Raw genomic sequence first — 72,089 nt, forward strand, 5'->3', positions numbered from 1 at the left:
TGGCTTTACTCTTCCATGTCCTTCAATTTACTTAATTTTACTATTGGATTATTTTAGAATTTATTAATACAAGAATTATTTTTATTTTTAATTAATTTCTTTGAGTTTTATTTATCATGTCTTTCTTTAGTTCCCTTTCCTATGTATGAATTCCACATTCACAATGAGTGAGTAGTTCCCTAACTTGATGGGGAGTTGATTGAAAGGAACCTTTGAGTTGGAATGCTCAAAGGAGAAATTGTAATTGGGTTTATTGTTGGATTGCTCTCTAGTCACTAACGCCAGTCCTTCCAAGTAAGCGGACTGGGACTTGTGAATAGAAACAACATTCCAACTTGTTTGACTTTCCCTTACCTAGTAAGGAATAACTAAATAGAACAATCCCCAATTATCAATTATTATTGAAAGTACTGCAACAAGAATAGGGCTTCTAACTAATCTACTCCCAGTCAAAGCTTTTATTTAAAATACATTAATTCTCTGATTTAATTTCCTGTCATTCAACTCAAATCTTTTTTGAAAACCATCTGATTAATAAAATAGCACACTTTCCTGCAACTCGTTGGGAGACGACCTGGGATTCATACTCCCAGTATTTTAACTTTAATTTCTGTGACACCCTTTTTAAATTGATAAGCGGATTTCTGGTTGGTTGAGAACTATACTTGCAACGTATATCTTATAACAATTCTTAACTCGCCAATTTCTGCCAACATCAATTTTTGGCGCCGTTGCTGGGGAGTTGCAATAGAGTGCTAAAGTTATTGATTGGATTTTATTTATTTGCATTTTATTTTATTTTGCTACTATGAGCTGCTTGTTTCTTTCGCTAGATGACGCGTTCACTTCCTGATCCAAGCTTGCCAGTATTCGATCCTGAGATTGAAAGAACTATTTCACAAATAAGGAAAGCTCGGCATTGGTTAGTCCTCTCTGAGGGCAGATCTGAAACGTCATTTGAGGAAGAAACCAGCCCCCGTTCTTCTGATTCGGTTGATTTACGTATAGGTGACATGGCAGCACCTAGGAGAGTTACTATCCAGGAGGCTGAAGCCCTTGATTTTACAATGCAACCGTTTCAAGTGCATCATCCAGCGGTGGCTACAGACTTTGAAATAAAGACCGCACTACTCAATTTGATGCCCAAGTTTCATGGCTTACCTGCTCAAGAGCCTATCAAGCACCTGAGAGATTTTCAAGCAGCCTGTTCTACTGTCAGGCGTGATGGTGCAGATGAAACATCAATTTTGCTGAAAGCCTTCCCATTTTCTTTTGAGGAAAAGGCAAGAGAGTGGTACTACACTAAACCCGCAGCAACTGTATCCAACTGGGATACACTCAGAAGAGAATTTTCGGAAAAGTTTTTTCCAGCTGAAGTTACTGATAAACTGAGGAAAGATATTTCCATGATTGTTCAGGATGAATCTGAAACTCTCTATGAGTACTGGGAGTGCTTCAATAATCTTCTGGAAGCTTTCCCCCACCATATGATTGATAAGATAGTGTTACTCAGCTACGTCACACAGGGCATGAGGCCCCAAGATAAGACCACATTGGAAAGTGCTAGCAATGGGTCTATGAAAAAGTACAAGACCACTGATGAGGCATGGCAATTGATCAGCGACTTAGCTGAATCTACTAGGAACCACAGGCAGAAACAAGGCCGTGCAAAAGCCGTTGCAGAAGTATCCTCTAGCAGAGAGACTACTGCTTTAACTGATAGTATCTGTGAAATGACCAACTTGCTGAAGCAGATGCAATTGAATCAACAACAAGTTTAGCAAGCTCAACCTTCTCCTCCACAGCAAAACCAACAGTTAGTCCCACAAAGAGTTTGCAGAGTCTGTGCAGATTATAGCCATTATACAGATGAGTGTCCGCAGCTCCAGCAGGAAGACAACACCGTGGCAGCCACTCATAATTTCTATGACCGCCCCAACCAAGGGTACAATCAAAGAGGCAATTACAACCATGAATGGCAGGACAATTCTAACCAGAATTGGAGGGACAACAACAACAGAGGAGGCAGAGATAATCAGGGAAATCAGAGGTGGAATAACAACAACAACAGGTAGCAGAACCAGTACCAGCCTTACAGAGCACCTCACCTGAGGTAATCCCAAGGACCACAGAATACCCAACAGTAGACCTCTCAAATTACCTATCCTTCTTCTTCTGCTAATGATGACTTACTACAATCTATTGATCGGAGACAACAGACCATAGAAAATAACATTAATGCCACTCTAAATGGTCTGAACGCTACTTTGCAAGCTCTTGTCTCCCAGATTGGATCAATGAATAACTCCAATAACCAACCTTTGAGCTCCAGTGGAATTTCCTCTAAACCATTACCCAATCCCAAGCGTGGTATTAATGTCATCACCCTAAGGTCCGGAACCACACTGCAGGAGAGGAACCAGGAGGAGCCAAGCCCACCAGAATACACCTCAGCTGAAGAGGTAGTGGAAATAGAAGATGTTGAAGAGAAAGATGACATACAGGACATAGCTAAAAAAGAAGAAGCTCAACCACAGGAGGAAGCATCAAAAGGCGCAGACACTGCAGAAGACACTACTCCTATTCCATTTCCACAACTTGCAAGGAAGCCCAGGAAGCAGCTGGAACCTGATCCAAAAATGGTAGAGATATTCAAAAAGGTTTAGGTAACTGTTCCTCTATTTGATGTTATTCAACAGGTACCTAAGTATGCAAAGTTTATAAAAGATTTATGTATACATAAGGACAAAATTAATGAATTAGAAACTATTCCTTTAGAAAGTTCCATATCTGCTTTAATGGGTGGTTTACCTGAAAAGTGTAGTGACCCAGGTCCTTGTATGGTTAATTGTACTATTGGTGGTGTAGTATTTTCTGATTGCATGTGTGATTTAGGAGCATGTGTGAGTATAATGTCTTTGTCTATATATGATATTTTAAGGCTTCCCCCCTTAAAAAGGTCGGCAGCTCGTTTTGTGTTAGCAGATAAAAGCATTATTACAGTGGCTGGAGTCGCTGAAGATGTATTAGTGGGCATTAAGGGACTCACGTTCCCCACTGATTTTTATATCCTAGAAATACCCCAAAATGACTCAGACAAGCCATCATCAATCCTACTCGGAAGGTCATTCCTGAAGACCTCAAGGTTTAAATTAGATGCTTTTTCAGGAACATACTCTTTTGAAATAGATGGCCGAGTAGTGATCTTCAATCTGAATGGAGTTATGAAGCATCCTCCGGAGGATCACTCTATCCTCAAGTGTGACATTATAGATGAAACTGTGGCTGAAGTCCATCAGGAGGAATTTGAAGAGAAGCACGCAGGACAAGGTCCAAGTGTGGGGACATTCTCAGAGGACAATGACAGTGCTCTACCACTGTTACCAGCTCCAGACAACCCAGAGCCTGACCATGATCAGAAGTTAGAATTAAAACCCCTTCCTCCACACCTCAAATATGCTTACCTTGAAGATGGGCAGAGGTTTCCAGTTATCATTGCAAGGGAACTTACTTCTCAACAAGAAGAGCAGTTACTTAGTGTGCTGAGGAGGCACAAGAAGGCGATTAGTTGGAGTTTGGCAGACATAGTAGGCATCAACCCTCAAGTCTGTGAGCATAGAATATTTTTAGAAGAGGGAGCAAGACTTGTCCGTCAACCCCCGAGAAGACTGAACCCCACTATCCTCGAGGTTGTCAAAAAGGAGGTGACCAGACTACTAGAGGCAGATATCATCTATCCCATCTCAGACAGTGAATAGGTAAGCCCAGTACAAGTGGTGCCAAAGAAGTCTGGAGTCACTACAGTAAAGAATGAGCATGGAGAGCTCCTGACAACCAGAGTTCAGAACGCCTGGAGGGTCTACATTGACTACAGACGCCTCAACCAAGCAACCCGCAAGGATCACTATCCTCTTCCATTCATTGATCAAATGCTAGATCGCCTGTCAGGTAAATCACATTATTGTTTTTTAGATGGGTATACAGGTTATTTCCATATTCATATAGCTCCCGAGGATCAGGAAAAGACCACTTTTACATGTCCTTTTGGGACTTATGCTTTCAAGAGAATGCCCTTTGGCTTGTGCAATGCACCAGCTATTTTTCAGAGGTGCATGATGAGTCTTTTCTATGATCTTATTGAGGACTGTATGGAGGTTTTTATGGATGATTTTAGTGTATACGGCAATTCCTTTAGCCTTTGCTTAGATGGATTATCTAGAGTATTAGATAGATGTGTCAGTACAAACCTTGTATTAAATTTTGAGAAATGTCACTTTATGGTAAAAGAAGGTATTGTACTAGGACATGTTGTGTCTAATACTGGCATTTCTGTAGATCCAGCAAAGGTGGATGTCATTTCTAGTTTACCTTACCCCTCTTATGTGAGGGAAGTCCGTTCGTTTCTTGGCCATACAGGTTTTTACAGGAGATTCATTAAGGACTTCAGTAAGGTAGCACTTCCCTTATCCAGACTACTGCAGAAAGATATTGAGTTCGAGTTCAGTGAAAATTGGAAACAAATGTTTGATAAGCTGAAAACCGCCCTGACTCAAGCTCCAATTATGAGAGGACCAGACTGGAGCCAACCATTTGAAATAATGTGTGATGCTTCCAACCATGCCGTAGGAGCAGCACTGGCTCAGCGTGAAGGTAAGGATCCTTTCGTTATTGCTTATGCGTCTAAAACTTTAGATGCCGCTCAGTCCAATTACACTACTACTGAGAAAGAGCTTCTTGCTATTGTTTTTGCTTTGGATAAATTCCGAGCCAATTTACTTGGTACTAAAGTAGTAGTGTATTCAGATCACGCAGCTCTAAAGTATTTATTAGCTAAAAAGGAGTCCAAACTAAGGCTTATACGTTGGATACTGCTATTACAAGAATTTGATTTGGAAATTAAGGATAGGAGTGGTAACCAGAATCTAGTGGCAGACCACTTGAGTCGCCTTGAGCACATTACAGATGACCCCACTCCTATAGCTGATAATTTCCCACTTGATAACCTGCAGGCAGTATCTGAGATAGTCCCTTGGTATGCACCTGTAGCTAATTATCTAGTTAGCCGCACCTTTCCTCCAAACTTTTTTAAGCATCAAAGAGACAAGCTGAAAAGCGAGTCTAAATATTATATATGGGATGACCCATATTTATGAAGATGTGGCACTGACCAGGTAATTAGACGGTGTGTGCCTCAATCAGAATTCCAGTCCATCTTAGAGGCCTGTCACTCATCTGAGAGTGGAGGACATTTTGGCCCTCAAAGAACTGCCAGAAAAATCTTAGACTGTGGATTCTGGTGGCCTACTCTTTTTAGAGACGCTGCTGAATTTTGTAGATCTTGTTTCCCATGCCAAAAATTTGGTAATATATCCAGGAGGGATGAGATGCCTCAACAAATTATGCTTTCCTGTGAAATTTTTGATGTTTGGGGCATTGACTTCATGGGTCCATTTCCAAATTCTAATGGTTATTTTTATATATTGTTAGCTGTAGATTACGTTTCCAAATGGGTGGAAGCAATTCCTACCCGCACTGATGATGCTAACACTGTTGTTTCCTTTGTGAGAAACCATATTATTTGTCGCTTTGGATCACCACGAGCAATCGTGAGCGATCAAGGCACCCATTTTTGTAACAGGAGACTAACAGGATTAATGAAGAAACATGGGATAATTCATAAAGTTGCAACAGCCTACCATCCTCAGACTAATGGGCAAGCCGAGGTGTCAAACAGAGAGATAAAGCATATCTTGCAGAAGATAGTCAAACCTCATAGAAGAGACTGGAGCACCAGGCTACAAGATGCACTTTAGGCGTACAGAACCGCATACAAAACACCCATTGGGATGAGTCCTTTCCGCTTAGTTTAGGGAAAGGCTTGTCATCTCCCTGTTGAAGTAGAGCACAAAGCCTTTTGGGCAGTAAAGGAGTGCAACATGGGAATTGAGGAAGCCGGAGTTGAAAGGAAATTGCAACTACAAGAATTGGAAAGCCTTCGCCTGGAAGCTTATGAGAACTCGAGACTATACAAGGAGAAGATGAAGGTTGTACATGATCAGCACATCAGAAGGAAAGAGTTCCAACCTGGGGATTTGGTCCTCCTTTACAAATATCGACTGAGGCTTATGCCGGGCAAGTTGAGATCAAGATGGGAAGGTCCATACAGAGTAGAGAAGGCCAAACCGTACGGAGTTTATCACCTAAGCCATCCTTCAAGCTCTGAACTTATCAAAGTTAATGGACATCGTTTAAAGCTATACCATGGCGAGCAGCTGAAGAAAAACAAGGAGCTCGAGATCTTCCTCTTGGAAGATCCCCACATAGCCGAAGACTGAGCTAGTGGAGCGTCCAACTTACGGACGTTAAAGCAAAGTGCTAGGTGGGAGACAACCCACCATGGTATGATCGTTCTTTTCTTTACCTTTAATTTTCTTATTCAATAACTCTTCTCTTTATTAGTACATTTTGTGCATCTGTATTTACCTATTTTTATTTAAAAAAAAAAAGTTACGCGACGCGACCGCATCATTGACGCGTCCGCGTCGCAAGGAGATGGGAGAAAATAATAAATGAACAGAGAGTCACGCGAGAGCGTGGCTGGAGGCGTGCCAATGGCACAAATCATCCCACGCGACCGCGTCGCTGACGCGTCCGCATCGAATGGGAATATTGGCCTCCCACGCGACCGCGTGCCCCACGCGGCCGCGTGACCTGGATTTTAACGTAACAAGGATGCACGACCGAAAGTTGTGCTAGAGTGGTGCTAGATTGGTGCTGAGCGCATAATCCTTCCCACGCGGCCGTGTGAGCGATGCGACCGCGTCATATCCTTCTAAAAGCCCACTCACGCGATCGCATGCCCTACGCAATCGCGTCACCCAAAATTTGGCACTAATATGATTTTGAACAGAGAGTTGTGCGAGTGCGAGGCTACCCTCGCGCCATTAGCCTAAAACGGGTCATGCGACCGCGTGACCGACGCGACCGCATCAATCAGTTTCAACATAAGTCGCGCGACCGCGTACCTCACGCGAACGCGTCTATTGCACCGCACAGTTTTCCTGATTTGCCAATTATCTTATCTTTTTTCTCCTCAAATCTATTTTCTCTCCTTATTTATTTTTCTTCCCTTCTTCCTTCTTCCTTCTTTCTCACTTTTTACACACACTCTCTCTCTCACCCCCATTAACAAGGTTTTTCTTTTTCTCCTTCCCTCCTTACTTTTCTATTATTCTTCTTATTTTTATATGTATCTTCTTTTCTTTTCGTTTTACCTTCATTATTCATATTTTCTTTTTCTTTCTTTTTCCTTTTTATTTGGTGTTATAAATTTATGTGAGTCATTATTTCTCATTATATGCTTGTGGATTGTTATAAATTTGTTTGACAATTATATATTACTTTTTCAAGGGATGCTTGCATGTTCAAATTCATGCTTTCAATAACTTAACCATCATGCATGCTATGTGTTTGTGAAAAGGCCCATATAGCATTAAGTATTTTTTCTACTTTATTCTACTTTTCAATACTTGCTTTTCACAAAACCCTTTTTATATTTTATTAATTTAATATAATTTTTATTACAAACAAATTGTTAGTTTGAAAGACTTGATAATCTCACTTGGACATTGAATGCTTGATCTATGCTACTCATGCCTTTGCCTGCATGCCAATAAACCCCTTACATTTAATTGTCCCCACATGCACTTGCTATATTTTTATTGATGAACTTTTCACATGTAGTCATGTCCATGTGTTAACGTCGTTCTTCTTTATTGTGCATTAATTACCACTTTTCCTGCCCTCTTCCTTGCTCTATCTCTTTGAATTTAATTTACTTTCTCTTTCCTTTTTCAGGATGGCCACCAAGAAAGCAAATGAGAAAGCTACTCCTAAACAACCAGCAAGAAGAGGAATCAAGAGAGCATTAGTGGCAGAACCCTCTTCAACTGCAGTAAAGCCCTCAACAAAGAAATCTAAAAGGATTATAAAGGTTGATGATAAAGAAAAAGCCTTCCCAGCAAAGGACACTACGCGTTTTCCCAATCGCTACTGTGAGCAGATGTTCCCCATCCTGGCAGAAAAGAGTTACAACAACGAATACCTTCTTCTCCTCCCGCCCAATATTGCTACCTTTGTTGAGTCGCAGATTGCCCGAAGACAATGGGAATTCTTACAGAGACAGCCAAGGCAGGTCAATCTTTCTTGGGTAGTCGAGTTCTACTCCAACTTCCACCTACCAACCCTGCAGTCTGTCTATGTCTGTCAGAAACAAGTCCCCATTACAGAAGAGGCCATTCAAAAAGTTCTAAGTCTTTCCCCTATTCCAGCAGGATTTGACGCCTTTCAAGAAGCCACACTCAAGTGCCAGATGTACCAATTTGACTGGGACGCTGTTCTCAGAGTTATCGCACTACCTGGCAGCCGATGGATCTACAGATACCATCATACCCGCCCTAAGGGAATTTTGACTTCAGCACTTACCTTGGAGGCTCACGTATGGGCACAGATCATGTCCCATTACGTCTTTCCGAGCACTCACGAGTCCTCCTTCACTGCGGACATGGCCGTTCTACTATGGTGCATCCTTACAGACCAACCTCTATATCTCCCAAGACATATCTGGAATGCCATGGGACACGTACAAATTGCAGGCAACTTACCTTTTCCCGCCTTGGTCTCAGATCTTACCTCAATAGCCGGAGTTTCCTATAGACCAACTGCTCCAGCAGATACTTGCAAGGTGGGATCGGCAGGAACAGAAAGCCAAGATGAGAGAGCGCCATAACAAGCGCCGATTCACATACCTCAAGGAGCTGATTTTGGGAAAATTTAAGGACTCAGACACCCCGAACTCCACTTCCTTTACCAGCACAGGAAGCCATGATGGCCCCGACGATGGAGATACTGCTACCAACCCACCTTTGTTCCTGACAGATAGCACCAAGGACGGTGCAAAGCCTTAAGTGTAGGGAGGTCGGTCAGTACCTGAATTCTGGAGGTAATTTCTCTTCCCTAAACATCAATAAATTAGGATATTTAGCTAGATTTTTCTTATGTAGAATAGGATAAATTGCATAGTAATAGGTTAGTTGCATGCATGTTCTGCTTGATTGAAAATGCAATAGGTTTCTTCTAAGTCCCTATCTTTGAAACAAAATTTCACTAATTTTAATCAAAACTTCTATGTTAAATTTGCTTGAAGTTGTATTTGGAACATAATTTTTGAGCTAAAGAACACACAACCTGTGAGATTTGAGCCTTTATGAATGGTTACATTATTTAACCATAATTGTTTTATTCATGTGTGTTTACTTCTCTATGATTGTAATCTATATTTTGTTTCATCCTATATGTCCAATGTTTATTATATTTATATGTTTGCATATGATTGAGGCCATTATTCATTTAGCCCACTTATCCAAATTAAGCCTACCCCTTTCAATTACCTTTGTTAGCCACTTTGAGCCTTTAAATCTCATTTATTCTATATTTTACCACATTACTAGCCTTAAGCGGAAAAACAATTATATATCCCAAATTGAATCTTTGGTTAACTTAAGATAGAATTGTGTGAGTCAATCAAGTATGGGAAATTGTGAGAACAAAAGATAATAAGGGAATATGTCATGATAATATAATGGGAATTTGGATACCTACTCATGTGAAACTATAAGAATTAAAAATCTATGTGCATTGATAAGCTATGTTTATGTTTATAAAAAAATTAATTAAAAAATTTTCAATAAATAAATACGGGGACAAAATTACCCCAATGTTAAGTTAAGAATTCAAAGATCAATGCATGTATGATAAAATTAAAATAAAAAGTTAAAACACGAGTATGGAATGTGAAAGAGATTTCTGGGTAGCTAGGTATGAATTCTAAAGTTATATATAATATACATAGAGGTTAGGTGAAAGCTTGGGTTAAATAAAGATTCAATTTATAAGCTTACTTAGCCATATATACATCCTTACCCTTACCTTGGCCCCATTACAACCTTGAAAAGACCTCATGATGTTTGCATTGGTATATTAAATGTTGTTGATTGGTTAGGAGAAGAACAAAAAAACATTAGAAAGCATGATTAGAGAAGAATAGAGTAATTACCCTATACACTAGAGAGACTAGAGTGTACATACATCATCAGTGAGGGTTCAATGCTTGAAATTCTATGTTCCCTGCTTTCATGAGTTGTCTTCTTGCATTTTTAGCTGTTCTTACTGTATGAGAATTGAATTAGTGGAATTTGATTTGTAATTGTTTTGAAGAGCTTATTTACTTTTGATCAAGTGGACAAGAATCATATAGTTGCATTTACATATATAGGTTGCATTGCATTGCATGAGTTTCACATGTTCCTACTCATTTATTTTATCTCCTTCAACTAAGCATGAGGACAGGCTAATGTTTAAGTGTGGGGAGGTTGATAAACCACTATTTTATGGTTTATAATGTGTTTAGTTGTGTGGTTTTATCATGATCTTTACCCACTTATTCATATAATCAACATGCATTTATATTTCCTTCCTAAAATTATTACATGATTGAAAACTTGCTTCCTAGAGACTTTTAATTATATATTTTAATTCTCCTTTATTCTATTCGATGTCGTGATCTGTGTGTTAAGTGTTTCAGGCTTTATAGGGCACGAATGAGTTGGAGATTGGAAAGGAAGCTTGCAAAAATGGAAGGAACACAAGAAATTAAGGAGATGACCAGCGAGAAGTGACGTGGCCGCATGGCTCACGCGACCGCGCGGATGGAATAGCACAAGCGACGCGGAGGCGTGGACGACGCGCCCGCATGGAGAAGCAAAACGCCGAATGACGCGTCCGCATGAATGACGTGATCGCGTGACGTGCGCGATCTGCATAATCTGCAGAATCGCTGGGGGCGATTTTGGGCCCTATTTTGACCCAGTTTTCGGCCCAGAAAAGCAGACTAGAGCCAGAGAACATGCAGAAACCAACAACAACATTTATTCTGCATAGTTTTAGTTTTCAGATCTAGTTTTCCTCTCCTCTAGGTTTTCTTTTCTCTCTACACATTCATAGTTCTTAGGATTTTTATTCTATTGCTTTTTGCATTGGGATTTTGAGAAGAGTTATTACCTCATCAAGACTTCGTCATTTTAGTTCGTTTTCTTTACTTGGCTTTACTCTTCCATGTCCTTTAATTTACTTAATTTTACTATTGGATTATTTTAGAATTTATTAATACAAGAGTTATTTTTATTTTTAATTAATTCCTTTGAGTTTTATTTATCATGTCTTTCTTTAATTTCCTTTCCGATGTTATGAATTCTACATTCACAATGAGTGAGTAGTTCCCTAACTTGATGGGGGAGTTGATTGAAAAGAACCCTTGAGTTGGAATGCTCAAAGGAGAAATTGTAATTGGGTTTATTGTTGGATTGCTCTCTAGTCACTAACGCCAGTCCTTCCAAGTAAGCGGACTGGGACTTGTGAATAGAAACAGCATTCCAACTTGTTTGACTTTCCCTTACCTAGTAAGGGATAACTAAATAGAACAACCCCCAATTATCAATTAATCTTGAAAGTACTGCAACAAGAATAGGGCTTCCAACTAATCTACTCCCAGTCAAGACTTTTATTTAAATTACATTAATTCTCTGATTTAATTTCCTGTCATTCAACTCAAATCTTTTTTGAAAACCATCTGATTAATAAAATAGCACACTTTCCTGCAAATCATTGGGAGACGACCTGGGATTCATACTCCCAGTATTTTAACTTTAATTTCTGTGACACCCTTTTTAAATTGATAAGCGGATTTCTGGTTGGTTGAGAACTATACTTGCAACGTATATCTTATAACAATTCTTAACTCGCCAATTTCTGCCAACATCAATTTTTGGCGCCGTTGCTGGGGAGTTGCAATAGAGTGCTAAAGTTATTGATTGGATTTTATTTATTTGCATTTTATTTTATTTTGCTACTATGAGCTGCTTGTTTCTTTCGCTAGATGATGCGTTCACTTCCTGATCGAAGCTTGCCAGTATTCGATCCTGAGATTGAAAAAACTATATGCGTCGGTTAGTCCTCTCTGAGGGCGGATCTGAAACGTCATTTGAGGAAGAAACCAGCCCCCGTTCTACTGATTTGGTTGATTTACGTATAGGTGACATGGCAGCACCTAGGAGAGTTACTATCTAGGAGGCTGGAGCCCCTGATTTTACAATGTAACCGTTTTAAGCGCATCATCCAGCGGTGGCTACAGACTTTGAAATAAAGACCGCACTGCTCAATTTGATGCCCAAGTTTCATGGCTTTCCTGCTCAAGAGCCTATCAAGCACCTGAGAGATTTTCAAGCAGCCTATTCTACTGTCAGGCGTGATGGTGCAGATGAAACTTCAATTTTGCTGAAAGCCTTCCCATTTTCTCTTGAGGGAAAGGCAAGAGAGTGGTACTACACTCAACCCGCAGCAACTGTATCCAACTGGGATACACTCAGAAGAGAATTTTTGGAAAAGTTCTTTCCAGCTGAAGTTACTGATAAACTGAGGAAAGATATTTCCATGATTGTTCAGGATGAATCTGAAACTCTCTATGAGTACTGGGAGCGCTTCAATAATCTTCTGGAAGCTTGCCCCCACCATATGATTGACAAGATAGTGTTACTCGGCTACGTCACACAGGGCATGAGGCCCCAAGATAAGACCACATTGGAAAGTGCTAGCAATGGGTCTATGAAAAAGTACAAGACCACTGGTGCATGAAATTGTAATGTTAATGTTCACATTACTCTCTTACAACTTTGCACAACTAACCAGCAAGTGCACTGGGTCGTCCAAGTAATACCTTACGTGAGTAAGGGTCGATCCCACGGAGATTGTTGGCTTGAAGCAAGCTATGGTTATCTCGTAACTCTTAGTCAGGATATAATATCAATAATAATTCTTAATTTGAATTGTAAAAAGTAAGAAGGGCAGAACACAAATTATACTTGTATGCAGTAATGGAGAATATGTTGGAGTCTTGGAGATGCTTTGTCTTCTGAAATTCTGCTTTCTTTTGTTTCCTGATTCACGCACGCACGTCCTCCTATGGCAAGCTGTGTGTTGGTGGATCACCGTTGTCAATGGCTACCATCCATCCTTCCAGTGAAAAGGGTCCAGGTGCGCTGTCACCGCACGGCTAATCATCTGCAGGTTCTCGATCGTACCGGAATGGGATTTACTATCCTTTTGCGTCTGTCACTACGCCCAGCACTCGCGAGTTTGAAGCTCGTCACAGTCATTCAATCCTTGAATCCTACTCGAAATACCACAGACAAGGTTTAGACTTTCCGAATTCTCTTGAATGCTGCCATCACTAGCTTATACCACGAAGATTCTGATTAAGAGATCCAAGAGATATTCATTCATTCTACGGTGAACGGAAGTGGTTGTCAGGCACGCATTCGTGGGGGAATGATGATGATTGTCACGTTCATCACATTCATGTTGAAGTGCGAATGGATATCTTAGATAGGAACACGCATGTTTGAATGGAAAACAGAAATACTTGCATGAATTCATCGAGACACAGCAGAGCTCCTCACCCCCATCAATGGAGTTTAGAGACTCATGCTGTCAAAGAGTACAAAATTCAGATCTAAAATGTCATGAGATACAAAATAAGTCTCTAAAAGTTGTTTAAATACTAAACTAGTAACCTAGGTTTACAGAAAATGAGTAAACTATGATAGATAGTGCAGAAATCCACTTCTGGGGCCCACTTGGTGTGTGCTGGGGCTGAGACTAAAGCTTCTCACGTGCCTGGGCTGTTTTGGGCATCCAACGCCAGGCTGTAACCTGTTTCTGGCGTTGAACTCCAACTTGTAACGTGTTTCTAGTGCTAGACGCCAGACTGCAACATGGAACTGGCGTTGAACGCCAGTTTACGTCGTCTATCCTTGAGCAAAGTATGGACTATTATATATTGCTGGAAAGCCCTGGATGTCTACTTTCCAATGCAATTGGAAGCGCGGCAATTGGACTCCTGTAGCTCCAGAATTTCTATTCCGAGTGCAGAGAAGTCAGGATCCAACAGCATCAGCAGTCCTTTTTCAGCCTGAATCAGATTTTTGCTCAGCTCCCTCAATTTCAACCAGAAAATACCTGAAATTACAGAAAAACATAAAAACTCATAGTAAAGTCCAGAAATATGAATTTTGCCTAGAAACTAATGAAAATAAACTAAAAACTAACTAAAACATACTAAAAACTATATGAAATTAACCCCAAAAAGCGTATAAAATGTCTGCTCATCACAACACCAAACTTAAACTGTTTCTTGTCCTCAAGCAACTAGATAAATAAAATAGAATACAAATGAGTCAAGAAACAATAATATCTCAGATTTTTTGAGTGAAGCTCAGATTCTAATTAAATGAGCGGGGCTAGTAGCTTTTTGCTTCCGAACAGTTTTGGTATCTCACTTTATCCATTGAAGCTCAGAATGATTGGCATCTATAGGAACTTAAAATTCAGATAGTGTTATTGATTCTCTTAGTTCAGTATGTTGATTCTTGAACACAGCTACTTTTATGAGTCTTGGCCGTGGCCCTAAACACTTTGTTTTCCAGTATTACCACCGGATACATAAATGCCACTGACACATAATTGGGTGAACCTTTTCAGATTGTGACTCAGCTTTGCTAAAGCCCCCAATTAGAGGTGTACAGGGTTCTTAAGCACACTCTTCTCTTTGCTTTGGACCTTGACTTTAACCGCTCAGTCTCAAGTTTTCACTTGACACCTTCACGCCACAAGCACATGGTTAGGGACAGCTTGGTTTAGCTGCTTAGACCAGGATTTGATTCCCTCAGGCCCTCCTATCCACTGATGCTCAAAGTCTTGGATCCTTTTTATTACTCTTGCCTTTTGGTTTTAAGGGTTATTGGCTTTTTCTGCTTGCTTTTTTTTGAAAGCTTTGTATTCACTGCTTTTTCTTGCTTCAAGAATCATTTTTATGATTTTTCAGATTACCAATAACATGTCTCATGTTTATCATTCTTTCAAGAGCCAACATATTTAACATTCAAGAACATCAAATTCCAAAGACATATGCACTGTTCAAGCATTCATTCAGAAGGCAGAAAGCATTGCCACCACATGTAAACAATTAGAATTTGTTTTATTAAAAACTCGAAAATTATTGCCTCCTTTTTCTAAAGAAAATCTTCTATTTTATTCATGTTTAATGATGATGAGAAAAATAAATTATAGCTTAATTGGGGATAAAATCAAAATATAAATACTAATTGCCATTATATGACTCCTAAGGTGAAACTCAAATAATAGAAAAAAAAAGTTATCACAGGGTTAAGGTTAAGATCAGAACTCAACAATCTTGACTTTGGGAAGCGGATGCCTCTTTAGTCTGTGGGGTTCTTGGCCCTTCAAGAGATAGTTTCTGACGCTTTAGTTCTCTTAATTCACGCCCTTGCACCTCTTGTTCTCTGAGCAGTTTGCAAAGCATGATGTTTTGATTTTGCTGTTCTTCCTTCAATTGGTCCATGGTTTCTTGCAACTTAGTGACAGATGCCTCAAGATGCTCCCAGTATTCAAATTGAGGGAGTTCTGGTAGGAATTCTTGCGCCCTCCTCTTGATGGGGTCATCCTGCATTTGTTGTTTTTCCATTGTGATTTTAGTAATTGGTTGCTCCACTGAGATATACTCTGTTATTCCCATCTTTACTCCAGCATCTTTGAAGAGCATAGAGATTAGGCTTGGATAAGCCAACCTGGCATCCTTGGAGTTCTTATTGGCAAGTATATAGAATTCAGATGGTATCAGTTGATGAACTTCTACTTCTTTTCCCAACATAATGCAATGGATCATCACTGCTCTTCTAATATTGACTTCAGAATGGTTGCTGGTGGGCAATATAGAACGCCCAATGAAGTCCAGCCATCCTCTGGCGACTGGTTTGAGATCTTCTCTCTTGAGTTGACTTGGGGCAACCTTCGTGCTGGTGGTCCACCTGGCTCCAGGGATGCATATATCCTCTAGAATCTTATCCAGGCCCTTGTTTGTTCTCATCATTCTCCTATTGAAGGAGTCTGGGTCATCTTTCAGCTGAGGTAGCTTAAAGATCTCCCTGATTTTGTCAGGGTGGATGTGAACAATCTTTTCTCTGACCACAGTCCTGTAGTCATAGAGGGCAGCTCCAGATATTCTCTTCCTGTCTGTTTGCCACAGATTAGCGTAGAATTCTTGAACCATATTCCTTCCCACTTTCGTTTCAGGATTAGCTAGGACTTCCGAGTTCCTGTTTCGAATCTGCTCTTGGATCTCCGGATATTCATCTTCTTTCAGATCAAACTTGACTTTCGGGATCACAGATCTTAGACCCATTATTTTGTAGTAATGGTCTGAATGTTCTTTGGTTAAGAACCTCCCTTGATTCCAAAGTGGTTTTGGAACACTCTCTTTCTTGCCTCTTGGAGTGGGTTGTTTTCCTTTAGGAGCCATGATCTTAGTGGGTATGGTTTAGTGATCACGGATAAACACACCAAACTTAGAGGATTGCTTGTCCTCAAGCAAAAGAAAAGAAAGGAGAGGGATAGAAGGAGAGCTAGTGTTAAATGGTGGATGAGAGGAAGGAGGCCGAATGTGATTTTAAAAGGGAGGGGGGTGGGTTTTCGAAAATAGGGAGAAAGATAAGATAGAAGATATGATTTAAAAAGAGATAAGTATGATAAGAAAAGATATAATTTAAAATTGAAAAGATATGAAAGATATTTGAAAAAGATAAATTTGGATTTTTTTGAAAAAGATATTGATTAGTTGAAAAGATTTTTGAATGAAAAGAGATAGATTTGTTTTGAAAATTTTGAAAAAGAGTTGAATTGGAAAAAAAAGGATTTGCTTATGGATTAAGATACATTTGATATTTTTAAAGTGGGGTTTTTAGAAATTAGGGATTTTAGAAATCAGGGTTTGTAACATGTTTATGCAAGAAATCATGAATTGAAACATGAAAATTAAGATTAAAATGAAAAATATGAAAAAAAAAAACGAATTTACCTCCTCCCCACCATCCTGGCATTTGAACGCCCAAACGCTGCATGTTTTGGTCGTTCAACGCCCAACTGCTGCTTCTCCTGGGCGCTCAACGCCCAGCTGTTGCTTCTTTCTGGCGTTGAACGCCAGGAACTTCTTTGTCATTGGGCGTTTTTCTAAACGCCCAGGATGCTGTAAATCTGGCGTTAAACGCCCAGAAGGAGCTTCTTTCTGGCGTTCAACGCCTAGAAGATGCTTCTTTCTAGCGTTTAACGCCCAGATGGATATCCTTACAGGCGTTCAACGCCCAGTGGATGCTTCTTTTGGGCGTTGAAAGCCCAAAACAGACTTTTACTGGCGTTTTCTTGCCAGTGAGCTCTTTTTCTCTGTTTTGTGTGCAGAATCCTTCTGTAACCCTGTAAACTTATACAATTGACTCTTTACCTTAGTATCAATGAACTTTATATAAACAAATAAAATCAAGAATAGGGCAAAATGCTTAGAGGAAGTGATGCCCCATGGCTGGGTTGCCTCCCAGCAAGCGCTTCTTTATTGTCTTTAGCTGGACCTTGCTGAGTTTTTAATCTAGCCTCAGCCTTGAGCACTCTTGCTCAGCATTGCCTTCAAGATAGTGCTTGATTCTCTGTCCATTAACAATGAACTTCTTATCAGAATCAATATCTTGAAGCTCCACATAACCATATGGTGATACACTTGTAATCACATATGGTCCTCTCCACCGGGACTTCAGTTTCCAAAATAGCCTGAGCCTAGAGTTAAACAACAGAACCTTTTGTCCTGGTTCAAAGATTCTAGATGACAGCTTTCTGTCATGCCACCTTTTTTATTTCTCTTTGTAAAGCTTGGCATTTTCGAAAGCAGTGAATCTGAATTCCTCTAGCTCATTCAGCTGGAGCAATCTTTTCTCTCCAGCTAATTTGGCATCAAAGTTAAGGAATCTGGTTGCCCAGTAGGCCTTATATTTCAGTTCCACGGGCAGGTGACAAGCCTTACCATTCACAAGTTGGTAAGGAGAGGTCCCTATAGGAGTCTTGAATGCTATTCTGTAAGCCCACAGAGCATCATCCAAGCTTCGTGCCCAATCTTTTCTATGGGTACTTACAGTCCATTCCAGGATTCTTTTTAGTTCTCTGTTAGAGACTTCAGCTTGCCCATTTGTCTGTGGATGATATGGAGTTGCCACCTTATGGCAAATCCCATACCGGACCATGGCAGAGTAAAGCTGTTTGTTGCAGAAGTGAGTGTCCCCATCACTGATTAGTACCCTAGGGACACCAAATCTGCTGAATATGTGTTTCTGGAGGAACTTTAGTACTGTTTTAGTATCATTGGTGGGTGTGGCAATGGCCTCTACCCATTTTGATACATAGTCAACTGCCACCAGAATATAAGTGTTTGAGTATAATGGTGGGAAAGGCCCCATGAAATCAATTCCCCATACATCAAACAACTCAATCTCCAAGATTCCTTGTTGAGGCATGGCATAACTATGAGGCAAATTACCAGCTCTCTGGCAACTGTCACAGTTACGTACAAACTCTCGGGAATCTCTATAGAGTGTAGGCCAGTAGAAACCACATTGGAGGACCTTGGTGGCTGTTCGCTCACCTCCGAAATGGCTTCCATATTGTGATCCATGACAATGCCATAGGATCCTCTGCGCTTCTTCTCTAGGCACACACCTACGGATTATTCTGTCTGCACATCTCTTAAAGAGATAGGGTTCATCCCACAAGTAGTACTTTGCATCAGTAATTAATTTTTTCTTTTGTTGGCTGCTGGTGCACGAAATTGTGATGTCCAGGCTCAAACTATTCCTGGCACGTGAGCAACTTGGTACGCGTAATCGTGATTACACATTCATAATTTGTCACAACTTCGATACAACTAACCAGCAAGTGCACTGGGTCGTCCAAGTAATACCTTACGTGAGTAAGGGTCGAATCCCACAGAGATATAATCATGGAGTTTTTGAATAATAAATAATAGAATAGGGATAGAGATACTTATGTAAATCATTGGTAGAAATTTCAGATAAGCAAATCGAGATGCTTTTCATTCCTCTGAACCTCTGCTTTTCTGCTATCTTCATCCAGTCAGTCTTACTCCTTTCCATGGATGGCCTTATGTGATACATCACCACTGTCAATGGCTACTTTCAGTCATCTCTCGGGAAAATGATCCAATGCCCTGTCACGGCACGGCTAATCGTCTAGAGGCATCACCCTTGCCAATGGCTTCATCTTATCCTCTCAGTGAATAATATGCTCACGCACCCTGTCACGGCACGGCTATTCATCTGTCGGTTCTCGATCATGCTGGAATAGGATTTACTATCCTTTTGCGTCTGTCACTAACGCCCTGCAATCGCGAGTTAGGAGCTCGTCACAGTCATTCAGTCATTGAATCCTACTCGGAATACCACAGACAAGGTTTAGACCTTCCGAATTCTCTTGAATGCCGCCATCATTCTAGCTTACGCCACGAAGATTCCGGTTAGGAGATCTAAGAGATATTCATTCTAGCTTATTTCATGTAGAACGGAGGCGTTTGTCAGGCACGCGTTCATAAGGGAGAAGGATGATGAGCGTCACACATAATCATCACCTTCATCACGTTCTTGGGTACGAATGGATATCTTAGAAGCGAAATAAGATGAATTGAATAGAAAACAGTAGTACTTTGCATTAATCTTTGAGGAACAGCAGAGCTCCACACCTTAATCTATGGAGTGTAGAAACTCTACCGTATGAAAATACATAAGTGAAGGTCCAGGCATGGCCAAGATGGCCAGCCCCCAAAACGTGATCAAAGGATCATAAGGTAATCCAAAGATGTCTAATACAATAGTAAAAGGTCCTATTTATAATAAACTAGTCACTAGGGTTTACATGAGTAAGTAATTGATGCATAAATCCACTTCCGGGGCCCACTTGGTGTGTGTTTGGGCTGAGCTTAAGTGTTGCACGTGCAGAGGCCATTTGTGGAGTTGAACGCCAGCTTCTGTGCCAGTTTGGGCGTTCAACTCTGGTTTTGGATCCTTTTCTGGCGCTGGACGCCAGATTTGGGCAGAGAGCTGGCGTTGAACGCCAGTTTACGTCGTCTATTCTTGGCCAAAGTATGGACTATTATATATTGCTGGAAAGCCCTGGATGTCTACTTTCCAACGCAATTGAAAGCGTGCCATTTCGAGTTCTGTAGCTCCAGAAAATCCACTTTGAGTGCAGGGAGGTCAGAATCCAACAACATCAGCAGTCCTTCTTCAACCTCTGAATCTGATTTTTGCTCAAGTCCCTCAATTTCAGTCAGAAAATACCTGAAATCACAGAAAAACACACAAACTCATAGTAAAGTCCATAAATGTGAATTTAACATAAAATCTATTAAAAACATCCCTAAAAGTAACTAGATTCTACTAAAAATATACTAAAAACAATGCCAAAAAGCGTATAAATTATCCGCTCATCACAACACCAAACTTAAATTGTTGCTTGTCCCCAAGCAGCTGAAAATCAAATAGGATAAAAAGAAGAGAATATACTATAAATTCCAAACTATCAATGAAACATAGCTGCAATCATATGAGCGGGACTTATAGCTTTTTGCCTCTTGAATAGTTTTGGCATCTCACTTTATCCATTGAGGTTCAGAATGATTGGCATCTATAGGAACTTTAGATTTCAAATAGTGTTATTGACTCTCCTAGTTCAGTATGATGATTCTTGAACACAGCTTCTTTATGAGTCTTGGCCGTGGCCCTAAGCACTTTGTTTTCCAGTATTACCACCGGATATATAAATGCCACAGACACATAATTGGGTGAACCTTTTCAGATTGTGACTCAGCTTTGCTAAAGTCCCCAATTAGAGGTGTCCAGGGTTCTTAAGCACACTCTTTTTTTTTTTTTTGCTTTGGACCTTGACTTTAACCGCACAGTCTCAAGTTTTCACTTGACACCTACACGCCACAAGCACATGGTTAGGGACAGCTTGGTTTAGCCGCTTAGACCAGGATTTTATTCCTTTAGGCCCTCCTATCCACTGATGCTCAAAGCCTTGGGATCCTTTTTATTTGCCCTTGCCTTTTGGTTTTAAGGGTTATTGGCTTTTTCTGCTTGCTTTTTCTTTTTCTTTCTACATTTTTTTTTCGCCCCTTTTTTTTTTTTCTGCAAGCTTTGTTCTTTGCTGCTTTTTCTTGCTTCAAGAATCATTTTTATGATTTTTCAGATTATCAAATAACATGTCTCCTAGTCATAATTCTTTCAAGAGCCAACATATTTAACATTCTTAAACAACAACTTCAAAAGACATATGCAGTGTTCAAGCATACATTCAGAAAACAAGAAGCATTGTCACCACATCAATATAATTAAGCTAAGTTCATGGATAAATTCGAAACTCATGTACTTCTTGTTCTTTTGAATTAAAACATTTTTCTTTTAAGAGAGGTGATGGATTCATAGGACATTCATATCTTTAAGACAAAGTTACTACTACTAATGATCATGTAATGAAGACACAAACACAGATAAGCACACAACATAGAAACGAAAAACAGAGGAAACAAGAACAAGGAATGAATCCACCTTAGTGATGGTGGCATTTCCTTCTTGAGGAACCAATGATGTCCTTGAGCTCTTCTATGTCTCTTCCTTGTCTTTGTTGCTCCTCCCTCATTGCTTTTTGATCTTCTCTTATTTCATGAAACATGATGGAGTGCTCTTGATGTTCCACCCTTAGTTGTCCCATATTGGAACTCAATTCTCCTAGGGAGGTGTTGATTTGCTCTCAATAGTTTTGTGGAGGAAAGTGCATTTGAGGCATCTCCGGAATCTCATGGAAATGAGCTTCTTGCGCCTCTTGAGCTCGATGGATGGGCTCTCTTGCTTGCTCCATCTTTTTCTTAGTGATGGGCTTGTCCTCTTTAATGAGGATATCTCCCTCTATGTCAATCCCAGCCGAATTGCATAGGTGGCAAATGAGGTGAGGAAAGGCTAACCTTGCCATAGTGGAGGACTTGTCAGCCACCTTGTAGAGTTCTTGAGGTATAATCTCATGAACTTCCACCTCTTCTCCAATCATGATGCTATGGATCATGATGGCCCGGTCTATAGTAACTTCAGACCGGTTGCTAGTGGGAATGATTGAGCATTGAATAAACTCCAACCATCCTCTAGCTACAGGCTTGAGGTCCAATCTTCTTAGTTGAACCAGCTTGCCTTTGGAATTAACCTTCCATTGAGCTCCTTCTACACATATGTCCATAAGGACTTGGTCCAACCTTTGATCAAAGTTGACTCTTCTTGTGTAGGGGCGTGCGTTCTCTTCCATGTATGGCAAGTTGAACGCCAACCTCACATTTTTCGGACTAAAATATAAGTATTTCCCCCGAACCATTGTAACATAGTTCTTTGGATCCGGGTTCTTACTTTGATCATGGTTCTTGGTGATCCATGCATTGGCATAGAACTCTTGAACCATTAGGATGCCGACTTGTTGGATGGGATTTGTTAAGACTTCCCAACCTCTTCTTTGAATTTCATGTCGGATCTCCGGATACTCATTTCTTTTGAGTTTAAAAGGGACCTCAGGGATCACCTTCTTCTTGGCCACAACATCATAGAAGTGGTCTTGATGGGCTTTGGAGATGAATCTTTCCATCTCCCATGACTCGGATGTGGAAGCTTTTGTCTTCTCTTTCCCTCTTCTAGAGGATTCTCCGGTCTTGGGTGCCATCAATGGTAATGGAAAAACAAAAAAGCTATGCTTTTACCACAACAAACTTAGAATATTGCTCCACCCTCGAGCAATAAACAAAAGAATAGATGAAGAAGAAGAAGAAATGGAGGAGAGGGAGAGGGTGATGTGGTTCGGCCAAGAAGGGTATAGAGGGGTTGTGTTGTGTGAGTTTGAAGAAGAATTGAGGGCTTTATATAGGGAAGGGAGGGGGTTTGGGTGGGAAATTATTTTTGAATTTTGAAGGTAGGTGGAGTTTATGAGGTAGGTTTATGGGGAAGAGTGGATGGATGTGAGTGGTGAAGAGGTGATGGGGAAGAGAGATTGAGGTGATTGGTGAAGGGTTTTTAGGGAAGAGTGTTTATGGGGTTGTGTGAAAGAGAGTGGTGAGAAGAAGTGAGTGGAGGTAGGTGGGGATCCTGTGGGGTCCACAGATCCTGAGGTGTTCAAGGATTTACATCCCTGCACCCATTAGGCATGTAAAAATGCCTTTGTACCCAACTCTGGGCGTTCAGCGCCAGGTTGGTGGCCATTTTGGGTGTTCAACGCCCATTTGTGTGCCATTTCTGGCATTGAACGCCAGAACCATGCCTGTTCTGGCGTTCAGCGCCCAGAAGCTGCCCATTTTGGGCGTTCAGCGCCAGAACCATGCTTTGTTCTGGCGCTGAACGCCAGACAGATGCTCTTCCAGGGTGTGATTTTTCTTCTGCTGTTTTTGATTCCGTTTTCGATTTTTATATTTATTTTGTGACTCCACATGATCATGAACCTAAGAAAATATGAAAAACAATAAAAATAAGAATTAGATAAACATTGGGTTGCCTCCCAACAAGCGCTTCTTTAATGTCAATAGCTTGACAGTGGGCTCTCATGGAGCCTCACAGATGTGCAGAGCTTTGTTGAGACTCTCCAACACCAAACTTAGAGTTTGGATATGGGAGTTCAACACCAAACTTGGAGTTTGGTTGTGGCCTCCCAACACCAAACTTAGAGTTTGACTGTGGGGGCTCTGGTTGACTCTGCTTGGAGAGAAGCTTTTTCTGCTTCCTCTCCATGGTTGCAGAGGGAGATCCTTGAGTTTTAAACACAAGGGAGTCCTCATTCCATTGAAGGAATATTTCACCTCTGTCAACATCAATCACAGCTCTTGCTGTGGCCAGGAAAGGTCTTCCTATGATGATGGATTCATCCTCTTCCTTTCCAGTATCCAGGACTATGAAATCAGCAGGGATGTAAAGGCCCTCAACCTTTACTAATACATCTTCTACTTGTCCATAAGCCTGTTTTCTTGAGCTATCTGCCATCTCTAGTGAGATTTTAGCAGCTTGCACCCCATAGATTCCCAGTTTCTCTATTACAGAGAGGGGCATGAGGTTTATTCCTGAACCAAGGTCACATAGAGCCTTAAAGATCATGGTGCCTATGGTACAGGGTATTATGAACTTTCCAGGATCCTGTCTCTTCTGAGGCAATGTCAGTTGATCCAGATCACTTAGTTCATTGATGAACAAGGGAGGTTCAACTTTCCAAGTATCAATGCCAAATAATTTGGCATTCAGCTTCATGATTGCACCAAGAAACTTGGCAGTTTGCTCTTCAGTAACATCCTCATTCTCTTCAGAAGAGGAATACTCATCAGAGCTCATGAAGGGCATAAGGAGGTTCAATGGAATCTCTATGGTCTCCAAATGAGCCTTAGAGTCATTTGATTCCTCAGAGGGAAGCTCCTTATTGATCACTGGACGTCCCAGGAGGTCTTCCTCCTTGGGATTCACGTCCTCTCCTTCCTTTGCAGGTTCGGCCATGGTGCTTATGTTAATGGCCTTGCACTCTCCTTTTGGATTCTCTTCTGTATTGCTAGGGAGAGTACTAGGAGGGATTTCAGTGATCCTTTTACTCAGCTGGCCCACTTGTGCTTCCAGATTTCTAATGGAAGACCTTGTTTCATTCATGAAACTTACAGTGGCCTTAGATAGATCAGAGACTAGATTTGCTAAATTAGAAGCATTTTGTTCAGAGTTCTCTGTCTGTTGCTGAGTTGATGATGGAAAAGGCTTGCTATTGCTAAACCTGTTTCTTCCACCATTATTAAAGCCTTGTTGGGGCTTTTGATCCTTCCATGAGAAATTTGGATGAATTCTCCATGTTGAGTTATAGGGGTTTCCATAAGGTTCACCTAAGTAATTTACCTCTGCTATTGCAGGGTTCTCAGGATCATAGGCTTCTTCTTCAGAAGATGCCTCTTGAGTACTGTTGGATGCAGCTTGTATTCCATGCAGACTCTGAGAGATCATATTGACTTGCTGAGTCAATATTTTATTCTGAGCCAATATGGCATTCAGAGTATCAACTTCAAGAACTCCCTTCTTCATAGGTGTCCCATTATTCACAGGATTCCTTTCAGAAGTGTACATGAACTGGTTATTAGCAACCATGTCAATGAGTTCTTGAGCTTCTGCAGGCGTTTTCTTTAGGTGAATGGATCCACCTGCAGAAGTGTCCAGTGACATCTTTGATAGCTCAGATAAACCATCATAGAATATATCCAGGATGGTCCATTCTGAAAGCATGTTAGAAGGACACTTTTTGGTCAACTGTTTGTATCTTTCCCAAGCTTCATAGAGGGATTCACCTTCTTTCTGTCTGAAGGTTTGAACATCAGCTCTAAGCTTGCTCATCTTTTGAGGAGGAAAGTACTTGGCTAAGAAAGCCGTGACCAGCTTATCCCAAGAGTTCAGGCTGTCTTTGGGTTGAGAATCCAACCATAATCTAGCTCTGTCTCTTATAGCAAAAGGGAAAAGCATGAGCCTGTAGACTTCAGGATCTACTCCATTAGTCTTAACAGTATCACATATCTGCAAGAATTCAGTTAAGAACTGAAAAGGATCTTCAGATGGAAGTCCATAAAACTTGCAGTTCTGCTGCATCAGAGAAACTAATTGAGGTTTCAGCTCAAAATTGTTTGCTCCAATGGCAGGAATGGAGATGCTTCTTCCATGTAAATTGGAATTAGGTGCAGTAAAGTCACCAAGCATCTTCCTTACATTATTATTATTTTCGGCTGCCATCTCCTTTTCCTGTTCGAAAATTTCTGAAAGGTTATCTCTGGATTGTTGTATTTTAGCTTCTCTTAATTTTCTCTTCAGAGTCCTTTCAGGTTCTGGATCTGCTTCCACAAGAATGTTCTTATCCTTGCTCCTGCTCATATGACAAAGAAGAAGGCACAGAAAAGTAATAATAATAATAGAGATGCTTTATACCACAGTATAGGGATCCCTGTGTGAGTAGAAGAAAAGGGGGTGACAAAGAATGTAATATAATGGAAGAAACATAACTGTGAGGATGGCAGAGATGTGAGATGAGATGTTAGGATATGAATGAATAAATAGAATAAGATGGGAGAGGGAGAATTTTCGAAAATAATTTTTGAAAAAGAGTTAGTGATTTTCGAAAAAGGTTAGTATTTTTTTCGAAAAATTTTTTTTTTTAAAATCAAAAATAAAAATAATTAGTTAATAAAAAGAAATTTTTGAAAAAGAGGGGAGATATTTTCGGAAATTAAAGAGAGAGAGTTAGTTAGGTAGTTTTGGAAAAGTTAAGAAACAAACAAAAAGTTAGTTAGTTAGTTGAAACAAATTTGAAAAGATAAGAAGTTAGGAAGTTAGAGAAGATATTTTGAAATCAAATTTTTGAAAAAGGTAAGATAAGAAGATATTTTTGAAAAGATATGATAGGAATTAGCTTTGAAAAAGATTTGATTTTTAAAATCACAATTAATGACTTGATTCACAAGAAATCACAAGATATGATTCTAGAACTTAAAGTTTGAATCTTTCTTAACAAGTAAGTAACAAACTTGAAATTTTTGAATCAAAACATTAATTGCTATTGTTATTTTCGAAAATTTAGTATAAAAATAAGAAAAAGATTTTTGAAAAATATTTTTTTGAATTTTCGAAAATAACTAAGAATTTTGAAAAAGATTTGATTTTTGAAAGAGATTTTGAAAAAGATAAGATTTTCAAATTGAAAATTTGATTTGACTCATGAGAAACAATTAGATTTTAAAAATTTTTGAAAAAGTCAATCCAAATTTTCGAATTTGATAAGAGAAAAAGGGAAAGATATTTTTTTTTTATTTTTGAAATTTTTATGAAAAACATGAAAATTATGCAATGCATGAAATTTTTAGATCAAAACATGTGATGCATGCAAGAATGCTATGAATGTCAAGATGAACACCAAGAACACTATGAATGTCAAGATGAACATCAAGAACATAATTTTGAAAAATTTTAATGCAAAGAAAACATGCAAGACACCAAACTTAGAATTCTTTAATGCTTAGACACTAAGAATTCAAGAATGCATATGAAAAACAAGAAAAGATACAAAACAAAAAATCATCAAGATCAAACAAGAAGACTTACCAAGAACAACTTGAAGATCATGAAGAACACTATGAATGCATGAAATTTTCGAAAAAATGCAAGATGCATATGCAATTGACACCAAACTTATGATATGACTCAAGACTCAAACAAGAAACAGAAAAATATTTTTGATTTTTATAATTTTCTAATTTTTTTGGATTTTTTTCGAAAAATTAATTGAAAAAGAAAAATAAGGATTCCAAAATTTTTAATATGAATTCTAGGAATCTTGCCATATTAGTCTAAAGCTTCAGTCCAGGAATTAGACATGGCTCACTAGCCAGCCAAGCTTTCAATGAAAGCTCCGGTCCAAAACACTAGACATGGCCAATGGCCAGCCAAGTTTCAGCATGTACCTCTCATGCATACAACAGCAAATTTTATTGGCAACAACTAGCTTGCTCTTGTGATGATGATTTGGAAGCCTCAGTCCAAAAGAATTTAGACATGGCTTTACAGCCAGCCAGGCTTCACATGCTTCATGAAACACTAGAATTCATTCTTAAAAATTTTGAAAAATTTTATTTTTGAAAACATTTTTATTTTTTTTTTTCGAAAACAGATGAGAAAATTTTAGAAATATTTTTGAAAAATTTTTGAAAAGAAAACGAAAAGAAAATTACCTAATCTGAGCAACAAGATGAATCGTCAGTTGTCCAAACTCGAACAATCCCCGGCAACAGCGCCAAAAACTTGGTGCACGAAATTGTGATGTCCAGGCTCAAACTATTCCTGGCACGTGAGCAACGTGGTACGCGTAATCGTGATTACACATTCATAATTTGTCACAACTTCGATACAACTAACCAGCAAGTGCACTGGGTCGTCCAAGTAATACCTTATGTGAGTAAGGGTCGAATCCCACGGAGATTGTTGGTATGAAGCAAGCTATGGTCACCTTGCAAATCTCAGTCAGGCGGATATAAAATAATCATGGAGTTTTTGAATAATAAATAATAGAATAGGGATAGAGATACTTATGTAAATCATTGGTAGAAATTTCAGATAAGCGAATAGAGATGCTTTTCGTTCCTCTGAACCTCTGCTTTCCTGCTATCTTCATCCAGTCAGTCTTACTCCTTTCCATGGCTGGCCTTATGTGATACATCACCACTGTCAATGGCTATTTTTGGTCATCTCTCGGGAAAATGATCCAATGCCCTGTCACGGCACGGCTAATCGTCTGGAGGCATCACCCTTGCCAATGGCTTCATCTTATCCTCTCAGTGAATAATATGCTCACGCACCCTGTCACGGCACGGCTATTCATCTGTCGGTTCTCGATCATGCTGGAATAGGATTTACTATCCTTTTGTGTCTGTCACTAACGCCCTGCAATCGCGAGTTAGGAGCTCGTCACAGTCATTCAATCATTGAATCCTACTCGGAATACCACATACAAGTTTTAGACCTTCCGGATTCTCTTTAATGCCGCCATCATTCTAGCTTACGCCACGAAGATTCCGGTTAGGAGATCTAAGAGATATTCATTCTAGCTTATTTCATGTAGAACGGAGGTGTTTGTCAGGCACGCGTTCATAAGGGAGAAGGATGATGAGCGTCACACATAATCATCACCTTCATCACGTTCTTGGGTACGAATGGATATCTTAGAAGCGAAATAAGATGAATTGAATAGAAAACAGTAGTACTTTGCATTAATCTTTGAGGAACAGCAGAGCTCCACACCTTAATCTATGGAGTGTAGAAACTCTACCGTATGAAAATACATAAGTGAAGGTCCAGGCATGGCCGAGATGGCCAGCCCCCAAAACGTGATCAAAGGATCATAAGGTAATCCAAAGATGTCTAATACAATAGTAAAAGGTCCTATTTATAATAAACTAGTCACTAGGGTTTACATGAGTAAGTAATTGATGCATAAATCCACTTCCGGGGCCCACTTGGTGTGTGTTTGGGCTGAGCTTAAGTGTTGCACGTGCAGAGGCCATTTGTGGAGTTGAACGCCAGCTTCTGTGCCAGTTTGGGCGTTCAACTCTGGTTTTGGATCCTTTTCTGGCGCTGGACGCCAGATTTGGGCAGAGAGCTGGCATTGAACGCCAGTTTACGTCATCTATTCTTGGCCAAAGTATGGACTATTATATTTTGTTGGAAAGCCCTGGATGTCTACTTTCCAACGCAATTGGAAGCGCGCCATTGCGAGTTCTGTAGCTCCAGAAAATCCACTTTGAGTGCAGGGAGGTCAGAATCCAACAGCATCAGCAGTCCTTCTTCAACCTCTGAATCTGATTTTTGCTCAAGTCCCTCAATTTCAGTCAGAAAATACCTGAAATCACAGAAAAACACACAAACTCATAGTAAAGTCCAGAAATGTGAATTTAACATAAAATCTATTAAAAACATCCCTAAAAGTAACTAGATTCTACTAAAAATATACTAAAAACAATGCCAAAAAGCGTATAAATTATCCGCTCATCAGCTGCTGTACTCCTTGGGAATGAACCTTGCAGCTTTGTAGTTTGCAATGTCTGCAAACCATGGTAATTCCTGAATGGCGAACAAATGCTCATCCGGAAAGGTTTCAGAGATCTCAATAGAGGGGGAGGACGCCCCTTCCACTGGTTCTATCCGGGACAGATGGTCAGCCACTTGGTTTTCTGTCCCTTTTCTGTCTCTTATTTCTATATCAAACTCTTATAGAAGTAACACCCATCTTATGAGTCTGGGTTTTGAATCCTGCTTTGTGAGTAGATATTTAAGAGCAGCATGATCTGTGTACACAATCACTTTTGATCCTACTAAGTATGATCTAAACTTGTCAATGGCATAAACCACTGCAAGCAATTCTTTTTCTGTGGTTGTGTAATTTTTCTAGGCATCATTCAAAACACGGCTAGCATAATAAATGATATGCAGAAGCTTGTCATGCCTCTGCCCCAGTACTGCACCAATGGCGTGATCACTGGCATCACACATTAATTCGAACGGCAATGTCCAGTTTGGTGCAGAGATAACTGGTGCTGTGACCAGCTTAGCTTTCAGAGTTTCAAACGCCTGTAGACACTCTGTGTCAAACACAAATAGCGTGTCAGCAGCTAGCAGGTTGCTTAGAGGTTTTGCAATTTTTGAAAAATCCTTTATAAACCTCCTATAAAATCCTGCATGCCCCAGAAAGCTTCTGATTGCCTTAACATTGGCAGGTGGTGGTAATTTTTCAATTACCTCTATTTTAGCTTGATCCACCTCTATTCCCTTGTTTGAAATTTTATGCCCAAGGACAATCCCTTCAGTCACCAAAAAGTGACATTTTTCCCAGTTTAAAACCAGGTTGGTCTCTTGGCATCTTTTCAAAACCAGTGTCAGGTGATCAAGACAGGAGCTGAATGAGTCTCCATATACTGAGAAGTCATCCATGAAGACTTCCAGAAATTTTTCCACCATATCAGAGAAAATAGAGAGCATGCATCTCTGAAAGGTTGCAGGCGCATTACACAGCCCAAAAGGCATCCTTCTGTAAGCAAATACTCCAGATGGACATGTGAATGCTGTTTTCTCTTGATCCTGGGGATCTACTGCAATTTGGTTATAGCCTGAATAGCCATCCAAAAAGCAGTAATAATTATGACCTGCTAGTCTTTCTAGCATCTGGTCTATGAATGATAAAGGAAAATGATCCTTTCTGGTGGCTGTATTGAGCCTTCTGTAATCAATACACATGCGCCACCCTGTAACTGTTCTTGTAGGAACCAGTTCATTTTTTTCATTATGAACCACTGTCATGCCTCCCTTTTTAGGGACAACTTGAACAGGACTCACCTAGGGGCTATCTGAAATAGGATAAATAATCCCAGCCTCCAGTAATTTAGTGACGTCTTTCTGCACCACTTCCTTCATGGTTGGATTTAGCCGCCTCTGTGGTTGAACCACTGGCTTAGCATTGTCCTCCAATAAGATCTTGTGCATGCATCTAGCTGGGCTTATGCCCTTAAGGTCACTTATGGACCACCCAAGAGCTGTCTTGTGTGTCCTTAGCACTTGAATTAGTGCTTCATCTTCCTGTGGATTTAAAGCAGAGCTTATGATCACTGGAAAAGTATCACCTTCTCCCAGAAATGCATATTTCAGGGATGGTGGTAATGGTTTGAGCTCGGGTTTAGGGGGTTTTTCCTCTTCCTGAGGAAATTTCAGAGACTCTTTCAATTCCTCTGAATCCTCTAGATCAGGTGGAACATCTTTAAAGATGTTTTCCAGCTCTGATTCGAGACTCTCAGCCATGTTGATCTCTTCTACCAAAGAGTCAATAAGATCAACTTTCATGCAGTCTTTTGGTGTGTCTGGATGCTGCATGGCATTGACAGCATTCAACTTAAACTCATCTTCATTGACTCTTAGGGTGACTTCCCCCTTTTGGACATCAATGAGAGTTCGTCCAGTTGCTAGGAAAGGTCTTCCTAGAATGAGAGTAGCACTCTTGTGCTCTTCCATCTCCAGCACTACGAAGTCAGTGGGAAAGGCGAATGGCCCAACCCTGACAATCATGTCCTCAATCACGCCTGATGGGTATTTAATAGAGCCATCAGCAAGTTGGAGACATATCCGGGTTGGTTTAACTTCTTCAGTTAAACCAAGCTTTCTGATAGTGGATGCAGGTATTAGGTTAATGCTTGCCCCAAGATCGCATAAAGCTGTCCTGGTGCAATTTCCCTCTAATGTGCATGGTATTAGAAAGCTTCCGGGATCTTTAAGCTTTTCAGGAAAGCTTTTCAGAATGACTGCACTGCATTCTTCAGTGAGGAGAACTCTTTCAGTTTCTCTCCAATCCTTCTTATGACTCAAGATCTCTTTCATGAACTTGGCATAAGAAGGTATTTGCTCAAGTGCCTCTGCAAATGGAATCTTAATTTCAAGAGTCCTGAGATAATCTGCAAAGCGAGCAAATTGCTTATCCTGCTCCTCTTGGCGGAGTTTTTGAGGATAAGGTATCTTGGCTTTATATTCCTCAACCTTGGTTGCTATAGGTTTATTTCCTACAGAAATAGTTGAAGAAGCCTTTTTAGAGGGGTTGTCATCAGCACTTGTGTGTGTCTGATCCCTCTCTGGCATTTGAGTGCCAGAGTTAGAAGCTGGAGTGACGTTAGATGCCAATTCCTCATCTGTTCCTAGCGTCTGAACGCCAGAACTATGCTTCCTTTGGGCGTTCAACGCCAGTTCCTTGCTTATTTCTGGCGTTGAACGCTAGTCCTAAGCATGGTCTGGGCATTCAGCGCCAGCCTTCCACCCAATTTCTGGCGTTTTAATGCCAGAATTATTTTTTCCTGGGCTCTTACTGTCCTCAGATGGATTTTGGGTGGTTTGCTCATTTCTTGGCTTCCTGCTGCCTTGAGGTGGGGTATTTAATGTTTTTCCACTTCTTAATTGAATTGCTTGGCATTCTTCTGTTATTTGTTTTGACAGCTGCTGTTTTGTTTGCTTTAATTGTTCTTCCATATTTATATTAGCCATCTTTGTCTCTTGTAGTCTATCTTGAATTCGGCTAACTGTTGTGTTAGAAAGTCCAATTGCTGATTGAAGTCAGCAGCTTGTTCTACAGGACTGAGTTCAGCAGTTACTGTTTTAACCTCTTCTTTCATGGAAGGGTCACTGCTTAGGTACAGATGCTGATTTTTGGCAACTGTATCAATGAGCTCTTGAGCTTCTTCAATTGTCTTTCTCATGTGGATAGATCCACCAGCTGAGTAATCTAGAGAGATCTGAGCTCTTTCTGTAAGCCCATAATAGAAGATGTCTAACTGAACCCACTCTAAAAACATTTCAGAGGGGCATTTTCGTAGCATCTCTCTGTATCTCTCCCAGGCATCATAAAGAGATTCATTATCTCCTTGTTTAAAGCCTTGGATGTCCAACCTTAGCTGTGTCATCCGTTTTGGAGGAAAGTATTGATTCAAGAATTTTTCTGTCAGCTGTTTCCATGTCCTTATGTTAGCCTTAGGTTGGTTATTTAACCACCTCTTGGCTTGGTCTTTTAGAGCAAATGGAAATAGTAATAATCTGTAGACATCCTGGTCTACTTCCTTATCATGTACTGTGTCAGTAATTTGTAAAAACTGTGCCAGAAACTCTATAGGTTCTTCCTGTGGTAGACCGAAATACTGGCAGCTTTACTGCACCATGATAATGAGCTGATGATTCAACTCAAAGCTACTGACTCCAATGGAGGGTATGCAGATACTACTCCCATATGAAGCAGTAGAGGGGTTAGCATATGACCCCAGAGTCCTTCTGGACTGTTCATTTCCACTTAGATCCATGATGGAGAAAGGGAGATGATGTAATAAAAAAATTTATTTTTATTTATTTATTTATTTCAAAAATAAAATAAATTAAATAAAATAAATAAAAATGGGTGAAAATTTTCGAAAAAATGAGGAGAGAGAAAGTGGTTAGGAAGTTTTGAAAAGGATATGATGATTTTTGAAAAAGGTTTTAAATTTTGAAATAAAAATCTAAATTTTAAAGGTAAATTTTGAAAATTTGCTTTAAAATAGAGAGAAAATATATTTTTGAATTTAAAGAGGAGAGAGAAAAACAATAAGATAGCACAAGATTTAAAATTTTTAGATCTAATGCTCATTTTTTTCGAAAATTTTGGAGGGAAAACACCAAGGAACACCAAACTTAAAAATTTTAAGATCAAGACACAAGGGAAACTCAAGAACACTTTGAAGATTCACAAGAACACAAGAACATGAAGAAAGAACACCAAACTTAAAATTTTTAGAAAACCAAAATAAGATTTTTCGAAAACCAAAGAAAAATCAACAAGAAAACACCAAACTTAAAGTTTGGCACAAGATTTAATGTAAAAATTATTTTTGAAAAAGAATTTTAAAAAGAAGGTACCCAATTTACCAAGAACACAGACCAACGCTCTAGCCAAATGAGCAGTAAATGTAACACTTGTTTTGAAAACTATTTTTAATAACTAAGAAAAAATATTATTTTTATTTTTATTTTAATTTTTTATTTTTTTTTTGAAAAGAATATAAAAGACTCTGACCCAAAAAACAAAATTTTCCTAATCTAAGCAACATGATTCACCGTCAGTTGTTCAAACTCAAACAATCCCCGGCAACGGCACCAAAAACTTGGTGCACGAAATTGTAATGTTAATGTTCACATTACTCTCTTACAACTTCGCACAACTAACCAGCAAGTGCACTAGGTCGTCCAAGTAATACCTTACGTGAGTAAGGGTCGATCCCACGGAGATTGTTGGCTTGAAGCAAGCTATGGTTATCTCGTAACTCTTAGTCAGGATATAATATCAATAATAATTCTTAATTTGAATTGTAAAAAGTAAGAAGGGCAGAACACAAATTATACTTGTATGCAGTAATGGAGAATATGTTGGAGTTTTGGAGATGCTTTGTCTTTTGAAATTCTGCTTTCCTCTGTTTCCTGATTCACGCACGCACGTCCTCCTATGGCAAGCTGTGTGTTGGTGGATCACCGTTGTCAATGGCTACCATCCATCCTTCCAGTGAAAAGGGTCCAGGTGCGCTGTCACCGCACGGCTAATCATCTGCAGGTTCTCAATCGTACCAGAATGGGATTTACTATCCTTTTGCGTCTGTCACTACGCCCAGCACTCGCGAGTTTGAAGCTCGTCACAGTCATTCAATCCTTGAATCCTACTCGGAATACCACAGACAAGGTTTAGACTTTCCGGATTCTCTTGAATGCTGCCATCAATCTAGCTTATACCACGAAGATTCTGATTAAGAGATCCAAGAGATATTCATTCATTCTACGGTGAACGGAAGTGGTTGTCAGGCACGCGTTCGTGGGGGAATGATGATGATTGTCACGTTCATCACATTCATGTTGAAGTGCGAATGGATATCTTAGATAGGAACACGCATGTTTGAATGGAAAACAGAAATACTTACATTAATTCATCGAGACACAGCAGAGCTCCTCACCCCCAACAATGGAGTTTAGAGACTCATGTTGTCAAAGAGTACAAAATTCAGATCTAAAATGTCATGAGATACAAAATAAGTCTCTAAAAGTTGTTTAAATACTAAACTAGTAACCTAGGTTTACAGAAAATGAGTAAACTATGATAGATAGTGCAGAAATCTACTTCTGGGGCCCACTTGGTGTGTGCTGGGACTGAGACTAAAGCTTCTCACGTGTCTGGGCTGTTTTGGGCGTTCAACGCCAGGCTGTAACCTGTTTCTGGCGTTGAACTCCAACTTGTAACGTGTTTCTGGCGCTGGACACCAGACTGCAACATGGAACTGGTGTTGAACGCCAGTTTACGTCGTCTATCCTTGAGTAAAGTATGGACTATTATATATTGCTGGAAAGCCCTGGATGTCTACTTTCCAAAGCAATTGGAAGCGCGTCAATTGGACTTCCATAGCTCCAGAAATTCCATTCCGAGTGCAGAGAGGTCAGGATCCAACAACATCAGCAGTCCTTTTTCAGCCTGAATCAGATTTTTGCTCAGCTCCCTCAATTTCAGCCAGAAAATACCTGAAATTACAGAAAAATACACAAACTCATAGTAAAGTCAAATATGAATTTTGCCTAGAAACTAATGAAAATAAACTAAAAACTAACTAAAATATACTAAAAACTATATGAAATTAACCACAAAAAGTGTATAAAATGTCCGCTCATCAACCACTGATGAGGCATGGCAATTGATCAGCGACTTAGCTGAATCTACTAGGAATCACAGGCAGAAACAAGGCCGTGCAAAAGCCGTTGTAGAAGTATCCTCTAGCAGAGAGACTACTGCTTTAACTCAGAGTATCTGTGAAATGACCAACTTGCTGAAGCAGATGCAATTGAATCAACAACAAGTTCAGCAAGCTCAACCTTCTCCACCACAGCAAAACCAACAGTTAGTCCCACAAAGAGTTTGCGGAGTCTGTACAGATTATAGCCATTATACTGATGAGTGTCCGCAGCTCTAGCAGGAAGACAACACCGTGGCAGCCACTCATAATTTCTATGACCGCCCCAACCAAGGGTAGAATCAAAGTGGCAATTACAACCATGGATGGCAGGACAATTCTAACCAGAATTGGAGGGACAACAACAACAGAGGAGGCAGAGATAATCAGAAAAATTAGAGGTGGAATAACAACAACAGGCAGCAGAACCATTACCAGCCTTACAGAGCACCTCACTTGAGGCAATCCCAAGGACCACAGAATACCCAACAGCAGACCTCTCAAATTACCTATCCTTCTTCTTTTGCTAATGATGACTTACTACAATCTATTTATCGGAGACAACAGACCATAGAAAATAACATTAATGCCACTCTAAATGGTCTGAACGCTACTTTGCAAGCTCTTGTCTCCCAGATTGGATCAATGAATAACTCTAATAACCAACCTTTGAGCTCCAGTGGAATTCCCTCTCAACCATTACCCAATCCCAAGGGTGGTATTAATGCCATCACCCTAAGGTCTGGAACCACACTGCAGGAGAGGAACCAGGAGGAGCCAAGCCCACCAGAACACACCTCAGCTGAAGAGGTAGTGGAAATAGAAGATGTTGAAGAGGAAGATGACATACAGGACATAGCTGAAAAAGAAGAAGCTCAACCACAGGAGGAAGCATCAAAAGGCGCAGACACTGCAGAAGACACCACTCCTATTCCATTTCCACAACTTGCAAGGAAGCCCAGGAAGCAGCTGGAACCTGATCCAAAAATGATAGAGATATTCAAAAAGGTTGAGGTAACTGTTCCTCTATTTGATGTTATTCAACAGGTACCTAAGTATGCAAAGTTTCTAAAAGATTTATGTATACATAAGGACAAAATTAATGAATTAGAAACTATTCCTTTAGAAAGTTCCATATCTGCTTTAATGGGTGGTTTACCTGAAAAGTGTAGTGACCCAGGTCCTTGTATGGTTAATTGTACTATTGGTGGTGTAGTATTTTCTGATTGCATGTGTGATTTAGGAGCATGTGTGAGTATAATGCCTTTGTCTATATATGATATTTTGAGGCTTCCCCCCTTAAAAAGGTCGGCAGCTCGTTTTGTGTTAGCAGATAAAAGCATTATTATAGTGGCTGGAGTCGCTGAAGATGTATTAGTGGGCATTAAGGGACTCACGTTTCCCACTGATTTTTATATCCTGGAAATGCCCCAAAATGACTCAGACAAGCCATCATCAATCCTACTCAGAAGGCCATTCCTGAAGACCTCAAGGTTTAAATTAGATGCTTTTTCAGGAACATACTCTTTTGAAATAGATGGCCGAGTAGTGATCTTCAATCTGAATGGAGTTATGAAGCATCCTCCGGAGGATCACTCTATCCTCAAGTGTGACATTATAGATGAAATCGTGGCTGAAGTCCATCAGGAGGAATTTGAAGAGAAGCACGCAGGACGAGGTCCAAGTGTGGGGACATTCTCAGAGGACAATGATAGTGCTCTACCACTGTTACCAGCTCCAGACAACCCAGAGCTTGACCATGATCAGAAGTTAGAATTAAAACCCCTTCCTCCACACCTCAAATATGCTTACCTTGAAGATGGGCAGAGGTTTCCAGTTATCATTGCAAGGGAACTTACTTTTCAACAAGAAGAGCAGTTACTTAGTGTGCTGAGGAGGCACAAGAAGGCGATTGGTTGGAGTTTGGCAGACATAGTAGGCATCAACCCTCAAGTCTGTGAGCATAGAATATTTTTATAAGAGGGAGCAAGACCTGTCCGTCAACCCCAGAGAAGACTGAACCCAACTCTCCTCGAGGTTGTCAGAAAGGAGGTGACCAGACTATTAGAGGCAGATATCATCTATCCCATCTCAGACAGTGAATGGGTAAGCCCAGTACAAGTGGTGACAAAGAAGTCTGGAGTCACTGCAGTAAAGAATGAGCATGGAGAGCTCCTGACAACCAGAGTTCAGAACGCCTGGAGGGTCTGCATTGACTATAGACGCCTCAACCAAGCAACTCGCAAGGATCACTATCCTCTTCCATTCATTGACCAAATGCTGGATCGCCTGTCAGGTAAATCACATTATTGTTTTTTAGATGGGTATACAGGTTATTTCCAGATTCATATAGCTCTTGAGGATTAGGAAAATACCACTTTTACATGTCCTTTTGGGACTTATGCTTACAAGAGAATGCCCTTTGGCTTGTGCAATGCACCAGCTACTTTTCAGAGGTACATGATGAGTTTTTTCTCTGATCTTATTGAGGACTGTATGGAGGTTTTTATGGATGATTTTAGTGTATACGGCAATTCCTTTAGCCTTTGCTTAGATGGATTATCTAGAGTATTAGATAGATGTGTCAGTACAAACCTTGTATTAAATTTTGAGAAATGTCACTTTATGGTAAAACATGGTATTGTACTAGGACATGTTGTGTCTAATACTGGCATTTCTGTAGATCTAGCAAAGGTGGATGTCATTTCTAGTTTACCTTACCCCTCTTCTGTGAGGGAAGTCCGTTCATTTCTTGGCCATGCAGGTTTTTACAGGAGATTCATTAAGGACTTCAGTAAGGTAGCACTTCCCTTATCCAGACTACTACAGAAAGATATTGAGTTCGAGTTCAGTGAAAATTGCAAACAAGCGTTTGATAAGCTGAAAATTGCCCTGACTCAAGCTCCAATTGTGAGAGGACCAGACTGGAGCCAACCATTTGAAATAATGTGTGATGCTTCCAACCATGCCGTAGGAGCAGCACTGGCTCAGCGTGAAGGTAAGGATCTTTTTGTTATTGCTTATGCGTCTAAAACTTTAGATGCCGTTCAGTCCAATTACACTACTACTGAGAAAGAGCTTTTTGCTATTGTTTTTGCTCTGGATAAATTCTGAGCCTATTTACTTGGTACTAAAGTAGTAGTGTATTCAGATCACGCAGCTCTAAAGTATTTATTAGCTAAAAAGGAGTCCAAACCAAGGCTTATACGTTGGATACTGCTATTACAAGAATTTGATTTGGAAATTAAGGATAGGAGTGGTAACCAGAATCTAGTGGCAGACCACTTGAGTCGCCTTGAGCACATTACAGATGACCCCACTCCTATAGCTGATAATTTCCCATTTGATAACCTGCAGGAAGTATCTGAGATAGTCCCTTGGTATGCACCTGTAGCTAATTATGTAGTTAGCCGCACCTTTCCTCCAAACTTTTCTAAGCATCAAAGAGACAATCTGAAAAGCGAGTCTAAATATTATATATGGGATGACCCATATTTATGGAGATGTGGCACTGACCAGGTAATTAGATGGTGTGTGCCTCAATCAGAATTCCAGTCCATCTTAGAGGCCTGTCACTCATCTGAGAGTGGAGGACATTTTGGCCCTTAAAGAACTGTCAGAAAAATCTTAGACTGTGGTCTGGTGGCCTACTCTTTTTAGAGACGCTGTTGAATTTTGTAGATCTTATTTCCCATGCCAAAAATTTGGTAATATATCCAAGAGGGATGAGATGCCTCAACAAATTATGCTTTTCTGTGAAATTTTTGATGTTTAGGGCATTGACTTCATGAGTCCATTTCCAAATTCTAATGGTTATTTTTATATATTGTTAGCTGTAGATTACGTTTCCAAATGGGTGGAAGCAATTCCTACCCGCACTGATGATGCTAACACTGTTGTTTCCTTTGTGGGAAACCATACTATTTGTCGCTTTGGATCACCACGAGCAATTGTGAGCAATCAAGGCACCCATTTTTGTAACAGGAGACTAACAGGATTAATGAAGAAACATGGGATAATTCATAAAGTTACAACAGCCTACCATCCTTAGACTAATGAGCAAGCCGAGGTGTCAAACAGAGAGATAAAGCATATCTTGCAGAAGATAGTCAAACCTCATAGAAGAGACTCGAGCACCAGGCTACAAGATGCACTTTGGGCGTACAGAACCGCATACAAAACACCCATTGGGATGAGTCCTTTCCGCTTAGTTTATGGAAAGACTTGTCATCTCCCTATTGAAGTAGAGCACAAAGCCTTTTGGGCAGTAAATGAGTGAAACATGGGAATTGAGGAAGCCGGAGTTGAAAGGAAATTGCAACTACAAGAATTGGAAAGCCTTCGCCTGGAAGATTATGAGAACTCGAGACTATACAAGGAGAAGATGAAGGCTGTACATGATCAGCACATCAGAAGGAAAGAGTTCCAACCTGGGGATTTGGTCCTCCTTTACAAATCTCGACTGAGGCTCATGCCGAGCAAGTTGAGATCAAGATGGGAAGGTCTATACATAGTAGAGAAGGCCGAACCGTACGGAGTTTATCACCTAAGCCATTTTTCAAGCTCTGAACTTATCAAAGTTAATGGACATCGTTTAAAGCTATACCATGGCGAGCAGCTGAAGAAAAACAAGGAGCTCGAGATCTTCCTCTTGGAAGATCCCCACATAGCCGAAGATTGAGCTAGTGGAGCATCCAACTTACGGACGTTAAAGCAAAGTGCTAGGTGGGAGACAACCCACCATGGTATGATCGTTCTTTTCTTTACTTTTAATTTTCTTATTCAATAACTCTTCTCTTTATTAGTACATTTTGTGCATCTGTATTTGCCTATTTTTAAAAAAAAAAGTTACGCGACGCGATCGCATCATTGACGCGTCCGCGTCGCAAGGAGATGGGAGAAAATAATAAACGAACAGAGAGTCACGCAAGAGCGTGGCTAGAGGCGTGCCAATGGCACAAATCATCCCACGCGACCGCGTCGCTGACACGTTCGCGTTGAATGGGAATATTGGCCTCCCACGCGACCACGTGCCATACGCGGCCGCGTGACCTGGATTTCGACGTAACAAGGATGCACGACCGAAAGTTGTGCTAGAGTGGTGCTGGATTGGTACTGAGCGCATAATCCTTCCCAGGCGGCCGCGTGAGTGACACGACCGCGTCATATCCTTCTAAAAGCACACTCACGCGATCGCATGCCCCACGCGATCACGTCACCCAAAATTTGGCACTAATATGATTTTGAACAGAGAGTTGTGCCAGTGCGAGGCTACCCTCGCGCCATTAGCCTAAATCGGGTCACGCGACCGCATCAATCAGTTTCAACGCAAGTCGCGCGACCGCGTGACTCACGCGACCGCGTCGCTTGCGCCGCACAGTTTTCCTGATTTGCCAATTATCTTATCTTTTTCTCCCCAAATCCTATTTTCTCTTTTCCCTCCTTATTTCTTTTTCTTCCCTTCTTTCTTACTTTTTACTCTCTCTCTCTCTCTCTCTCTCAGCCCCATTAACAAGGTTTTCTTTTTCTCCTTCCCTCCTTACTTTTCTATTATTCTTCTTATTTTTATATGTATCTTCTTTTCTTTTTGTTTTACCTTCATTATTCATATTTTCTTTTTCTTTCTTTTTCCTTTTTATTTGGTGTTATAAATTTATGAGAGTCATTATTTCTCATTATATGCTTGTGGATTGTTATAAATTTGTTTGACAATTATATATTACTTTTTCAAGGGATGCTTGCATGTTCAAATTCATGCTTTCAATAACTTAACCATCATGCATGCTATGTGTTTGTGAAAAGGCCCATATAGCATTAAGCATTTTTTCTACTTTATTCTACTTTTCAATGCTTGCTTTTGACAAAACCCTTTTTATATTTTATTAATTTAATATAATTGTTATTAAAAATAAATGGTTAGTTTGAAAGACTTGGTAATCTCACTTGGATATTGAATGCTTGATCTATGCTACTCATGCCTTTGCCTGCATGCCAATAAACCCCTTGCATTTAATTGTCCCCACATGCACTTGCTATATTTTCATTGATGAACTTTTCACATGTAGTCATGACCATGTGTTAACGTCGTTCTTCTTTATTGTGCATTGATTACCACTTTTCCCGCCCTCTTCCTTGCTCTATCTCTTTGAATTTAATTTACTTTCTCTTTCCTTTTTCAGGATGGCCACCAAGAAAGGAAAGGAGAAAGCTACTCCTAAACAACTAGCAAGAAGAGGAACCAAGAGAGCATTAGTGGCAGAACCCTCTTCAACTGCAGTAAAGCCCTCAACAAAGAAATCTAAAAGGATTATAAAGGTTGATGATAAAGAAAAAGCCTTCCCAGCAAAGGACACTGCGCATTTTCCCAATCGCTACTGTGAGCAGATGTTCCCCATCCCCGCAGAAAGGAGTTACAACAACAAATACCTTTTTCTCCTCCCGCCCAATATTTCTACCTTTGTTGAGCCGCAGATTGCTCGAAGACATTGGGAATTCTTACAGAGACAGCCAAGGCAGGTCAATCTTTCTTGGGTAGTCGAGTTTTACTCCAACTTCCACCTACCAACCCTGCAGTCTGTCTATGTCCGTCAGAAACAAGTCCCCATTACAGAAGAGGCCATTCAAAAAGTTCTAAGTCTTCCCCCTATTCCAGTAGGATTGGACGCCTTTCAAGAAGCCGCACTCAAGCGCCAGATGTACCAATTTGACTGGGACGCTGTTCTCAGAGTTATCGCACTACCTGGCAGCCGATGGATCTACGGATACTATCGTACCCGCCCTAAGGGAATTTCGGCTTCAGCACTTACCTTGGAGGCTCGCGTATGGGCACAGATCATGTCCCATTACTTCTTTTCGAGCACTCACGAGTCCTCCTTCACTGCGGACATGGCCGTTCTACTATGGTGCATCCTTACAGACCAACCTCTGAATCTCCCAAGACATATCCGGAATGCCATGGGACACGTACAAATTGCGGGCAACTTACCTTTTCCCGCCTTGGTCTCAGATCTTGCCTCAGCAGCCAGAGTCTCCTACAGAGCTGGGGAAGTACCTTAGACTTCCAACAGCCACTATCAGCCAGCCTACTGAACCAGTTGAAGATATTCCTTCTTCAACACCACAAGCACCCACTACTGACCAACTGCTCCAGCAGATACTTGCAAGGTTGGATCGGTAGGAACAGAAAGCTAAGATGAGAGAGCACCGTAACAAATGCCAATTCACATACCTCAAGGAGCTGATTTTGGGAAAATTCAAGGACTCAGATATGATTGAGGCCATTATTCATTTAGCCCACTTATCCAAATTAAGCCTACCCCTTTCAATTACCTTTGTTAGCCACTTTGAGCCTTTAAATCCCATTTGTTCTATATTTTACCACATTACTAGCCTTAAGCGGAAAAACAATTATATATCCCAAATTGAATCTTTGGTTAGCTTAAGATAGAATTGTGTGAGTCAATCAAGTATGGGAAATTGTGAGAACAAAAGATAATAAGGGAATATGTCATGATAATATAATGGGAATTTGGATACCTACTCATGTGAAACTATAAGAATTAAAAATCTATGTGCATTGATAAGCTATGTTTATGTTTATAAAAAAATTAATTAAAAAATTTTTAATAAATAAATACGGGGACAAAATTACCCCAATGTTAAGTTAAGAATTCAAAGATCAATGCATGTATGATAAAATTAAAATAAAAAGTTGAAACATGAGTATGGAATGTGAAAGAGATTTCTGGGTAGCTAAGTATGAATTCTAAAGTTATATAGAATATACATAGAGGTTAGGTGAAAGCTTGGGTTAAATAAAGATTCAATTTATAAGCTTACTTAGCCATATATACATCCTTACCCTTACCTTGGCCCCATTACAACCTTGAAAAGACCTCATGATGTTTGCATTGGTATATTAAATGTTGTTGATTGGTTAGGAGAAGAACAAAAAAAAATTAGAAAGCATGATTAGAGAAGAATAGAGTAATTACCCTATACACTAGAGAGACTAGAGTGTACATACATCATCAGTGAGGGTTCAATGCTTGAAATTCTATGTTCCCTGCTTTCATCAGTTGTCTTCTTGCATTTTTAGCTGTTCTTACTGTATGAGAATTGAATTAGTGGAATTTGATTTGTAATTATTTTGAAGAGCTTATTTACTTTTGATCAAGTGGACAAGAATCATATAGTTGCATTTACATATATAGGTTGCATTGCATTGCATGAGTTTCACATGTTCCAACTCATTTATTTTATCTCCTTCAACTAAGCATGAGGACATGCTAATGTTTAAGTGTGGGGAGGTTGATAAACCACTATTTTATGGTTTATAATGTGTTTAATTGTGTGGTTTTATCATGATCTTTACCCACTTATTCATATAATCAGCATGCATTTATATTTCCTTCCTAAAATTATTACATGATTGAAAACTTGCTTCCTAGAGACTTTTAATTATGTATTTTAATTCTCCTTTATTCTATTCGATGCCGTGATCTGTGTGTTAAGTATTTCAGGCTTTATAGGGCACGAATTAGTTGGAGATTGGAAAGGAAGCTTGCAAAAATGGAAAGAACATAAGAAATTAAGGAGATGACCAGCGAGAAGTGACGCGGCCGCATGTCTCACGCGACCGCGCGAAAGAGAGGAAATCGCAGTGACGCGGCTGCATGGCTCACGCGACCACGCGGATGGAATAGCACAAGCGACGCGGAGGCGTGGACGACGCGCCCGCGTGGAGAAGCAAAACGCCGAATGATGCATCCACATGAATGACGCGATCACGTGACGTGCGCGATCTGCATAATCTGCAGAATCACTGGGGGCGATTTCGGGCCCTATTTTGACCCAGTTTTTGGCCCAGAAAAGCAGACTAGAGCCAGAGAACATGCAGAAACCAACAACAACATTCATTTTGCATAGTTTTAGTTGTTCAGATCTAGTTTTCCTCTCCTCTAGGTTTTTTTTTTCTCTCTACACATTCATAGTTCTTAGGATTTTCATTTCTATTGCTTTTTGCATTGGGATTTTGAGAAGAGTTATTACCTCATCAAGACTTCGTCATTTTAGTTCGTTTTCTTTACTTGGCTTTACTCTTCCATGTCCTTTAATTTACTTAATTTTACTATTGGATTATTTTAGAATTTATTAATACAAGAGTTATTTTTATTTTTAATTAATTCCTTTGAGTTTTATTTATCATGTCTTTCTTTAATTCCCTTTTCTATGTTATGAATTCCACATTCACAATGAGTGAGTAGTTCCCTAACTTGATGGGGAGTTGATTGAAAGGAACCCTTGAGTTGGAATGCTCAAAGGAGAAATTATAATTGGGTTTATTGTTGGATTGCTCTCTAGTCACTAACGCCAGTCCTTCCAAGTAAGCGGACTGGGACTTGTGAATAGAAACAGCATTCCAACTTGTTTGACTTTCCCTTACCTAGTAAGGGATAACTAAACAGAACAACCCCCAATTATCAATTAATCTTGAAAGTACTGCAACAAGAATAGGGCTTCCAACTAATCTACTCCCAGTCAAGGCTTTTATTTAAATTACATTAATTCTCTGATTTAATTTCCTGTCATTCAACTCAAATCTTTTTTGAAAACCATCTGATTAATAAAATAGCACACTTTCCTGCAACTCGTTGGGAGACGACCTGGGATTCATACTCCTAGTATTTTAACTTTAATTTCTCTGACACTCTTTTTAAATTGATAAGCGGATTTCTGGTTGGTTGAGAACTATACTTGCAACGCATATCTTATAACAATTCTTAACTCGCCAATTTCTGCCATCATCACTCATGCGTACGTATAACTTGCATTTCGCCCAACTTGCACGTACACATGCTTCATGCGTATGCATGACACGTGATTTACTTAAGTAAACACGTGGGTCACAATTTCAGGCCAGTTTTGGGCCTAATCCAACTTATTTCTGAGGCATTTGAAGGCAAGACCAAGGGAGGATCAACCAAGTAGTCATAATTTAGGGTTTCATTATATTTTAGGACAATTCTAGAAAGAGAAACTCCAACTTCTCTTTAGAATTTAGGATTTTTTAGTTTAATTTTTCCTTAGATTTAGGTTCTAGCCTTGTTTTAGTTTAGTGATGAGAGTATAGATGTCGATCCAAAATTTTGCAAATTAAAATATATAGGTTTGTTGCAAGCATAGCCTAGACCAACAAACAATCCTCTCAATTAAAATTTGATATTTTCCAATTCAAAACTTATAAACCGAGATCGAGAGTAATTCAACCTCGGGTCATTCTCCCTTGGGATGCAATTAGAGTGTTACGCTCTTGGTTGTGAGGAAAAAGAGGTTTTCAAATCAAAGAACTAAAGATTAAAGAACTAAGAAATAAAAGAACTAAGAGATGATCAAAATTGAAATTAATGTAAATAAAGAGAAGATAAGGTCAAAACTTGTGAAAATACTATAAATGCGAAAAGAGCCTCTAACTAATGAAAACTAAAACTAAAACCTAATGTAAGCTTGTAATGATGCATCCTTCATATGGCTTCAATCTCCCTTGATATAGTACTTCCCATTTAGCATAAAGTCCTCCAAAACTGGGCCAAAGGCCCCCAAAATCGCGGATCACGTGTTTTATTAATGAAACCACGTGCAGGGACCTGTGTGTACGCATAGAGGGTTGTGCGCACGCACACATGCTAATTCCTTCTTGTGCATACGCACGATTGCTTGTGCGCACGCACACTTGACTGTGTGTGCTTTTCCTTATTTTCTTCATGTGTTCTCCCTTTGTACATGCTTCCTTCCACTTTCGCCTAGCCAAACTTGCCTAAATGACTTGAAATCACTCACAGAACATATCACGGCATCGAATGGCATGAAAGTGGAATTAAAATCACTAATTTAAGCACAGAAACGCTGTTTTCACATTTAGGTCCAAATTGGGGAGATAACACGAAGTATGCTATTTTGGTGCTTAAGTGTGAGTTTATATGATAAAATCCATTCAAATCAAGCCAAAATACCTCATCAAATACGGACTCATCAATTTCCCCACACTTAAACAATAGCATGTCCTCATGCTCAACCAAACAAGGAGAATAATCAAAGGGGTAACCACTTATTGAATGCAACTATCTGTATGCATGCAAGTATAATATATACTATCTATATCTATCTATCTATCTATAGTTCCTTTGATTTGGTGAAAATAAATAATTAAATTCCCAAGTAAGAGTATAGACATGTAGGGCTAAGCAAAGAAGTAATTCAGTGCAATCAAAATCTAAAGAATTTATTCAACTCATCAAAATGACGCAACTTGCAAGAATACATGATAAGAGAGTGGAGACATAGAATTGAGTAATCGAACCCTCACTAGGTGTGTATACACTCTAATCGCTCGGTGTTTAGGGTTTTAATCACTCAAGTCTCCTCTAATCATGCTTTCAAGGATTTGCTTTTCATCTAACAATCAACAACCATGTGATGCATGAATGCAATTATCATGAGGACTTATTAGGGTTGTAATGGAGTTAGGGTCAAGGTGGGATAGATATGGCCAAGTCAACTAAGATTGAATACTTGATTAGTTTAAGTATCCAACTCAACCTATATGAATCCAATAACAAAAAATATGCAATCCTAAACTTTCCATTCTCACTTTTTCCGCACATTCATGTATGGTCATTCATTCACATCACATATGCATTCCTTATTTGTTTCTTTTCTCTTTGGGGTAACTTTGGTACCTTTCTTGATTTTTTTTTCAATCAAAATAAATGCATATGATTTAGTAGTTCATACATGAATGCACCCATTTTCCAGAATTTTCAATGAAGATCCAAAATAGAAATTTTCTCTACCAATGCTTCCCAAAATTTCCCTACATTTAAATGAAACACACTTTTCAACCTAAGCTAATCAAGGATACAATTGAAGGTAAATTATGGTTTTTCTCTTAAGGTTGTAATGTGGTACTATTGAAAACAATGGGTAAGTAAGGCTCAAAAGGGGGTTAACAAAGATAGATGCAAGGGTAGGTGTATATGGGTTAGTGAGCTATACAAAGATGGCATCAATCATGCTCAATGCATTCAAACATCAATCATCAGAAATAAAGAATCAAGCAAAACCAAGATTACAATCATAGAAGGAGAAAAGCACACTATGAACAAAAATTAGCGGTTAAACTGTGTAACCACTAATTAAGGCTCAAAGACTCACAAGGTATTTTGTTCTTTCCTCTTCTATATTCCATAAAAATCATAAAGCAAGCTTAAAAAAAAAACAATTTTCCAAATCAATTCAATAGAACGCCCTAAAACAAAATTCTTGAAAATTTTTGTTGTTTTTCACCAAAATTATTTCCTATATGTATATATGGTATGATGGATGCAAATTCTTCAAAATTTCCTAGTTCTTTCCTAATTTTCCACATCCAAAAACTAACATGAACAATTAGGAGCAAAATTGAACTAGGCATATGCTATTCACATCATCCAATCATAACCAATATCTATAAGCTATATATCAAGTAAAATAAAGTCCTATATATATATATATATATATATATACATACTAAATGCAATACTAAAGATAAACTAGAAGCAACTAACATATATACAAATGATCAAAATAAAAGTATGTAGCATAAAACTAAATACCAGAAATCCACAAAATGCATAACAAAAACTACAAAGAAACTAGATAACAAGTGTTTAGGAGAGAATTTTACACCCAAAAAATCGTAGAGCCTCCCCCACACTTAAATGATGCACGGTCCTCCGTGCCAAAATCGGATCGGGGGGTGGTCAACTCTGAGAAGCTCCACCGTCTGGCGGTGGTGGATGCTGTAGTCGCTGATAGACAATGATCGCACGGGTCGGCTCTGTGGTGGTCTCAGTTGCCGGCTCCTAGACATCCTGGTCAACTGCCTCTACTACTGTCTCAGCTATCTCTCCAAGTGGCTCAACTGTTGGCTCCTCCACTACCTGCTCCTCTGGTTCAGCCATCAGCTCCGTCTCAGGCTCGGGCTCTGGCTCTGGTGTAGCTACAGGAGGTGAACTGGGATCTCTACCATAAGGCTTGGCTGACAACCACTGAAACCGGCACTCATTGCAGCGCTCAGTACAGTGGATGGCCTGAAGAATGTCCAAGGCCAGCTCATAAGGTGTCCGAGGAGTAGGTGCAGGTGTTGAAGGTGGTGGTGGAGTTGATGGTGCAGATGATAATGGTTGCTCTGTAGCCTTCCTCTTCCTCTGTGGCACCCCATCATACTCTCTGAATGGCAGAAATAGCTGGGTGCTGACGTAGACAGACGTCCGGTCTGTCCGACGTCTCTCCACCCCAGATAAAGTGGCCAATCTGGTGATCATCGATGGGAAGAGGACGTTGTACTTCTGCTGTTGGGTCACCTTCCACATCGACTCTCGGATAAGGGAAAGAACAGAGATCCTCTTCCCCCTCCAAAATCGCCCAAAGTAGTACTGCCACACGGACTTGAATGTGAGTAGCATGTGTGCTCGGCAAGATGTAATCGGCGATGATCTGCTGCCAGATTCTCACCTCAGGATGGAGATGAGCACATGCAATGCTTTGTAGAACCGCGTTCTCACCTCTGCTGTATTCCCAACGGGCCTCAGGTAGCCCAATCCTCCTCAGAACTGCATCTAAGGAAAGCTTGCCCGAAGTCAAGTCCGCCACTATCTTAGGGTAAGCATCGCAGGCCAGAGGAATATGCAGAATCTGTAAGAGGACCTCTAACGCATGGTCGGAGATGTCTAAGGTGACACCCCGAAGAAAAATAGATATTGCCTCTCTCTTCAGCAGATTTCTGTAGAATTCTTTAACCATGTGTTCATTAATCTCGACAGGGTCGAATTCTACGAATTTTGCACTGGTAGAAATCGAGTCGGTCATGTATTAATTCTTCATATTTCTCTAGTACACTGAGCTTCCTTTTGTAGTGGAAGGCTTTCTTTTCCAACTTCTTATACTGCTCATGGGCTTCTTTAGCGATAAAAGTGTCCAGTTGACTGCTCAGACGTACAGGAAGAGGAGCCAAAGGGTTGGCTTTCTCCTTTCCCTTGCGAGGCATCCTGAAAAAGGAAAAAAACGGAATACAACTTAGGAGAAATAGAAAAAAATCACAAAAGCAAAGAGAAAATATTCAAACAATGCAAATTGGAGCCAATAAGGTTAACAGACACTTAATTGAGGAAAACATATTCAAAAGAAGTGACATGCTCAAAGAAGAATATAATTTTCCACAATCAAGCAACCTAAGTAGAAATTAAAGGAAATGACCAATAATTAAAGCACAAATAACTTAGGTATAGCTATGGAAGTGAATTGAATCAAAACTTGGTTATTGCCTTATTGCCTTGAAAATGTCATATTTCATAAAAATTAGCTCAAAGGCAACAACCAATTCAACACTAACGCAGCTTGCTTATCCATGTCAAGAAGTAGGAAATAAACATATAAACATATTCCTTGTTCAAAAAGCAATTACTTAATCAAAATCAGATTGTATTGCTCAAAAAGAATTTCAAAGAACAAGTAATTGTATATACTCATTTTATGTTTAAGAACACATGAGTAAGCAGCTCAGCAATTCACTAAACAAAACATGGTATGCATTGTTGTAAAATTCACCAAACAGATGATAAAAGCTGCAAAATTCAAGTCAATTTGGTGTTTCAAGCAAAAATAAACACTAAGTGCATAATTAAAATTCAATCTTAACCATCATCAAAGTTACAGAAACTGCACAATTATGAAGTAGAATGCCTCATGAAAATAAAATTCAAAGCCTATACTGATCAGACACAAGATTTAAATCAAAAACTCCATTCAGCCAATATATCAAGCATGTGGTGTGCAGCAAATTCAGACAGCATGTTTAGTTCAATATAGGCCTCAAACAACCCAGAAAATTCAGCCACAGCAAACACATTCAATCCAAAACACAGAAATCATCTAACCTAACCTAACCAAATCACTAAAAATAGAATTAAAAATAGTTAAGGAAAAATAAAAGAAAATGGAACTGGGGTAGGGAGAGGGTGGAACCTGCATTGATGAGGGAAGGAAGAAGGGTGGGTTAGGGAGCAGTGGTGGTGGTGTCGAGTGGCACAGAACCTCGCCGCCGCTAGTGGTGCTTCAACAGAAATGAAAGGGCGCGGACTAAGGCTGCTATTGCGGAGACAGGGTGCTTCACGTACAGAGGAGAAGAAATGGAGAAAGGGGAAAAGAAAATGGAGAAGGAAAGAGAGAGAGGGTAGGCAACGGTGGTCGCCTGGTGGTGTGGCGGAGGGTGGCGGTTAGTGGTGGTGAAGGGTTGAGTCTCAGAGAAGAAGAGAAGAAGAAAGGGTTTGAGGGGAAACTGATAGGGCGCGATGGTATCTCTTTCGAATTAACGTACGAAAAGGGTCTTGTGCGTACGCACAAGGTAGTGTGCGTACGCACACTAGAGAAAATAGAGGTTATACACGCGCACATCAGCGTGCGGGCGTTGAAAATAGAACAGAAATTAGGGTCTGTATGTGCGCACAAGCGCGTGTGCGTGCGCACAAAGGGAAAAAGGGAGGGTTATTCCCACGCACACTGTGTGCGTGTGCTGCGAGAGAAGAGGTGTTGAAGGTTGTGCGCGTGCACGGGGCTGTGCGCACGCACAGGTAGGGTTTTTTTTTTAAGGGTAGTATAGTGGTGAGTGTGCTGTGCACACAAGTGTCCGTACGCACAGGCAGAAGAGAAGGTAGGGTACATGCGCACAAGTGGTGCAAGCGCTACAAACAGACTGGGTGTTAAGGAGTTTTTGCACGCACAGGGCTGTAGGTGCGCACAGATGGTGAAAAACGAGGGAATTGTGCGTGCGCAGAAGTGCGTGCGTACGCACAGGACTTTGTTTCTGCAAAAAATTTAGTGCGATAAGGGCACCAACATGACATCCAAACAGGTTTTCAAGCTCCAAAACATGTTAAAGCTCCAAAAACACATTATTCCATCAAAATGAAACTAAACTAAACTAAGCAACATAACCATTTATTCAAGAAATAAAAGCTAAAAGAAAAAGAAGGGGTTAGAAGGATATTACCATGGTGGGATGTCTCCTACCTAGCACTTTGGTTTAAAATCCTTAAGTTGGACTTTTTGAGGAGATTCTTGTTAAGGCGGCTTATGTTTCCACTCCTTCTTTTGAATCTCCAACCAAGTTTTCTCTTGATTTGACCTTCGGGGTCCCAAATGAAATGCATCAAACTCTTGAGAGACTCCAAGCTAGCAACTAGGATCCATAAGTGTTGAGTATTGAAACCAATGCCCGGATCCCATACTCTAGTCTCTTGTTCATCTTCTTGTTGATCTTCATTTTCGCACTTAGATGAACAACTTCTTGAATCACCATTGACACACTTGTACACTTCCCGGAATCCATTGAATTGACTCTTCCACCATAGTTGAGCTTCAAATGTTGAATTGGCTTCCTCGATGAACTTTTTATTTCCTTGCCAATTAACATTCTTCTCTCCACTATCCGCTACTCCATGAAGGGTTTGAAGTTGACAATCCGTCTCTAAGATGGCATATTAATGTGGGCCTAAGAAGCTTGTTGATGCGATCTTCACCCACTCAATTCGCTCTTGCGTAAATACCTTCACTTCTTGGTAGCCACAATCTTCCTCAACCTCCTTTGAATCCTCCTCATCATCACTCAAGTAAAAAATTGGAGGTTGTGTGAAGTCCACATCAACATCTCCTTCAAATTCAATCAAGAGAACTTCATCATCTTCTACTTGATTTTGCAATTCTTCGTTCACTCCACACTTTGCACTTGATTTCACACATTCATCCACAAGAATTTCTTGGTTGTGGCATGAACGCAAAGAAGCTAATCCGTCAAGAGTTTCCGCCAAGGTAGACATGACTTGCTCTTTCTTCTTCCGGAACTCTTGTTGTTCTTTAATGAGCATTTGGAGTGCTTTTTGTGTGGCTTGATCTATATATGAAGATGAAATTTGAGGTGATGAAGGTTGATAATTAAACTCATGAGGGTGAGGATTTTGGTTTTGCATGTAGTGAGGTAATGGTGTATAGAATTGATGACTAGAAAGGTAAGTGTTTGGGTTCCATTGGGTAAAGTGGGGTAATAGTGTGAAAAAGTCATAAAGAAAATATAAACAAAACTTACTAACAAAAGCAAATAAACAACCAAAAATTTCTATTTACACTATTAACATATTCACAACAACCAAAAGATAGCACTTAATTGCATCTCCGGCAACGGCACCAAAAACTTGATGAGAGTATAGATGTCGATCCAGAATTTCACAAATTAAAATATATAGGTTCGTTGGAAGCATAGACTAGACCAACAAACAATCCTCTCAATCAAGTTTGATATTTTCCAATTCAAAACATATAAACCGAGAATCTTTCAACCTCGGGTCATTCTCCCTCGGAATGCAACCGAAAGTGTTACACTCTTGGTTGTGAATACAAAGGGGGTTTTAAAATCAAGAAATGAAAGATTAAAAGAACTTAAGAAATAAAAAAACTAAGAGATTATCAAAATTGAAATTAATGTAAATAAAGAGAAAATAAGGTCAAAACTTGTGAAAATACTATAAATGCGAAAAGAGCCTTGACTTGGAAATAAGGGGATCCAAGAAATCCTATCATCGTCATAACCACAACTATGGCAATTATGATGAGTCAATCTCGCTTAGTCAACCCCTAACATCAAGGAGTAAGTCAAGCAAGCATAGTTGACCTTGATCCATAAGTCCTAGCTAACTTACCAAATTAATTGGTAAAAAGCTATTTTCAATGGACACAAGAGTCAACTAACTACCCAAGAATTACCACTAAATGTTGGATATCATGACTCTAGTATCCTAGGAACTCAAATCCCAATTCAAGTTGTGAAAATATACTCAAAACTCATAATTGGCATTTTCACAAATACCTTGTGGGCATAAAACCAAAATATGGGAAATTGCAAAGAAAAAAGAAAAACTATAACCAATTATTCACAATCTCAACAATAGACAATCAAACAAGCATATAAACCATAAAAGACAAAATTCATTAATTAAAACTTCAAGAACTCAAAATTGAAAATATTAACAAAGTACTTAAACCAAAGGAAATTGAAAGTAAAGATAATGTAATTAAAGAAAAATTGAGAGTACTTACAATTAAAGAAGCAAAATCCAAGATCAAACTCACTATAAAATGCTACAATCAAAACCTTAGGAGAGCATTTGCTATCTACACTACTCCTACTCCTAAGGATGATTTCTAAATAATGAAAACTAAAACTAAAACCTAATGTAAGCTTGTAATGATGCATCCTTCATATGGCTTCAATCCTCCTTGATATAGCACTTCCCATTCAGTATAAAGTCCTCCAAAACTGGGCCAAAGGCCCCTAAAATTGCGAATCACGTGTTTCATTAATGAAACCACGTGCAGGGACCTGTGCGTACGCACACATTGCTGAATATTCACCTGTGCATATGTACAGAGGGTGCACGCACACATGCTAATTCCTTCTTGTGCGTACGCACGATTGCTTGTGCGCACGCACACTTGACTGTGTGTGCTTTTCCTTATTTTCTTCATGTGTTCTCCCTTTGTACATGCTTCCTTGCACTTTTGCCTAGCCAAACTTGCCTAAATGACCTGAAATCAATCACAAAACATATCACGGCATCGAATGGCATGAAAGTAGAATTAAAATTACTAATTTAAGCACAAAAATGCATGTTTTTACATTTAGGTCCAAATTGGGGAGATAACACAAAAGTATGCTATTTTGGTGCTTAAGTGTGAGTTTATGTGATGAAATCCATTCAAATCAAGCCAAAATACCTCATCAAATACAGACTCATCATTTAGTTTTCTTTATATTTTCTTGTTCTATTTTCTTAATTCACTTAGCTTTTATTGTTAGTTTCTTGTTTTACGCTACTTTTTAGTTTCATAAAATCTTATGAATTTTGGTTTTCTATTAATGCAATTTTGATGTTTTTCATGTTATTGATGCTTACTTAAGTTATCTTCATTATTTTTTTGAGTTTGGTACTTATAGCTTTTATAATTTATGAATTTATGATATTTTGTTTATATGTCCTCTAAGTATTTGATAAAATGTCTCTTTCAATTAAAGAGTAGATTTTACACTCTTGGGTTGGGATTGAGGACTTAGATGACCTTGAATCATTGAAGTCCAATATTGATTGGTGATTTAGGGTTATTAGTTGATTTTGTTTCCACTAACGCTAGTCTTTCACTAAACTAATTAGTGAGTTTGCTAGAATTTGTGGATCAAAATTAATTATGCCTATTTGACTTACCCTCAATGTTAGGGTTGACTAAGTGAGATTAATCTTCATAATTGCCCTGTTGGTCAATAACTAGGATAGAAAACCTTGACTCTCAACCCTTACCAAGACCCTTTTTAGCATTTGAATCTCCTTTCATTTTCTTAGTTAATTACCTTTATTGCTTCTTTATTTTCTTGCAATTTAATTTCTTGTCAATTGCTCTCACAACCCCCCTTTCTCTCATAGCCAATGATACGCGCACCTCACTGTATTTCCGTAGGATAACAACCCAAGATTTTAAACTCCCAGTTTTTATTGATTTGAATTGTGACAACCTTCATTTAAACTTTGATTAGGGTCATTTGTTGGTTTAGAACTATAGTTGCAACTCAATTCCTTTTCAGAAATTTTGAACTGACGTTTGGCCCTCGTCATATTTTTGGCGCCGTTGCCGTAGAGTTAAAGTGTACTTGTTATTGGCTATTGTGAATATGTGAATATTGTGAATATCTGGCTTTTTGGTTATTTCTTGATTTTTGTTAGTAGTTAGGAGCTTGTTTTTTCTTTACTTTTTGATATTCTTTGTTTTTATTTTCTTTCTTCCTTATAAATTCTCATCCTTTTGGCTTTGGGTATGGTTGTGGAAGTTTTGTTGGTAATGGCAATTCTAATGACGGTTTTTACCAAGGAAGGAATTACCAATTGAGAGAGGAGCCACATGCACATATACAATCTTCATGGCAATCTCCTCCTCCACCCCGCTATACCAACCAAATGACTATGGTGGCCATTGCTATGATTATAAACCTCAACCAACATATTTATATGACCACCATTCTCAACATTTCTCTCAACCACATTACTCTCAAACCACATTCCACTTCCACCAAATACCTTCACATGATCCAAATCCATATCCTCCTTATGAACACCCTTGTGACTAATATGAACGAGCACCCATTGAACCAGCACCACTCCAACATCATTACTCCCATAACCCTCCTAAACCATTAATAAACCACTATTTTATGGTTTATCTTGTGCTAAATTGAGTGATTTTTATCAGTTCTTTGCACACTTATTCATACAAATTCTATGGTTTTACAAATCCATCCTAATTTTGTTCTATGATTGAAAACTTGCTTCCTAAGCCTTTAAATTGTCAATTTTTAATGTCCTTTTATACCATTCGATGCCGTGATCTGTGTGTTAAGTGTTTTTAGGCTATATAGGGCAGGAATGGCTTAGAGGATAGAGAGGAAACTTGCAAAAATGGAGGGAACACAAGAAACAAAGGAGATGACCAGCGAGGATCGACGCGCACGTATGGCTCACGCGTGCACGTGACTTGGGGCTGTTCACAGCGACGCGTACGCGTGACTGACACGTATGCGTGATCAACAAAGTCACACAGAGAAGCGTACGCGTGACGTGCGTCACGTGCTGAAATTGTAGAAGACGCTGGGGGCGATTTTGGGCTGGTTTTTGACCCAGTTTTCCACCCAGAAACACATACTAGAGCCAGGGGACAAGCAGAGACTCAACACACATTCACATTTACACAATTTTAGTTTTAAGTTTTGAATCTTAAAGAGAATATACCACTTCTTCTAGGGTTCTTCATATTCTTAGATTTTTTTTCAGTTTTATGCTTTTGGTTTCGATCTTGAGAGAATTACTACCTTCAATTGAAGTTGATCATTACAGTTTGCTTTCGTATTTACTTACTCTTTTACTTTCCATTCAGTTTGTTCAGAGTTACATAAGGATGTCTTCGATTTTGGGAATTATTAATGCAAGAGTTAATTTTACATTTAATTTCATTATTTGTTTGATTATCATCTCCAATTAATTTATTCGCTTAAAAATTGCTTTTATTAAATTAATTTTAATTACCATGTCTCCTTTCTACTCCCTTTACATGTTTGCGAAAATGGCATCCATGTCAATGGAGTAGACTCCCAACTTGACTTTGGAGTTGATTAATAGGCCCTTGAGTTGGAATACTCAGGTGTTAATTTGTAATTGGAAGTTGTTGGTTAACTCTCTAGTCTCTAACTCTAATCCATCCCTAGGAAGGGATTAGGACTTATGAATCAGAGTTGGTTAGTTACTTGACTTTCCTTTATTAGGTAAGGGATAACTAAGTAGAACAACAACCTCTTACTTTTATACTTAGGAAAATTCAACAAGGATAGAAATTTCGATTAATCTTCTCCTAGTCAAGGCTTTTAATTTAATTATATAAATTCTCTTGTTAATTTTTATTGCTTTAATTAATAGTCATTTATTTCTCTATTCCCCAACTCTAAAAATTTCTCAGAAAATTTCTGACTAATAAATTGCACTCCTTTGTCAGCTCGTTGGGAGACAACCTGGAAATTCTACTCCCAATATTTTATTCTTAAATTGTGACAACTCTTTTTTTAAATTGATAAGTGAAATTTTCGTCTGTTAAGAACTGTACTTGCAACATTATTTCCATTATAAATTCTTAATCGGCAATTTTTCACCGCCAATTTTTAGCGCTGTTGCCGGGGAGTTGCAACAGTATGCTAAATTATTGGTTGGTGTAAATATTTTTATATTTGCATCTTTGCATTTTTAATTCTATTTTTAGTTTAATTTTTCTTAATATATTTTATTTTATTATCATGAGCTGTATGTTTCTTTCATTGAATGACGCGTTCACTACCGGATCCGAGCTTAGCCGCATTTGATCCTGAGATCGAGAAAAGTATTTCACGTATTAGGCGAGCTCGGCATCGGTTAGCCTCTGAGGGTGGTGAAGTAGTTTCTACCAATTCACCAGTCTTATCTGAGGGCGAATCTGAAGCGTTATTTGAGGAAGAAACAAGCTCCTCTTCTACTGATTCTATTGATTTACGCGCAGATAATATGGCGGAGCCCAGAAGGATTACTCTCTAGGAAGCAGGAGCTCTAGACTTTACACCAACCGTATCAAGCACGTCATCCAAACTTAGCTGTGGATTTTGAACTGAAGACTGCGCTAATCAATCTACTGCCTAAGTTTCATGGCTTACCTGCTCAAGAGCCTATCAAGAACCTTAGAGATTTCCAAACAGCCTGCTCAACTACTAGGCGTCATGGTGCGGATGAGGCTACTATTTGGTTATATGCTTTCCCGTTCTCTCTTGAGGGAAAGGCAAGGGAGTCGTTCTACACTTAACCTGAAGAAGTTGTTACTAATTGGAATCTGCTCAGAAGGGAATTCCTAGACAAGTTCTTTCCAGTTGAAGTTACAGATAGACTGAGGAAAAAAATCTCCTGCATTATCCAAGGTGAATCAAAGACTCTTTACGAGTATTGGAAACTCTTCAGAAATCTCCTAGACTCATGTTCCCATCACAAGATTGACCAGTTAGTGTTGATTAGCTATTTCTGCCAAGGCATGAAGCCTCAAGACAAGACTATATTAGATGTTGCGAGTAATAGCTCTCTGACTAAGTACAAGACGGCGACAAAAGCGTGGGAACAACCATCCCAAGGCCATTGCAGAGGTTTCCTCTAGTAGTGAGACTGCGGCTCTCACAAACACTCTGGGAGGGATGACCAATATACTGAAGCAGCTCCAGCTGAATCAACAACAACCTCAGCCTCCTCCACAACAACAATCTCAACAGTTGGTTCCTTAGAGAGTGTGTGGAATATGTGCCTGCTATTCCTATTTCACTGATGAATGTCCACAACTCTAACAAGAAGACAACACCTTGGCGGCTACCAATAACTATTACAACCGTCTGAATCAATGATATTATCAACCAGGCGGTAATTATAACCAAGGTGAGAACTACAATCAAGGTTGGCAAGACAACTCTAACCAAGGATGGAGAGACAATTCCAACCAAGGGTGGAGAGATAATTCCAACTAAGGATGGAGGTATGGTGCACGAAATTGTGATCTCTGAAACGGCACCAAAAACTTGGTACGCACAATCATAATCTCAACTCTTTTTCAACTGCCTTGTTATAGAAGATAGTTGCTGATTGTGATCTCTGTCACTACGCCCAACACTCGCGAGTTTGAAGCTCGTCACAGTCATCCCTTCCCAGATCCTACTCGGAATACCACAGACAAGGTTTAGACATTCCAGATTTCAGGAATGGCCGCCAATAATTATAGTCTATACCACGAAGACTCTGATCGTGAACCAGGAGGCTAAGAGATATGCATTCAAGCTTGTTTTCATGTAGAACAGAAGTGTTTGTCAAGCACGCGTTCATAAGTGAGAATGGTGATGAGTGTCACTTGATCATCACATTCATCATGTTCTTGTGTGCGAATGAATATCTTAGAATAAGAATAAGCTTGACTTGAATAGAAAAACAATAGTACTTTGCATTAATTCATGAGGAACAGCAGAGCTCCACACCTTAATCTATGGGGTGTAGAAACTCCACCGTTGAAAATACATAAGTGAAAGGTCTAAGCATGGCCGTGAGGCCAGCCTCTAAACGTGTACAATATGATCTATGATAGCATAAAACTGATCAAGGATATAAAATAAATTACTAAAAGTAGATTTTATACTAAACTAGTAGCTAGGGTTATAGAAAATAAGTAACTAAGTGCAGATAGTGCAGAAATCTACTTCCGGGACCCACTTGGTGTGTGCTTGGGCTGAGCATTGAAGCTTTCACGTGTAAAGACTCTTCTTGGAGTTAAACGCCAACTTTGGTGCCAGTTTGGGCGTTTAACTCCAGCTTGTAACTCAGTTCTGGCGTTAAACGCCAGAATAGGGCAGAAAGTTGGCGTTTAAATGCTAGTTTTTGTCATCAAAACTCGGGCAAAGTGTGGACTATTATAAATTGTTGGAAAGCCTAGGATGTCTAATTTCCAACGCAATTGAGAGCGCGCCAATTGGGTTTCTGTAGCTCCAGAAAATCTATTTCGAGTGCAGGGAGGTCAGAATCCAACAACATCTGCAGTCCTTTCAGCCTCTAAATCAGATTTTTGCTCAGGTCCTTCAATTTCAGCCAGAAAATACTTGAAAGCACATAAAAACACACAAACTCATAGTAAAGTCTAGAAATGTGAATTTTGCTTGAAAACTAATAAAAATATACTAAAAAGTAGCTAGATCCTACTAAAAACTACCTAAAAACAATGACAAAAAGCGTATAAATTATCCGCTCATCACAACACCAAACTTAAATTGTTGCTTGTCCCCAAGCAACTAAAAATCAAATAGGATAAAAAGAAGAGAATATACTATAAATTCCAAAATATCAATGAAACTTAGCTCCAATTAGATGAGTGGGACTAGTAGCTTTTTGCCTCTGAACAGTTTTGGCATCTCACTTTATCCTTTGAATTCAGAATGATTGGCATCTATAGGAACTCATAATTTAGATAGTGTTATTGATTCTCCTAGTTCAGTATGTTGATTCTTGAACACAGCTACTTTATGAGTCTTGGCCGTGGCCCTAAGCACTTTGTTTTCCAGTATTACCACCGGATACATAAATGCCACAGACACATAACTGGGTGAACCTTTTCAGATTGTGACTCAGCTTTGCTAGAGTCCCCCATTAGAGGTGTCTAGGGTTCTTAAGCACACTCTTTTTGCTTTGGATCACGACTTTAACCGCTCAGTCTCAAGCTTTTCACTTGACACTTTCACGCCACAAGCACATAGTTAGGGACAGCTTGGTTTAGCCGCTTAGGCTAGGATTTTATTCCTTTGGGCCCTCCTATCCATTAATGCTCAAAGCCTTGGATCCTTTTTATTTTACCCTTGCCTTTTGGTTTAAAGGGCTTTTGGCTTTTTCTGCTTGCTTTTTCTTTTTCTTTCTTTCTCTTTTTTTTTTTGCATTTTTTTCTGCAAACTTTTCACTGCTTTTTCTTGCTTCAAGAATCAATTATATGATTTTTCTGATTATCAATAACATTTTTCCTTTTCCATCATTCTTTCAAGAGCCAAAAATTTTAACATTCATAAACAACAAATTCAAAAATATGCACTGTTCAAGCATTCATTCAGAAAACAAAAAGTATTGTCACCACATCAAAATAATTAAACTAATTTCAAGATAGAATTCGAAACCATGTACTTCTTGTTCTTTTGTAATTAAAACATTTTTCATTTAAGAAAGATGATGGATTCATAGGACATTCATAGCTTTAAGGCATAGATACTAAGATAATAATGATCATGCAATAAAGACACAAATAAAACATAAAGCATAGTAAACAAAAAACAGAAGTAGACAAGGACCAATGGTGCTCTTGAGCTCCTCTATGTCTCTTCCTTGCCTTTGTTGCTCTTCCATCATAGCTCTTTGATCTTTTATAATCTTATGGAGAATGATGGAGTGCTCTTGGTGCTCCACCCTTAGCTGTCCCATGTTGGAACTTAATTCTCCTAGGGATGTGTTAATTTGCACCCAATAATTTTGTGGAGGAAAGTGCATCCCTTGAGGCATCTCAGGGATTTCATGATGAGAAATTTTCTCATGCTCTTGTTGAGGTCCATGAGTGGGCTCTCTTGTTTGCTCCATTCTTTTCTTAGTGATGGGCTTGTCCTCATCAATAAAGGTGTCTTCCTCTATGTCAATTCCTGCTGAATTATAGAGGTGACAGATGAGATGAGGGAAGGCTAACCTTGCCAAGGTGGAGGACTTGTCAGCCACCTTGTAGAGTTCTTGAGGTATAATCTCATGAACTTCCACTTCCTCCCCAATCATGATACTATGGATCATGATAGCCCGATCCACAGTTACTTCGGATCGGTTGCTAGTAGGCATGATGGAGTGTTGGATGAACTCCAACCATTCTCTAGCCACAGGCTTAAGGTCTGGTCTTCTCAATTGCACTGGTTTGCCTCTTGAGTCTCTTTTCCACTGAGCTCCTTCCTCACATATGTCCATGAGGACTTGGTCCAACCTTTGATCAAAGTTAACCCTTCTAGTGTAGGGACGTGCATTTTCTTGCATCATTGGCAAGTTGAACGCCAACCTTACATTTTCCGAACTGAAATCTAAGTATTTCCCCCAAACCATTGTAAGCCAATTCTTTGGATTCGGGTTCATACTTTGATCATGGTTCCTAGTGATCCATGCGTTTGCATAGAACTCTTGTACCATTAAGATCCAGACTTATTGAATAGGATTGGAAAGAGCTTCCCATCCTCTTCTTCTAATCTCATGTTGGATCTTCGGATACTCACTCCTTTTGAGCTTGAAAGGGACCCCAGGGATCACATTCTTCTTGGCCACAACTTCATAGAAGTGGTCTTGATGGACCTTTGAGATGAATCTCTCCATCTTCCATGACTCGAAGGTGGAAGCTTTTGCCTTTCCTTTCCTCTTTCTAGAGGTTTCTCCGGCCTTAGGTGCCATAAATGGTTATGGAAAAACAAAAAGCAATACTTTTACCACACCAAACTTAGAGTGTTTGCTCGTCCTCGGGCAAAGAAGAGAGAATGAAGGAGAAGAAGAAGAAGAAAATAGAGGAGATGGAGGGAGAGGGTGAATTCGGCCAAGGGTGTAGAAGGTATGTGTGATGTGTGAAATTGAAGGAGTGATGAGGAGTATATATAGGAGTGGGGTAGGTTAGGTTCATGCATATGGGGTTGGGTTTGGGAGGTAAAAGAGGTTTGAATTTGAAGGTATGTGGTGTTTTGGGGAAAAGTGAATGAGGTGATTGGTGAAGGGTATTTGGGGAAGAGGGTAAGATTTGATAGGTGAAGGGTATTTGGGGAAGAGTGTTGTGGAAAGGTGTGTGAAGAAGAGAGAAGAAGAGGTGGGAATCCTGTGGGGTCCATAGATCCTGAGGGGTCAAGGACTTATCATCCCTGCTCCATTTAGGCATGCAAAACGCCTTTAGAGTGTAATTATGGCATTAAACGCCAGATTGTTGCTTGTTTCTGGCATTTAACGCCAGCTTTTCTCTCTTTCTTGGCGTTTAATGCCAACTTGGTGCTCTGTTCTGGCGTTAAACGCCAGACTGGTGCCTGTTTCTGGCGTTAAACGACAGTCTGGTGCCCATTTCTGGCGTTAAACGCCCAGAATGGTGCCAGACTAGATGTTTAATGCCCATTCTGCTACTCTTACTGGCGTTTAAACGCCAGTAAGCTTTTCCTCCAGGGTGAGCTATTTTTAATGCTATTTTTCATTCTGTTTTTGATTTTTCAGGTGTTTTTGTGACTTCACATGAACATCAACCTAAAGAAAACATAAAATAACAATGGAAAATAAATAGATATAATTAAATAACATTGGGTTGCCTCCCAATAAGCGCTTCTTTAATGTCAATAGCTTGACAGTAAGCTCTCATGGAGCCTCACAGATAATCAGAGCAGGGTTGGGGCCTCTCAACACTAAACTTAGAGTTTGGTTGTGGCCTCCCAACACCAAACTTAGAGTTTGGTTATGGCCTCCCAACACCAAACTTAGAGTTTGAATGTGGGGGCTTTGTTTGACTCTGTATTGAGAGAAGCTTTTCATGCTTCCTCTCTATGGTTATAGAATGAGAACCTTGAGTCTTGAATACAAGGTAGTCCTCATTCAACTGAAGGACCAACTCTCCTCTGTCAACATCAATCACAGCTTTTGCTGTGGCTAGGAAGGGTCTGCCAAGGATGATGGATTCATCCTCATCCTTCCCAGTGTCTAGAATTATGAAATCAGCAGGGATGTAAAGGCCTTCAACCTTCACTAGCACGTCCTCTACTAGCCCATAAGCCTGTTTTATTGATTTATCTGCCATCTCTAGTGAGATTCTTGCAGCTTGTATCTCAAAGATTCCCAGTTTCTCCATTACAGAGAGTGGCATGAGGTTTATCCCTGACCCCAGGTCACATAGAGCCTTCTCAAAGGTCATGGTGCCTATGGTACAAGGTATGAAGAATTTTCCGGGATCCGGTTTCTTCTGAGGTAATGTCTGCCTCATTAATGCATTCAGTTCATTGGTGAACAAGGGGGTTCATCCTCCCAAGTCTCAGTACCAAATAACTTGGCATTCAGCTTCATGATTGCTCCTAGATATTTAGCAACTTGCTCTTCAGTGATGTCTTCATCCTCTTCAGAGGAAGAATATTCATCAGAGCTCATGAATGGCAGAAAGAAGTTCAATGGAATCTCTATGGTCTCTGTATGAGTTTCAGATTCCTTTGGTTCCTCAAAGGGAAACTCCTTTCTGTCCAGAGGACGTCCCATGAGGCTTTCCTCACTGAGACTCACGTCCTCCTCACTCTCTCCAGGTTCGGCCATGTTAGTCATGGTTATGGCCTTGCACTCTCTCTTGGGATTTTCTTCTGTATTGCTTGGAAGAGTATTAGGAGAAGTTTTAGTAATCTTCTTACTCAGCTGACCCACCTGTGCCTCCAAATTTCTAATGGAGGACCTTGTTTCATTCATGAAACTTAGTGTGGTCTTGGATAGATCAGAGACTATGGTTGCCAGGCCAGAATGGCTCTGTACAGAATTCTCTGTCTGTTGCTGAGAAGATGATGGAAAAGGTTTGCTATTGCCAAACTTGTTTCTTCCACCATTGTTATTATTGAAGCCTTGATTAGGCTTCTGTTGATCCTTCCATGAGAGATTAGGATGATTCCTCCATGAAGGATTATAGGTGTTTCCATAGGGTTCTCCCATGTAATTCACCTCTGCCATTGTAGGGTTCTCAGGATCATAAGCTTCTTCTTCAGAAGATGCTTCTTTATTACTGTTGGATGCAGCTTGCAATCCATTCAGACTCTGAGAAATCATTTGACTTGCTGAGTCAATATTTTGTTCTAAGCCAATATGGCATTCAGAGTATCTATCTCAAGAACTCCTTTCTTCTGAGTTGTCCCATTATTCACAGGATTTCTTTCAGAATTGTACATGAATTGGTTATTTGTAACCATTTCAATGAGTTCCTGAGGTTCTTCAAGCGTCTTCTTCAGATGAAGAGATCCACCTGCAAAGTTGTCCAATGATATCTTGGACAGTTCAGACAGACCATCATAGAATATGCATATGATGCTCTATTCTGAAAGCATACCAGAAGGACACCTTCTGATCAATTGCTTGTATCTTTCACGAGCTTCATAGAGGGATTCGCCTTCCTTCTGTCTGAAGGTTTGGACTTCCACTCTAAGCTTACTCAATTTTTGAGGTGGAAAAAACTTTGCCAAGAAGGCATTTACCAGCTTTTCCCAAGAGTTCAGGTTGTCCTTAGGTTGTGAGTCCAACCATGTCCTAGCTCTGTCTCTTACAGCAAAAGGGAAAAGCATAAGTGTGTAGATCTCAGGGTCAACCCCATGAGTCTTAACAGTGTCACAAATTTGCAAGAACTCAACTAAAAATTGATGAGAATCTTCCAATGAAAGTCCATGATACTTGCAATTCTGCTGCATTAGAGAAACTAATTGAGCCTTAAGCTCAAAGTTGTTTGCTCCAATTGCAGCAATTGAAATGCTCCTTCCACAGAAATCAGAAGAGGGTGCAATAAAGTCACCAAGCATATTCCTTGCATCTCCACAATTGTTGTTGGGTTCAGCCATGTTTGTTTTGTCTGCTTCCTTTTCGAAACTTTCTGTCAGGTCCTCTCCAGAGAGTTGTGCTTTAGCTTCTCTTAGCTTTCTCTTCAAGGTCCTTTCAGGTTCAGGATCAGCTTCAACAATAATGCCTTTATCTTTGTTCCTGCTCATATGATAGAGAGGAAGACAAAGAAAGTATGGAATCCTCTATGTAACAGTATAGAGATTTCTTGAGGTGTCAAAGGAAAAGAAGAATAGAAGAATAAGGTAGAGAGGAGAATTCGAACTTATAGAGAGGGAATGAGTCCGAATTGCTAATGGAGGAGAAGTGTTAGTCTTAAATAGAAAAAGGTGAGAAGGAAGAAGAATTTTCGAAAAAAATTTTTTAAATAAAACTAAAAATTTTAAAATAATAAAAAAGAATTTTGAAAAAGTGGATAATGGTTTTCGAAAATTAAAAGTGAGAAAGTGGTTAAGTGATTTTGAAAAATATTTTGAAATTGGCAATCAAAAAATGATTGAAAATTATTTTGAAAAAGATGTGATTGAGAAGATATGATTGAGAATATATGATTGAAAAATAATTTAAAAAGATTTGATTTTTAAAATTAATGACTTGGCTAACAAGAAATTTAAAAGATATGATTCTAAAATTCAAATATTGAACCTTTTCTTAACAAAGAAGTAACAAACTTGAAATTTTTGAATCAAATCATTAATTGGTAGCCAGGATTTTCAAAAATAGTAAGAGAATATGATTTGAATCAAACTATTAATTGGTAGCAAGGATTTTCGAAAATTTTGAAAAAAATAATTTAAAAGATTTGATTTTGAAAAAGATATGATAAAAAAATATGATTTGGAAAAGATTTGATTTTGAAAAATTTTGAAGATTTGAAAAAGATTTGAATTGAAAACAAAATGTCTCCTCCTGTGCCATATTGGCGTTAAACGCCCAGAATGGTATCCATTCTGGCATTTAACGCCCAAAATACTACTCTTTTGGGCGTTTAACGCCCAGCCAGGTACTTGATGAGCGGACATTTTATACGCTTTTTGGGGTTAATTTCATATAGTTTTTAGTATGTTTTAGTTAGTTTTTAGTTTATTTTCATTCGTTTCTAGGCAAAATTCATATTTCTGGACTTTACTATGAGTTTGTGTGTTTTTCTGTAATTTCAGGTATTTTCTGGCTGAAATTGAGGGAGCTAAGCAAAAATCTTATTCAGGCTGAAAAAGGACTGCTGATGTTATTAGATCCTGACCTCTCTGCACTCGGAATGGAATTTCTAGAGCTATAGGAGTCCAATTGACACGCTTCCAATTGCGTTGGAAAGTAGACATCAAGGGCTTTCCAGCAATATATAATAGTTCATACTTTGCTCAAGGATAGATGACGTAAACTGGTGTTCAACGCCAGTTCTATGTTGTAGTCTGGCGTCCAGCGCCAAAAACACGTTACGAGTTGGAGTTCAACGACAGAAACAGGTTACAGCCTGGTGTTGAACGCCCAAAACAGCCCAGGCACGTGAGAAGCTTTAGTCTCAGCCCCAGCACACACCAAGTGGGCCCCAGAAGTGGATTTCTGCACTATCTATCATAGTTTACTCATTTTCTGTAAACCTAGGTAACTAGTTTTGTATTTAAACAACTTTTAGAGACTTATTTTGTATCTCATGACATTTTAGATCTGAATTTTGTACTCTTTGACAGCATGAGTCTCTAAACTCCATTGTTGGGGGTGAGGAGCTCTGCTGTGTCTCGATGAATTAATGCAAGTATTTCTGTTTTCCATTCAAACATGCGTGTTCCTATCTAAGATATCCATTCGCACTTCAACATGAATGTGATGAACGTGACAATCATCATCATTCTCCCACGAACGCGTGCCTGACAACCACTTCCGTTCACCGTAGAATGAATGAATATCTCTTGGATCTCTTAATCAAAATCTTCGTGGTATAAGCTAGATTGATGGCAGCATTCAAGAGAATCCGGAAAGTCTAAACCTTGTCTGTGGTATTCCGAGTAGGATTCAAGGATTGAATGACTGTGACGAGCTTCAAACTCGCGAGTGCTGGGCGTAGTGACAGACGCAAAAGGATAGTAAATCCCATTCCGGTACGATTGAGAACCTGCAGATGATTAGCCGTGCGGTGACAGCGCACCTGGACCCTTTTCACTGGAAGGATGGATGGTAGCCATTGACAACGGTGATCCACCAACACACAGCTTGCCATAGGAGGACGTGCGTGCGTGAATCAGGAAATAGAGGAAAGCAGAATTTCAGAAGACAAAGGATCTCCAAAACTCCAACATATTCTCCATTACTGCATACAAGTATAATTTGTGTTCTGCCCTTCTTACTTTTTACAATTCAAATTAGGAATTATTATTGATATTATATCCTGACTAAGAGTTACGAGATAACCATAGCTTGCTTCAAGCCAACAATCTCCGTGGGATCGACCCTTACTCACGTAAGATATTACTTGGACGACTCAGTGCACTTGCTGGTTAGTTGTGCGAAGTTGTAAGAGAGTAATGTGAACATTAACATTACAGTTTCGTGCACCAAGTTTTTGGCGCCGTTGCCGGGGATTGTTTGAGTTTGAACAACTGACGGTGAATCATGTTGCTTAGATTAGGAAAATTTTGTTTTTTGGGTCAGAGTCTTTTATATTCTTTTCAAAAAAAATTAAAAATAAAAATAAAAATAAAAATAATATTTTTTCTTAGTTATTAAAAATATTTTTCAAAACAAGTGTTACATTTACTGCCCATTTGGCTAGAGCGTTGGTCTGTGTTCTTGGTAAATTGGGTACCTTCTTTTTCAAAAATAATTTTTGCATTAAATCTTGTGCCAAACTTTAAGTTTGGTGTTTTCTTGTTGATTTTTCTTTGGTTTTCGAAAAATCTTATTTTGGTTTTCTAAAATTTTTAAGTTTGGTGTTCCTTGGTGTTTTTCCTCCAAAATTTTTGAAAACAAGGAGCATTAGATCTAAAAATTTTAAATCTTGTGCTATCTTATTGTTTTCCTCTCTCCTCTTTAAATTCAAAAATATCTTTTCTCTCTATTTTAAAGCAAATTTTCGAAATTTACCTTTAAAATTCAGATTTTTATTTCAAAATTTAAAACCTTTTTCAAAAATCATCACATCATTTTCAAAACTTCCTAACCACTTTCTCTCTCCTCATTTTTTCGAAAATCTTCACCCATTTTTATTTATTTTATTTTAATTTATTTTATTTTCGAAATAAATAAATAAATAAATTAAAATAATTTTTTTATTACATCATCTCCCTTTCTCCATCATGGATCTAAGTGGAAATGAACAGTCCAGAAGGACTCTGGGGTCATATGCTAACCCCTCTACTGCTTCATATGGGAGTAGTATCTGCATACCCTCCATTGGAGTCAGTAGCTTTGAGTTGAATCCTCAGCTCATTATCATGGTGCAGCAAAGCTGCCAGTATTCCGGTCTACCACAGGAAGAACCTACAGAGTTTCTGGCACAGTTTTTACAAATTGCTGACATAGTACATGATAAGGAAGTAGATCAGGATGTCTACAGATTATTACTGTTTCCATTTGCTGTAAAAGACCAAGCCAAGAGGTGGTTAAATAACCAACCTAAGGCTAGCATAAGGACATGGAAACAGCTGACAGAAAAATTCCTGAATCAATACTTTCCTCCAAAACGGATGACACAGCTAAGGTTGGACATCCAAGGCTTTAAACAAGGAGATAATGAATCTCTTTATGATGCCTGGGAGAGATATAGAGAGATGCTACGAAAATGCCCCTCTGAAATGTTTTCAGAGTGGGTTCAGTTAGACATCTTCTATTATGGGCTTACAGAAAGAGCTCAGATCTCTCTAGATTACTCAGCTGGTGGATCTATCTTCAATTGAAGAAGCTCAAGAGCTCATTGATACAGTTGCCAGAAATCAGCATCTGTACCTAAGCAGTGACCCTTCCATGAAAGAAGAGGTTAAAACAGTAACTGCTGAACTCAGTCCTGTAGAACAAGCTGCTGAATTCAATCAGCAATTGGACTTTCTAACACAACAGTTAGCCAAATTCAAAGATAGACTACAAGAGACAAGGATGGCTAATATAAATATGGAAGAACAATTAAAGCAAACAAAACAGCAGCTGTCAAAACAAATAACAGAAGAATGCCAAGCAATTCAATTAAGAAGTGGGAAAACATTAAATACCCCACCTCAAGGCAGCAGGAAGCCAAGAAATAAGCAAACCACCCAAAATCCATCTGAGGACAGTAAGAGCCTAGGAAAAAATAATTCTGGCATTAAAACGCCAGAAATTGGGTGGAAGGCTGGCGCTGAATGCCCAGACCATGCTCAGGACTGGCGTTCAACGCCAGAAACAAGCAAGGAACTGGCGTTGAACGCCCAAAGGAAGCACAGTTCTGGCGTTCAGACGCTAGGAACAGATGAGGAATTGGCGTCTAATGTCACTCCAGCTTCTAACTCTGGCACTCAAATGCCAGAGATGGATCAGACACACACAAGTGTTGATGACAACCCCTCTAAAAAGGCTTCTTCAACTATTTCTGTAGGAAATAAACCTACAGCAACCAAGGTTGAGGAATATAAAGCCAAGATACCTTATCCTCAAAAACTCCGCCAAGAGGAGCAGGATAAGCAATTTGCTCGCTTTGCAGATTATCTCAGGACTCTTGAAATTAAGATTCCATTTACAGAGGCACTTGAGCAAATACCTTCTTATGCCAAGTTCATGAAAGAGATCTTGAGTCATAAGAAGGATTGGAGAGAAACTGAAAGAGTTCTCCTCACTGAAGAATGCAGTGTAGTCATTCTGAAAAGCTTTCCTGAAAAGCTTAAAGATCCCGGAAGCTTTCTAATACCATGCACATTAGAGGGAAATTACACCAGGACAGCTTTATGCGATCTTGGGGCAAGCATTAACCTAATACCTGCATCCACTATCAGAAAGCTTGGTTTAATTGAAGAAGTTAAACCAACCCGGATATGTCTCCAACTTGCTGATGGCTCTATTAAATACCCATCAGGCGTGATTGAGGACATGATTGTCAGGGTTGGGCCATTCGCCTTTCCCACTGACTTCGTAGTGCTGGAAATGGAGGAGCACAAGAGTGCTACTCTCATTCTAGGAAGACCTTTCCTAGAAACTGGACGAACTCTCATTGATGTCCAAAAGGGGGAAGTCACCCTGAGAGTCAATGAAGATGAGTTTAAGTTGAATGCTGTCAATGCCATGCAGCATCCAGACACACCAAAAGACTGCATGAAAGTTGATCTTATTGACTCTTTGGTAGAAGAGATCAACATGGTTGAGAGTCTCGAATCAGAGCTGGAAAACATCTTTAAAGATGTTCCACCTGATCTAGAGGATTCAGAGGAATTGAAAGAGTCTCTGAAATTCCCTCAGGAAGAGGAAAAACCTCCTAAACCCGAGCTCAAACCATTACCACCATCCCTGAAATATGCATTTCTGGGAGAAGGTGATACTTTTCCAGTGATCATAAGCTCTGCTTTAAATCCACAGGAAGAGGAAGCACTAATTCAAGTGCTAAGAACACACAAGACAGCTCTTGGGTGGTCCATATGTGATGCCAGGGCATCTTGGCCAGTTTCACTGACCTTTTCTTTACTGTTTTTAGGTTAGTTTCATGCATTCCCTTAGGAAATAAGCTAGTTTTGGGTAGATATTCACTTACACCTTGATTCAAGCATACATTGTGCATTTTACATTGTTTCATGAGGATTTTGCATGAGTTTAGTGACCAATTATATGCTGCATTGCCCATGACTTGGACTAGAACTTTGATGCGCTCTATTGCTTGATTTCAGGACCAAAGGAAGCAAGGAATGGGAGGTAACTTGCAAAGTTAATGAAAAAAGTGATTGCCAATAACGCTCTCGAAGCCATCATTGACCACGTTAAGAGTGACGTTAACTAAGTTAACGAGAACTCTAACGTGGAGAGGGGAAGTTGAGCCAACGTTAGTGACACTTAACATTGTCACTAATGTTGGCAAATGCTCATAAGTGGCCACGTTAGAGTCCACGTTAACTTAGTTAACGTGGCCTCTAACGATAGAAGGGGGGAGAAACGCCAACATTAGTGACATTCAACATTGTCACTAACGTTGGCCTAAGGAGAAACATACCACGTTAACTCCCATGTTAACTTGGTTAACGTGGGAGCTAACGTAAGAAGCAAGAGTGGTCGACAACGTTAGTGACACCCAACATTGTCACTAACGTTGGAAGCAACCACACAACCCCCCAAGAAGCCACGTTAACTTCCACGTTAACTTAGTTAACGTGGAAGCTAACAATGTTGAGTGTCAC

At 39.5% G+C, this 72,089-nt stretch overlaps 2 non-coding genes and 1 pseudogene across 2 annotated transcripts; 1 reads left to right on the forward strand and 2 right to left on the reverse strand.

The window, feature by feature from the left end:
• Positions 1 to 12,525: 12,525 nt before the first annotated feature.
• LOC148544960 (small nucleolar RNA R71) lies at positions 12,526 to 12,633 on the reverse strand. Its single transcript, XR_015901169.1, has one exon. It is a non-coding gene; the product is annotated as a small nucleolar RNA R71 (small nucleolar RNA).
• A 12,707-nt stretch (positions 12,634 to 25,340) lies between these two features.
• LOC148544961 (small nucleolar RNA R71) lies at positions 25,341 to 25,448 on the forward strand. Its single transcript, XR_015900491.1, has one exon. It is a non-coding gene; the product is annotated as a small nucleolar RNA R71 (small nucleolar RNA).
• A 23,868-nt stretch (positions 25,449 to 49,316) lies between these two features.
• Positions 49,317 to 50,003, reverse strand: LOC148544962 (uncharacterized; annotated as a pseudogene).
• Positions 50,004 to 72,089: the final 22,086 nt, after the last annotated feature.

The sequence above is a fragment of the Arachis ipaensis genome, chromosome B9 (assembly GCF_059453495.1).
Source record: "Arachis ipaensis isolate K30076 ecotype BB chromosome B9, ASM5945349v1, whole genome shotgun sequence".
Classification (NCBI taxonomy): Eukaryota; Viridiplantae; Streptophyta; class Magnoliopsida; order Fabales; family Fabaceae; genus Arachis; species Arachis ipaensis.